The sequence below is a fragment of the Primulina huaijiensis genome, chromosome 5, assembly GCF_012295235.1.
Source record: "Primulina huaijiensis isolate GDHJ02 chromosome 5, ASM1229523v2, whole genome shotgun sequence".
Lineage (NCBI taxonomy): Eukaryota > Viridiplantae > Streptophyta > Magnoliopsida > Lamiales > Gesneriaceae > Primulina > Primulina huaijiensis.
Genome location: NC_133310.1, coordinates 16,914,960 through 16,972,128, shown reverse-complemented (window position 1 = coordinate 16,972,128; position 57,169 = coordinate 16,914,960). Strand labels below are relative to the sequence as shown.

General features: G+C 35.6%; 3 protein-coding genes and 1 pseudogene across 6 annotated transcripts; 1 reads left to right on the top strand and 3 right to left on the bottom strand.

Annotated features, from left to right (window-relative positions):
- Positions 1-2,009: 2,009 nt before the first annotated feature.
- Positions 2,010-3,775, bottom strand: LOC140977687 (uncharacterized). Its single transcript, XM_073442431.1, has 3 exons — positions 3,138-3,775; positions 2,869-2,995; positions 2,010-2,591 (listed from the first exon to the last, which is right to left on the bottom strand). Exons 1-3 carry the CDS (start codon positions 3,773-3,775, stop codon positions 2,010-2,012), a joined length of 1,347 nt encoding a protein of 448 aa, XP_073298532.1.
- Positions 3,776-22,049: 18,274 nt separating this feature from the next.
- Positions 22,050-29,224, top strand: LOC140976705 (uncharacterized). 4 transcript variants are annotated; one of them, XM_073440968.1, is made up of 15 exons: positions 22,050-22,274; positions 22,348-22,397; positions 22,472-22,565; positions 22,662-22,773; positions 22,849-22,919; positions 25,664-25,727; positions 26,089-26,151; positions 26,915-26,986; positions 27,090-27,191; positions 27,538-27,612; positions 27,883-27,999; positions 28,210-28,326; positions 28,403-28,459; positions 28,537-28,614; positions 28,897-29,224. In XM_073440968.1, the coding sequence occupies exons 1-14, from the start codon at positions 22,123-22,125 to the stop codon at positions 28,594-28,596; spliced, it is 1,206 nt and encodes a 401-aa protein (XP_073297069.1). In that variant the 5' UTR covers positions 22,050-22,122; the 3' UTR covers positions 28,597-28,614; positions 28,897-29,224. The 4 variants fall into 4 exon arrangements, with proteins under 4 accessions (XP_073297069.1, XP_073297068.1, XP_073297067.1 ...); XM_073440967.1 differs by having other exon boundaries at positions 28,841-29,224; XM_073440966.1 differs by having other exon boundaries at positions 28,766-29,224.
- Positions 29,225-29,362: 138 nt separating this feature from the next.
- On the bottom strand, positions 29,363-31,136 carry LOC140976707 (reticulon-like protein B22; annotated as a pseudogene).
- Positions 31,137-49,066: 17,930 nt separating this feature from the next.
- LOC140976704 (F-box/kelch-repeat protein At1g51550-like) lies at positions 49,067-51,548 on the bottom strand. The gene is made up of 2 exons (XM_073440964.1): positions 51,070-51,548; positions 49,067-50,556 (listed from the first exon to the last, which is right to left on the bottom strand). The coding sequence occupies exons 1-2, from the start codon at positions 51,488-51,490 to the stop codon at positions 49,601-49,603; spliced, it is 1,377 nt and encodes a 458-aa protein (XP_073297065.1). The 5' UTR covers positions 51,491-51,548; the 3' UTR covers positions 49,067-49,600.
- Between the last annotated feature and the right edge of the window lie 5,621 nt (positions 51,549-57,169).

Sequence of the window (57,169 nt, the reverse complement as noted above, 5' to 3'; positions counted from 1 at the left end):
CTTTCAATTGTGAATTTTGCTTCTTTTTTGGAGCTAAATACTAAACCAAGCTTCAACTCTTGAATTTCAAAATCTTTTTTTGGGTCAAACAACAAATAATTTTTAACTTCATCCTCATCAGAATCATGAAGACTGGTCAAACCGTCACTATCTGCACAAATATCCACTTCACTGTCATACTCATGCATTTTACAAAGGAGATTATCTGTATTTTCTCTTTCAGGAACAACACTTTTTCCTTTCACAGATTCTATATCATGGACAACAACTGCATCAACTAACTCATTATTTTCTACAAAATCATTCTCATTGTTATCAAAATTATCAACATTTTCATCTCCAACTTCGTCATGCTTACTATCTAAGTGTTCAATATATATTTCAACCTCATAATTAATTGGAATATACTTTCTAATATTCAACACATCCGAATCATTTTCCAAATATCCGCCTTCACAAATTGTAGTTCCGACTTTGTGCCAAAATCTAAAAGAATTTTTATCTTCAAATCCAAGCTCTTCCATAAATCCCCACATTTCAATCATTCCCAGCTTATCAAGATCGACGGAATCAAAATATTCAAAACTCTCACCGATGTATTCATCGTGTTTCTCAAGAGATTTGAATCTTCCATTATAATACATTTTAATTGTAAAGTGATCCGGTTCCCCAATTAATCCTAAATAACAAAAACAAAAACTACATTAAATTACCGAGAAAATTCATCAAAAAAATAAAAAGCGTGACAGTTACAAAAATAATGCATTACCATAATTTGGAGTGCTCTTTCTTGATGAATTACTCCGTCTAGCCATTAGGTATCCACTCAGTCACCTTAATCACATATGGAATAATAGTCAAGAATTTATCAATTGTAGGCAATTAAAAATTAAATGCAAACCACATTAAGAATTGTCCAGAATTCTCCTACAATTAAGAAAAAACAAATCATTGAAAAAACCGAAGGAAAGAACACAAATGCCATTGTAGGCAATTTAAAATAAAAGAACAAACCATGGCCGTGACTATATGAAACGTGCAGCGGTGCGTGGAATTGCAGTGAAATATAAATCTTGAAATATAATTGAAGCTAACATCCAGAAAGCACACAATGAAATATACTTTAAACAATTTCGCACAATGTTGTAATTCTCTTTCAGGAAGAACCTAGTTCTTGTTTTTCGCATGAATAGGCACTCCAAATACTGGAAAGTCGACCTGAAATTGAACAAGTACCGAAGAAAGAACAGATGATTACCTCGATTGTGTGTCGGTGCGAAGAGGAAGATTTGTTGCAGCAGGCAGCTATGGACTTGCTTGGAAGAGAAAGGATCGATTAGGGCTGGTGAACTGATTTGGGTTTTTTGTTCAAGGCAGAAACGTATTTCTCTTCCGTTAATTTAAACTCAAATTAACTCCAAATTGACAGAGAGACCAATGAGGTAAATTAATGGGAAGATTTGGGACTAAATTGGGTCGAAAAATTGATTTGGGATTAAACCGAGAAACACACTTAAGATTTAGGACTAAACCGCTAATTTACCCTGATTATTCCATTGCAATGCCATGTAATATAATGTAAATTACTGGACAATAGTGGTCGAAAAAAGTTTGCCACTTCTTACCCACATCTGTAAATTTATTTGCTTACAAATGATTTACAGATTATTGATAATGTTGGATCCTGCAAGATTTTTCATGAGATTCGCAGGTGAGTTTCGTAAGTTGACGCCTGACCGTAATTAGATTCGTTGGCAATCTGAACTCTTTGATATGAAGGTCAGGTTTGATTCCCATGTTGATTTTATATTCAAAAGGAAATAAAACCCATATAAATACATGCAGAAACAGAGGTGCGCCAAAGGATTCATTAATTCAAATTGTGGAAATAGGACAAAAGAACATAGTCCCATCAGAACCAAGTTCTATACTCGAACTTGCTCAATTTTCAAATGCTTTACACTGAATTATTATGAAGAGATTTTTTTTTCCTCTTGGAAATTTGGCTTTCAAGAGATCAAGTCCATGAGCTCTATATCCTCGTCGTCAAAAAAATCAACCTCCTTCTTCACTTCACTATGCAGGTCAAATGGCAACTCCACGTCAAAACACATAACATCATCAATTTCTGAGAATTGATCTCTCGGTATATCACCTATAAAGGATTCCATACCTCTGTCATCGAACAAGTCATGATCATCATCAAAACTGAACTCTGGAATCTCATCAAAGTCATATTCGGGCACCATCTGATCAACTGGGCATAACTCTGTTTCTAACTTCTGTGGTGAAGAAACATTCAGGCCTTCCTTTTGATCAGTTTGTGCAGGTGCGGCGTTTTTTGATTTGCTACTACCTTCTTTATCGAAGTTAAGGCTTTTGATATAGTTTTGGAGGAGAGAACTTGGTTTTGGCCATTTTGTCCTGCATTTTCTTCTTGAAAACTGTCTTCTTTTAGTTGCATTCCAATGATTCTTGATTGAATTCTCGGTCCTCCCCGGTAGTTTTTTGGTGATTTCTGCCCACTTATTACCTACTTCCGCATGAGCCTCGATCAAAATTCTGTCTTCCTCCTCTGTCCATAAGTCCTTCTGGGATGTAAACAATTGCAAAAATGTATTAATTATATTTAGAATAAAGCGATAACATAAATCCTTTAACATGTACACAAGTACAAAGTACAGATACATAGAGACTGCATTGCACCTTAGCCTAAAGACTAACAGTAAAATTATGAGAAGACAAGTGCGATGAGCATGTCCGTGAATTTCAATATTCAGAATGCTAGATTGTATACCATAGCCTGATCAATGTAGAAATTTTATTAAAAAAAATATATTGAAAGAATGAGAAATAATTAAATCCAACTTTAATATCAGGCCTCAAGTGGTTATGCCATCTCTCTCTGCATTGCTTCCCTATTCTCCCCTTCAGCACTTGCGCAATTTGTGACCATTTTCTCACTCCATATTTCTCCACCAATTGGATCAAAAGTCTGCACAGTCACATAGCAAAGAATTCAAACTGTAAAAAAAAAAAAACAAAATCCCAAAAAGAGTTGAAGAATATAAATATATAATTAAAAGCTATATATGTTTCTGGGATAGATTTTGCTTATTCGTTTCTTCATTTCTTACTCGTCTTCTTCAATAGTCCATTGCCCTTTGGCTGATTTGGTCTTCTTCCGGCCTTTACCTGACTTTTTAGCCGTTGCCGGTTCGCCCTCAATATTGATGTGATCACTATTCTTAGTTCTCACATTTTTGCTTCTTTTTACAGCATCTTTTTTGTCACTTACAGTTACATCACCATCAGAAACACGCGAATTCCGATCATGATCATCATGAAAAACAAAGGACAATGGCTGACGATCTTGATAGATTATGGATGTTTTGACCTCCATTGGTTTATTCAAAAAATTCAGGAATAATTCTCCATCTTTGAAATTCTGCATGCCTACTTCGTCAGTATTAACTCTAGTATTTTCTTGATCATTCTTGTATAATTCGAAATCAGAAGAAGAGTCGTGGAAAAAGGGTTCAAAACTATTGAAATCATCATCCATGCGGATTCCGATATCCGGATCAAACGGCGACGAAGCCACGGAGAAATGATCAAGATGGTTGAAATCTTGGAGGTAACTCTTTGAAGACTGTAAATTCTCCATGCAAAAATCTTGGTGTGAAATTTCGAGTTTCAAGTCAATAATGTTGTTGGACGAACAAATTGGTAGATGGGCATGATGGTCAATTCCACGCGTTGAAGTGGACTCCATTGAAGAGCATTTGAAGGGATGAAGAAGAATGTTATGCTGCAAATCTTTGTTGGAATTCCTTTGAATTTATGTATTTATTTATGAATAAAGAGACATTTAATGTTGTAATAAATTCATCTTGACCATTGATTTGTGGGTTGATCTGACGGTGGGGGTTGCATTCATGCACATGAGATTGACTTTAGTAAAAAAACTTTATTCTGAACAATGGGTATATTACCAAGTGAGAACAATTTCAAGATTAAATACGAAGAAAATTAAAAGATACTGTTGAATTTATTAATTGACCAGTAAATGTAATTATCCAAACACAAAAATTCTTATGAGACTGTTTAATAGGTCAATTTTGTGATACAAATCTAATCCTCAAATCTACTCATGAAATATTATTATTTATGTCAAAAGTATTACTTTTCATTGTATGTATGAACATAGTTGACACGTCTAACGGATAAAGATCTGTGACACCGTCTCATATAAAACTTGCCCTTATCTAAATTGCATTAAGCTCGCAACAATGCACGAGTAGAATGATCATATCCTAAAATTTTTAATCTTATATGTAATTTTTCTAATATATAGTTTTATATTCTTCTAAATTTGTGAATATAATCCTTTTAATCAAAAATAAAATGTTGTATGTGCAAGTCAATTTAGACATATGTAGTGCATTATTCATCAAGCTAATGCTCTTTTAAAAATTTTAATTTAATTTAATTAAAGGTATAAATACAAGGTCTTTCTAGTTTTTGTGTACCTAAGAACTTTTCTTATCCAACGTCTCTTGAACGAATAACTTTTTTTAATAAAAAATCTATGAAGGAATACTATCCAAATGACGTGATTACCCCCAATAACATTAATTAGAATTAAGCAAAGAAATGCTGACTAATTAAAGCTGGTAACCGTAGAAATTATCTTTTCTTACTAATGACATTAAATTCAGAATTACTTAATTGGTATTCAAAGTGAATATTAATGCCAAAATTGGTTTTAAGTGTTGTTAATTTTGTCATTTATTTTTTTAATAAAATACCATAAGTCCATACTTGTGCACAACTAATTGTCGTGGAGAAAGGCCCAAAAGTTGGAAATTCTAGTTTTTTTTTTTATAAAAAGCATATAAATCTAGGCCAGAGGACTGAAAGTTAATTTGAAAAAAAAATAAGAATAATAAAGAAAGTTATAAATAAAAAATTAAAAACATGTTAAGTATATATATATATAATGTATTACAGGACACAACAAAAAGAAGAAGATGTTGGCTTTAAGCTTTTAACAAATGAACTATATATTGCACACCAGAGCCTTGCTGAGGAAAGTTTTTATGGGATTCTTTCCGTCGATCTCCGTATGAGGGGGAGATATATCATACGACAGGGTTGAGAATCCGGTTTCATCGAAAACTTTATTAACTTGCTGGAAAACGATAGTGTTTCCTTCAGGCGTAAGGTGTAAGCCATCGCTGTAAAAAAAGAGCAGGTATTACTTCTACAATGGTTTGATCATGGTGGTTTGTATATTCATTGAATGGCCAACATGAGATCATCATTGTGAATGCACCAACCCAACACATGAGCATCTTGGTCCAAATCGAACGCAAAAAGTTAATATCAAGTGATCGTCGAGATTCTCAATGTTACATAATTACAATACATTATAAAATCTTTGATAACGTACTTGATTCAGCAATAGATTCAAGAAACATAAGTAATAGTTGAGCCAATTCAAGCTATTCAAAAAACTTCAAGCCTTCTGAGATCAATATTTTTCCTAAATATTGACATGACTGGAGTTCAAACACAACAATTGAATATTCAAGTCCTCAAGTAGTTAGATTGGTAGTCGCGCTTGAGGTCAGCACGTTAGGACTAGTTTCATGTTCACTTGTTTGATCCACCACCTCTGGTTCAGGTGTTTAAATGATGTTTCGGTTGATGTGAACTTCTTCTTCACTATCATCCTCCAAGCTAATTTATGTTAAGCGATCAGTCAGCTCAACTGGATCAGTTGACTTAGCAGTTAGAGTAGATTCATCAACTACAATCTGAATTGATTTTTCTACGTTTAAATTACGCTTATTGAAAACTCTGTAAGCCTTGCTAAATGATGAATTTCCAAGGAAAATTCCTTCATCTGATTTAGCGTCAAATGCTGTTAAATGATTTTTTCAATTGTTATGAATAAAGTATTTGCAACCAAATATTTTGAAATAAAACATCATACTTTTCTTTCCATGCAGATCTCATATAGCGTTTTCAAATGATTTTTATTAATCATTGATTTGTTTTGAGTATAATATTTAGTGTTTACTGCTTCTGCCGAAAATCTCGGAGATATACTGGAATCAGCAAGCATTGTTCTAGCCGCTTTTTAAGAGTTCGATTTCTTCTTTCAGCTACACCATTTTGCTAACGTGTTCTTGCGGCTGTGAACTCATGTTTGATTCCAGAATTTTCTAAAAATAGAGAAATATTTTGATTGACAAATTCAGTCCCTCGATCAGACCTTATTCTGTCAATTCTAACTAATTTTTCATTTAAAAGTCTTTTGAAAAATTTAATCAGTTGTACAATAGTTTGGTCTTTTGATTTGAGAAAGTAACCCAAGTAAATCTTGAAAAATTATCAAAAATCACCAGGGTGTATTTCATTCCCCCTAAACTCATGACTGGTATAGGATCAAACAGATTCATATGCAACAGTTCTAAGCATCAGGAGGAAGATCTACTCTCCTTGTTTTTAAAAGATCTTACTTATTTACCAAACTGACATGCTGAACATATTTTATCTTTGGAAAATTCAGTTTTATGCAGACCAGTTACAAGATCATAACTACTCAAATGATCGATGAATATGAAATTCAAGTGGTTCAACCTTTTATGCCATAACAAGTTTTTGGATAGATTAGAAGCGACAAGACAAACTGGTTCATTAGGTTGATCAGTACAACTGACTTTATACGTGTTACCACACCGATTTTCTATCATGATGATATTATCAGTTGAGTTCGTGACTGTGCAGGTGTGCTTGTTGAACTGAGGTGAAATTATTATCACACCAATTACTAATGCTAATTAGATTATATTTTAAATTATCAACAAGTAGAACATCATCAATAATAAATGTTATCATGGATAAGCTTACCCTTACTCATAGTACTACCTTTCGAGTCATCTCCAAAACTGATTTTTCGACGAGAATAGTTGACCAGTTGGGATAACAAATCTCCATCCCCTGTCATGTGTCTTTAGCATCCGCTGTCCAGGTACCAGATTGATTCGTTAGTTGATGTACATGTCACCTGCAGTCACACACAATGAATAATTTTGGTACCCACATCTATTTGGGTCCTAAACTGATTAGTTCTTTAGGAACCAACACTTGGAACAGTCTAACTGACTTTCCAGTTGCTGTGTTCCAGATAGTTTTTCTCGATCTGTGCGTGCTTGATGTTTTGTGTGCAGATGAAACAATATGTGTTTTAACCTTGTTCACCTGGTTGTTCATTCAATATATTTTCTGACATGCTTATGATTATAATAAGCATTCCTAGAGTTCTGATTTTCATAGCTGAATCGATTAGGTGACCAGCTTCGTGAATCATTTGAACTCGAATGACTATATCTGATTCCATACCTCTTAGCCTTGTTCTTACTGTCAATCGTTTGTTCAACTGGTTTACTTGGCTCTGATTGTTCATGTACCATAACTGATTTTACTAAGTGAATATGCTTCTCTTTGCACATGTTCAGTTCTGGCTTGGTATCATTGGTTGAAGATTCATCTTGGTTATTAAAGACTAAACCAGTTTTGCCAGTAACTGATTTTTGTAAATCTTGCATTTCAGTCAATGTGACTGATGACTTATTCCAAGCTTGAATCAAATCAGTTTGTCTTGAATTCTCAAGTTTCTGCTGTTGAATCACATATTGGTTCTCACTCATTTCAGCTTTTAGCTAAGAAATCTCTCATTTTAGACTCCACAGCTCAACTAATTCATCAGTTTAAGTTTTATTGTCTTGGGGATCAGTTTGCTTTGCTTTGGTCTTCTCAAATGAGAGAGCAAGTTTGCGATACTCATTAACCATGTCATGTAGTGTGCAAATGATTTCTTCTCGTATAAAATCAGTTGAACTGAAATCAAATACCTGCTCGCTTCTTGATTCCAGTTCTGTATCCTTAGCCATCAGGCATTTTACTTCTTCTTCATCGCTAGAGCTGCTCGAGCTTTCAGATTCTGATTCATCACTATCAGTTTCTACCCACTTAGACTTGCTTTCTTCAGCTAATAGTGAGTCATGCTTCTTTTTGAATGATCTCTAATCATCCTTAATGCTCCTCCTCTGCTCAAATGATTATTTCCTTTTTCTTCTGAACATCTAGAGCAGTTGTAACCGGTGGAGTTGATGGTTCTCCCTCTCTCGTCTATAGTTCAAATTCGTATGCCTTGAGATCTGCAAATAGATAATGTAATTCCATTTTGTTGAGATCTTTGGATTCTCTCATTGCCATTGTTTTCACATCTCATTCTTTGGAAAAACCACGAACAACCTTCAATGCAATTTCTTTATTTGAAGACACCTTCCCTAGTGCATTCAGTTAATTGATAATACTGCTAACTCGTTCGTCAAACTCATTTATTGATTCTCCAGTCTTCATCTTGATATTATCAAATTTTATATTGCGACTGAGAGTTTGTTTTCCTTCGTTGGCTCAATGCTCTCGCACAACTGAATCAGTTTTATCAAATTTCTTTGGCTGTTTCGCACATCTTGATTTTGTAGAAAGTAATTTTGTTCAATATTTTATACAGAATATCTTTTGACACATTATCCAAGTTTGCTTTCCTCTTGTCTTCAGTTGTCTATTTCTCTCGTGGTTTTTCAATGCGATAGTTGTATTAGCTTTCATGATCTTCATAGGTCCGTCAGTTATAACGTACCACATATCGTCATCTTATGCAGCTAAATGAGCCTGCATTCTGATTTTCCAGTAATCAAATTCCTCTCTTGAGAACATAGAGATTTTGTTGTATGAAGATATGGTTGGTGATCAGGTTTACAGACAGAATATATCAGAAAGTATTCAAAGACAAGATTGAAACCGCTCTGATACCATTTGTTAGGATCGATTTGATGGGTCAAAGTATTTAGAAAGGGGGTTGAATAAACACTTTAAGATTTTTGGCTCTTTTCAAAATATGAATTAGTTTAGTGATAAACTGAATTCAATAATTCTGTTGTCGATATCAATCAGTTAACTAGTTTGAAGTGTTGAAATAAACTAACTGATAGATTGAATACTCAAAGAATAAATGAATTGTTGAACACAAATATTTTTATGGATGTTCGGAAACTTCAAATGCTACTACGTCACCCTTTTTATCCAAGGATTGGTTTTGTTGGAAACTGAATTTCGGTGGTTTGACAAACTGGGCCTAATTTATTGAACAACTGATCAAGATAACTGAAAGAGACAGATCTAAAAATACGCAAACTACTAGTTGCCGAACTGGAAACAATACACAAAAAATCAACGGCAACTGAACTAAGCTAACTGAATATGTGGGCGACTGAACGATCAATTGGGAACTGATCAGTTAAGACTACAATCAGTTGAGAGCAATCAGTTTATCCAATCGGATTTGTCACAACTGATAAAGCAGCTAAACACGTCATCAGTTAAAGATGTAACTATCAACCGACATATGATACAAAAGCAAGTCTGCAACTTTTAGTGGGAACGCCGCATATGAGCAATGCAACAATGTACTATTGCCAGAAGAATCTTGACATGGCAATCAACGGATATAAAGTTTCAAATCGTATTCAATGTTACCGTTGAAAGCAAAGAATATAAATAGTCGAGGAGTTCAGCTGACTAAACAACTTACAACTTTTAAACTAAGGACTTTTGCGCATATTCATTCTAAGTCAATATTCGAATTCAAGCTTTCAAAGATCGGTTACAAAACACTCACACTTATCTGAAATATTCATAACTTTCAGGCTATCTTTCGAGCAGAAGTATTAGCACACTTATTTGTTGTATTTGATCTTGTGAGATCATTTGTGCTAAGAAAGGAATATCAGTTAGTTACTGATAAATTTGTAAAGATACAAAGAGTTTCAGTTTGGTATTGTTAAGTCCAAAACTGAAGTGGGTCTATACAACTGTTTGTATTTGATCAAAGTATTTTAGTGAATATCATATCTTTGAAATAGAAGAGATGACGTAGGAGTGATTGAAATCTCCGAACATCCATAAATCTTGTGTCTATTTATTTCAGTTATATTCTATCTGTCATTCAGTTTATTTCAGCACTTTCACCAGTTAACCGATTGACATCGACAAAACAAGATTCCCGAGATCAGTTTATCACTAAACTGACTCATCAGTCGAAAAAGGAGAAAATTTTTCTAGTTTTTATTCAACCCCCCTTTTAAATACTACTTCACCTCCCAACCGATTCTATCAAGTGATATCAGAACAGTTGAATCTGGTTCTTGAATATTCCTACACACAAACTTATTATCATGTCTTCTTTCAACAAAATCCCAATGCTTTCCAGAGAAGATTTTGATGATTAAAAAATTAGAATGCAGGCTCATCTAATTGCACAAAATGATGACATGTGGTACGTTGTCAATGAAGGACCCATGAGAATACTGAAAACAAACATTTTTGTTGCTATAACTGAGGGTGCTCCACAACGTATTGAAAAACTTAGAGATGAGTGGACAGCTGAAAGTTTGTATAACAACACGACGATATTCAAATACAAACTGAAACTGTTGCAACTGAAACTGAAGGAAATGTTCAGTTACAAACTGAGACAGTTACAGAAAATTATCCAATCAATTCCAACTACAGATGGAGTAAATCACATCCACAAGACTTGATGATAGGTAATCCATATGATCCGGTAAGAACTAGAAATCAAACGTTTAATTTATTTGTATACTCTGCATTTGTTTCTCAATTTGAACCTAAGAAAATTGATGAAACTCTAGCTGATCCAAACTGGATAAATGTTATGCAAGAGGAGCTAAATCAGTTTACCCATAACAATGTCTGGACTTTAGTTCCAAGAACACTTTCAAAGTCAATAATAGGTACAAAATGGGTATACAGAAACAAACTGAACGAAAATGGTTCAGTTGTGCGCAACAAAGCTAGAGGAAGGAATAGATTATGACGAAGCTTATGCAACATTTGCTTGACTAGAAGCAATAAGAATATCTTAGCCTATGACTCTTTCAAAAACTTCAAAGTATACCAAATGGATGTCAAAAGCGCATTTCTTATTGTTCAGTGACAAGAAGAAGTTTATGTTGAACAACCATCAGGTTTTGTAAACCATTTATTTCTTGATCATGTTTATCATCTCAACAAAGCATTATATGAAATCAAACAAGCTCCCCGAGCTCGGTATGAAACATTATCAAAATTCTTAATTGATCATGCTTTTATTGTTGGAACAGTTGATAAAACACTGTTCAAATTTACAAAGAAAGATCATACTTTACTTGTACAAATTTATGTTGATAATATTATTTTTGGGTCAACTAACCTCAAATTATGCGAGAAATTTGCTAAGTTGATGCAGGATAAATTCGAGATGAGTATGATGGGTGAACTGACATCTTTTCTTGGTCTGTAAGTGAAGCAAATGGAAACTGACACATTTATCAATCAAACTAAATATATGAAGGAACTGCTTAAGAAGTTTGGCATGGAAACATATTCAACTGCAAATATTCTCATGAGTTCATTAACTAAATTAGATAAAGATGAAGGGAGAATATCAGTTGAGATGGTACTTTACAAAGGTTTAATAGGTTCCATACTTTATATAACTGCTAGTCGTCCTGATATTGTATTTGCTGTCTGCATGTGTGCTAGATTTCAAAAAAATCCTAAACAATCGCATTTTTCAGCTGCCAAACGAATATTGAAATATCTTAAAAGCACACAAAATGTGTGCTTATGGTATGATAAAGACTCATCTTTCAATCTAGTTGGTTATTCAGATGCAGATTATGCAGGAGGTGAACTTGATCGAAAAAGTACTAGTGGATCATGTCAGTTTCTGGGAGACAAACTGATTTGTTGGTTCGGCAAGAAGCAAACATCCATTGCAACTTCCACAATTGAAGCAGAATATCTAGCTGGTGGAAGTTGTTGCGCTCAACTGTTTTGGATTCGGCAACAACTAAGAGACTATGGTGTCATCGCAGAGGATTCACAAATTTTTTGTGACAACACTAGCATAATTACAATTACATATAACTCAGTTCTTCACTCCAGGACAAAGCAATAGATGTCAGACATCACTTTATCAGAGATCATGCACTCAAGAAAGACATCAGACTGGAATACATTTCAACTGAACCACAAGCAGCGGATATCTTCACAAAGCCATTACCTGAGACTAAGTTTTCTTACTTTAGAAATATTTAGGGCTTATTGATTTATCTTAATGCTTAATTTAGGGGGAACATTGAATTTTGATTAGTTAACTATTAAGACAATTATCAGTTAGTCTTAAATTGAACTGACTCTGATTGTCGATTCAACTGATCTTATCATATATGTTAACTAATTAGCAATTCAGTTAAGATTCCATAACAATTTTTGTGACTTTTATGATTACTTCATTAATTATACCATTCAATGAATATTAATAGAAATTCGGTTACAAATAGTTCGATCGATTTACACTTTAAATTTACGTTTGAAGTAAATGCTACTTGTACTGATTAACCTTGGATTGCCACGTGCTCAAAAATATGAACAGTCACAAACATATATATTCGTGCTGCCTTTCCTCAGTTCATTTCATTCAGTTCTGAAACACTCAAAACTCAGAGCAATCTTTTTCGCAGAAAATCTAAGCAAATGGCAAGCCAAACCCCACCCTTCATTCTCAACGCTATGGCTATTGATTTTGATTCGGTTCTATCCGTCTCGACTGAACCTATTTGCAACATGTTTTTGAAACTCGAAGCTACGGGTCTGAGGAAATTCTTGGAATGGCAACCCAAGATATCTATCCGAAGGAGATTCAAGCAATCTATGATAGTAGCTTAGTTTCTGAAGATGGCAAGATTACTATAAATGTCAACAACCAAACACTGATTATATATGAGGCATTTTTCAGCAATATTTTCCAACTACCAACTGAAGGTTTGTCTCACTTCTCTGAAGTTACCAAAGCTGATATTGAAGAAATGCAGATTCTGCTATGTGCTGATGGGAAGAAGATCAAGGTCTCTGACCCAAAGAAGGAACTAAAGCCAGAGATACAGTTGCTGGCTGATATTGTTGCCAAGGACGTTCTGGCCAAGGAAATTTCCTTTACTGCTCTTAATTTGGAGAAATTTCAAGTGATGACTGCAATTATGAAGGGCACAAATTTGAACTGGTCAGCAATCATCTTCAACATTCTGAAAAATATGTTTCAATCATCAAAACAATCAAATGGATTCGCCCTGCAGCTAAGCTATTTTTTGGAGAGCTCAGGTATTCTCAGTGACTCGGCTGAGAAGATGTCCAAATTTAAGGTCTTCAACGTCAAGAATGTTCAGCCAACCAGACCTAAACTGGACATCTCACAAGTAAATTTCATGAAAATCAAGCAGGAGATTGGAATGATAGCAGCTCCAAAGTCTGTGAAGATTGCTAAAGCCAAAGTTGTGGCTCGTCAACTGACAACCAAAAGGAAACTGATTGTCCATGACAGTGATTCGGTGAAAACACCCTCTCCTAAAATGTTGAAGAAACCGAGGTCTCAGAAGACCAAATTGGTTGTCATTTCCGATGCCATTCCAGAGATCAGACAGAGGTCTACTGGAGCCGAGGCACCCATTGCTGCCGTTTCAAACAAGTTAGTTCCAGTCACGCAATCAACTGAAGAACCTCAACTGAAGAAACCAGCTGATCATCCCTCAAAGCTCATCATCAAATCTAGTGAAACCTGAAGCTTGTAGGTCTTTGTGCACCACCTACCACAGTGATCCGACCTACTGTTCTTCCAATCACACGACCTAAGGGCGTGGTGATTTGCGAGAAAGTGGATGCAACTACTTCAGGGCTATTTCTCATTCTCTAACTGATCCAAAAGGCAAGGGCAAAATAATTGAAGAATACATGTCAACCAACTCTGTTCAAACTCACATCGATCTCATCTGGAGTGACATTAATGAGTTTGCTGAATCAGAGTTAGAGGATTTTGATGAATGGGTTCAATTCAGAACAGTAGTCTTTGCGAAACGCTTGAAGAATAAGTCAGTTCTGAAGAAATATTTTGCTTCGGAGACTATGGTTCTGAAAACTGTCAAAGCAATAACAATCGCACAGGCCTTGAAAAGGAAAGTTTATTTCTTTGATCTAATGAGGATGAATAGGCTAGTTGAAGTGACTGCTGAACTGAAGTTGAACTATAACTCAACTGGACCAACTTCCTACGCCGACAGAGCAGTATTTCAACAACTGGAAATCGATCTTATCTTTTTTCAAATGAAGATAAAAACTCTAGGAGATGGATCAGCAGTTGTATATACCAGTTGACACCATTAGTCCTCAGTCAGTTGAGCAGGTTCAGCCAACAAAAGCTCAGTCTGAACCAATCAAGGAGGAAGTTGTTGAACAAGGTTCTGAGCAAATAATTGAATCTGTTCATGAGGATATTCAACCATCCACTTCTTCTGCACCTTCCAGGTCTTCACCAGCTGGACAAATTCTTTACACAGATGTTGAGTTATCACTTGCCAGCGTTGACGAAATGGCCAGATCAGTTACCACTGATATTCAGCTGAATTCCGCACTTGTCCAACTAGCTTAGCAAGATGCAAAACCAAGCTTATCAGAACAAATATCCTTGGAGGCTATGTTTAAATGCATTGAAGAAGAAGTTCAATCGGTTGTTATGACTGAACAACGATCTGAAGCAGCTCAGTTGCAACAACAAGTAGCAATCACTGAAGAAACTGCAACTGAAGCACCATCTACTTCAACTGCTCATCTGAATCATCCTTCAGTTTTTGATCAATAACAAGATGTAGTAGAAGAAGTCATTGCTGAATTGGAAAATCAAACTGAGACTGGATCCCAAGCCTTAGCAATGGTAACTTTCAGTGGGAACTGGGAAGAGCAAAGGCAAAGCACCGACTATAACTGAAACAAGCTCCCTTGAAATGCCAATTCCATCTGATATTATGATCACTACAAGAAAATATGCATTCAACAACAAATCAAAGACAACGATTTTTTTATTAAAACCGTTGTTTTTTTTTACAACGGTTTCAACAAAAACCGTTGTCATAGCCTAAAAAACCCCGCTCAAAGACAACGATTTTTAAAAAACTGTTGTCTTTGATGTGTCTACGACAACGGTTTTCTAAAAATCGTTGTTTTTTAGCATTTTTTTTCAGGTTGAAAGACAGTTATTTTATAAATCGTTGTCTATTAGCGTATTTTTTTGGACAAACAACAACGGTTATCTTAAGATGTTGCTAAATTTAGCGAGGGTTTGATTAAAAATGTCGCAAATTTTTAAAATAGCGACGGTTTTAAGAAAAATCGTCGCTAATAGCGACGGTTTTTACCAAAAATCTTCGTAAATTGTCCATAAATATCTGAACATTCGGTCCATTTTCCTCCACACCTCTACACATCTACAATAAATTTCTCTCTCTTAGACGATTTTAGTATCGATTTAAGGTAAGTTTTTTCGCTTCAATTCTTGGTAAATTTCTAAATGTTAGATAAGATCATGAACACTGTTAACTTAGTCAGATTGTAAGTTTATTTTGGTAGATTTATTAAATTATAAAAGTAATTTTTTTATTTTACTGAAAAAATTAGCGACGGATTATGTCTAAACTATTACTAAAATTAACGACGAGTGTTGATTAAACCGTCGCTAATTAGCGACGGCTTTGTCAAAAATCGTCTCTAATTATCACAAACCGTTGATAATTAGCGACGGAAACCATATCATAAACCGTCGGGAAAAATCGTTGCTAATTAGCGACGGTTTTTCATGATATCTGTTGTCATTTAATGTACTTTCAACAACACCCTCAATTACAACAGTTTTAAATGGCCTACTACAACGGATCCGCAGTCCAATTTTCACAATTTGATGTCTACAATCTCGGAAATCAAATCAACGCAACTGATGTATACTCTAAGATTTGATTCCCTCAAAGATCATGCAATGAAGGATCTCAAGCAGTTCACAAAAGACATCACTGCCTTGTTCCTTTCCGTTGACCAACTAAAGAAGGATAGAGTCACAATTCCAGCTTTGTTCCAAACTCAAGATATGCTCATCAACAGAATTGACTTCGTGCATACAAGTTTGTCCAAGAGAAAGGACTTAATGCAAGAAAAAAATGCTTCAAGCAGTATCTCAAGTTAGTTCAGAACTCCGCCTTCTTTCTTACATGTCAGGTGTTGACAAAAAAGGGGAAGAGGAACAACAACTTAGTCAAGGTCAAGGTGGTACTTTAAAAAAAAGAATTGGACATCCAATTGATCAAGGACTAGCGGATAAGAAAGCTAAGAAATTATGTACAGTCCAATCAGCCGATAGTTCAGCAGTTCATTCGATCTTTATTCTTATTTTGTACAAATATGTACATATATATTGAAGATTATTTTATCTGCTATCAGTTATACTTGAATCGAACTCTATTTTTTTTATATACTAATCATAAATCATAACTCGAAAATACTATCTAAATAAAATAACTTAACATAATCAACAATCATAATAATTTAACATATGAAATCTCAAGTGCATAAAATAAAATCATAAATCATCGACTAAACAAAATTCCTAAATCGACCTTTAAAAAGATCAACTAACAATAAAACAAAGCATAAAAAATATCTCTAATAAAAATCCATAACACAAATCTTTAAATCATTTTATCTAACAAGCTAATGCGGAAACATAAAAGCACTCGGGTGTGTACTGCTGTACTCGATCCACTCAATCGTCACTGCCTCCACTAAATCATCAAATCCTGCATCACACAAACCTAGTGAGTCTAAAGACTCAGCACGTTCTAAACATGGATAGCAAATAATACCTATACAATCACATACATTAAAAATCACACTTTTATTTAAAATAGCTTTTGGACATAATTAAACCATTTAAAAATCATTTAAGCATAATTAAATCATAAATAGTAAAATCATTTTAAAATAACTTTAAGCATAAATAAACCCTTTAAAAATCATTTAAAATAAGCTTTAAGCATAAATAAATCATTTTAAAAATAGATTTAATCATAATCATGAATCGTATATCATAAAAATCATTTTAATCATAAGCTTTCAATCATATATCATTTTGGGTGAAGTTTGATCCTTGAAAGTGACTAGCTTTTATCCTTTGGTCGACTGCAGTCTTAGCTCCACATGGTCCATGGGGGTGTGCACTAGGCTCCACCGTGGAAACATGATCGCCGGGGCTCCTTCTCTCATAGACAGACTCCTTCTGGGGCCTTTTCCCATAAATGGGTTCCCTCTAGGGCCTTCTCCCGTAGATGTGCTCCCTTTGAGGCCTCTTCCCCTCACGACATCCCCACAAAATCATATATCATATATTTTGTCACAGTCAATTCACATCCTTCAAAATATTTTTCCTTTTATTTTAAAACCATAACATATCAAAACTTTTTCAAAAATAGCATTTTACATAGTATAACTTGCACAGCTTTACCATAAATCATAAAAATACATATTATCATCCCAATCATAATTTTAAATCATATAATATCATTTTACAAGTGTTATGATCCTTTGGAACGCTGCCAAGCGTTGTCGTATTTTCCTAAGTGTAAAATTACCGTTTTGCCCTAGGACGTAAAAATTCTCGAATTTATCTTTTTCTCACATTTAATGACATGAGAATATTCTAAATAATTATTTAAGCTTAAATATAATTTTTCATAATTTTATAAAGCTTAAAACTAGGCTTTTCAATTAATTCTTTAATTATCGTTTCGTGCGGCGATTAAATCTCGGGTAAATCCAAAACTCTATATTTTGATCCCAAATTTTAAACATAATATTTTTATTATTTATTCTACCCTTGTGAGCCATGAACCACACCCCTGGACCCATAGTTCCAATTTTACTCCTTAAATTTTCGAAATTGACACATATATGAACCCACCGAGCCATATCCCAATTTACTCGAGCCACGCCTAAGCCACCTTGAGCCAACCCACCTAGGCACCCCCTGACCAAGCTCAGCCCAAAGAACCTAGCCCTAGCTCATGTTAAAGCCCCCTGCACCCTGGACCCAAGTGCATGCGTGTGTGCGTGTGAGGTGTTTGTGTTCTATAGGACTCCTAGCCCAACTAGGACACTTCTAGCTAGTTAACCATCGAGCCCACACGATCCTAACCATCCTTGGACCACGCCCAGACCCTACCCAGACCAGCCCAAGCCCTGGAACCCCAAGCACGAAGTTCTGAACCAAGCACAACCACCCGCGCGTGCTAATGCTCTCTCACAGTTTCCATCTTCTCTCGAGCCAGCAGCCAACCAAGCCGCACCAGCCCCTGGCCTGACCCCTGCCCATGACCCTAGGACCCTGATGAATCTACCCTGAGCCACCTAGCCACAACAGCATGCCCCCTTGGCTGCTGTCACCTTCTACAAATCGCGCGAAGAGTCCAATCCCCATGGGACTCCTCCAAGGCTGCGCACGAGGAGTCCTAGCATGCCTGATCCTGACCCACGTCCATCACGAGCCCTCCTCGAGACCTGGTCGAACCCCTAAGCCTCATGCATAGTAATTGAGTCACTTGAATAGCACCAAACCACACAAACTCACGGCCCTTTTTGTGATTCTTAGCCCACGTTTCCAGCTTGTTATTTCCTATTAATTCATCATGTTCTGACTATATTTCAATCATAATTTAACATGTTTTGGCAGCGTACTCATTGGATTCAAAACATTTTTCAAAACAAGCATAAAATCATCGAAATTTTGAAAATAAACGTTCTACCGTAAAAGTGATCAAAGACCTATATTTTTCACGCATCAACGATTAAATCATGCATAATATGATTTGTATGATGTTAAAAGAGTTTAGAAACGTGCCTTTGCGTTTATAACGCTCGAATTTTCAATCGTCGGCGAGGAAGGACGAACGGGCGACGAAGAACACGAGCTTTCCTTCTCCTTATTTTTTTTGAAAATATGGTGGTGTGTGTGAGGTGTGCACGGCTGATGGGTGAAGGAATAATGGTGAAAGAAAACTCTAAAACACTATTTATGTTAGGGTGTCAATTCGGATGGGTCGGGTGGGTTAGGTCGGGTTGAGCAATAATACTATTCAAAAATTGCCCAACCCGAACCCGAAAACTCTCAACCCGAACCAGAACCCGAACCAATCCGATCAACCCGTATAACCCGATTTTGAATTTTTTATAAATTTTTTAAAGAAAATTAAATACAATTCAAAAATAATAATAATAATATTTTAATTTAAACACATAATAACAAATCTCTCTCATATATAATTTAAATTTGAAAGTCTAATCGTAGAAAAATAAAGTATATTTACTAAATCAAATAAATAATTGTCTAAAAAATAAAAAAATTTCAAAATATACATTAAATTATGAAAATTTATGATATAAATATACATTAAATATTTTTTCAAACATACAATATATAAAAATGTAGGCCATATTTATTAATTATAGTTTTTAAAGAAAATTAAAATTTTCGGGTTAACCCAACCCAACCCGATATTTTTTTTTCGGGTCAGCTATCGGGTCCAACCCGATCTGACCCGAACACGAAAATCTCAAACCCAAACCTGATTTTTTTTGGATTGAACCGTGTCGTGTTAATGGGTCGGTCGTGTCTCATTTTGACACCCATAATTTATGTATTTTAATTAACATGTAATTAGGCATAGGTTTGAGATTATAAACTTAAGGTAATTGGGCCTTCTTTAAATCATTAAATTGAGCCCAATAACACTTAATTAATTAAAACATAAAATTTTATAAAATTAATTTCCATAAAATAATATTTTTTATCTTTTAAAACTCCTTGTTTGCTCAAAACCGGCTTCCCGGGAAAAATCGAGCTCGACTCGTAAAATAATTCGAACTCTAACATTTTTAGAAAATTAAATCATTTTTGATCATATTAGGAAGCCTTGCCATTATTTAAAGAAAAATACATATTCTTGTCTTGTTCGTCTTGGGTCTCCTTTTCCCTACTTATTATCGAATATTCGGGTAAAATCCTTAATTTCATGTAATCATGTCATATAATCATTTAATCATGCAATCATACATTTAATCATATAATAAATATCATGCTAGCATTTAAAATCAATTAAATAAAATAATTAAACAATTAAAATAATTTTGCATGCATGCGGTTTACATGGACTGATTTTTCGGACGTTACAATACCAGTTCTCAAAATCTAAGTTTTGTCAACCACCTAAAAGGAGGAAATTGTTAGAATTAAAGGTTTTAGAGTTTGGCAAATAAAGTATCTTAGTTTGCAGAACTGATCAGCTAAACTGAAACCATACAACTGAAGTAATTCGAACTGAAGCTATCTAAACTGAAGATTAATGAGTTAAATGATCGGGTGCAATCAAATTGAACAAAGCTAATTGAATATGATAAGACAACTAAACTATCAGTTGGAACTGAACTGGAAGCCTTAAGTCAGTTCAACTGATCAGTCGAATAGTCAGTTTGACACGTCATCAGTTAAACCAGCTTTAAACCGACAAATCTTACTAAGCAGACTGCAACTAACAGAAGGAGCGTTGCACATCAGACTGCAACATCGTACTATTGTCAGAAGAATGTTGACACACTCAGAAAGGACGAATCAACAGATGTATTAATTAATGCATTAAATGTTACCGTTGGAAGCAAAGCCTATAAATTGTTTAAAAGTTCAGTGGCAAGCTGATTTGATTTTTTGAATTGGGAATTCTTGAAACAGAGAACACGTGAAAGATCAGTTATGCAAGATCAGTTACGATATTTACAAAAAGCTCACACTTCATAGATATATTCATAGCATTCAGGCTATCATTTGAACAAAATCACTAGCACTTTACATTGAAATATTCGATCTTTTGAGATCAATTGTGCTACGAAAGAAAATCATTTTGTGTATCGATAAGTTGTAAGAAACTAAGAGTTTCAGTTTGGCAGTGTTTAAGTCTAAACTGAAGTGGGTTATTACAGTTTCTGTAATCAATCAAAGTCTTTTAGTGAAAACCTATCATTGTGATAGAAGTGGTGATGTATGAGCGTTTGAAGTCTCTGAACATTCATAAAAATCTTTGTGTTCAGCAGTTCATTTATTCTTTGAGTATTCAATCTATCAGTTAGTTTATTTCCGCATTTCAAACTAGTTAACTGACTGATATCGACAACAAGATTATTGAATTCAGTTTATCACCAAACTGATTCATATTTTTAAAAGAGCCAAAAAATCTTAAAGTGTTTATTCAACCTCCCTCCTTCTAAACATTTTGACCCATCAAACCGATCCTAACAAGATTCTTCGACAAAAATACAAGAAGAAGGTGATGTGTGAATCACCACCACAAAAAAACAGGTCCACTAATTAATGAAATAGTAGACCATCAACTAGTTGAAGATTGGACCACCAAACCACCTATACGAGACAATGCACCAACTAGCAAGCATTAATTCAAAAATTATCTACAAATCTGAAGTCCAATTTGAAATCCGAGTAGGGCTTCAAGGAAGTTGGGGGCATCGGCAATCCTCTCAATTTTTCTTTCAAATAAATCATTGTAATATTTTCATTTTATCTGTATTGTATTTCTAACTACCATAAATAGCTAACCAGTTATCTCTTACTACAGGAAATGACTATTGTAGTCATATTTAGTATATCTAAATAAAAAATTTATAAGCTTTTATCCCTCTCATTTGTTATTTTCGAAATAAATCCATTACTATACACCTTGATAGAAACAAAATAAGATTGTGTTAGGTTTTGCTGAAGTCAATAACCATAAGTTGCGACTATGTGGTTAGGCTGTAAAGAGCAATCTGTAAAATACGGTGGACACGATCCAAATACATTTTGGTTGAAAAAGTATTAGATTCTTTTGTTTTATGGAAGCATGATGTGCTGTTAAAATAAATCTATAGTAATTGAGTCAAAATAGAAAATATGAAGAATATAATTGGTACACTAAAAATTTTAAGACGAAAATAGAATTATCCCAAAGATAAACTTAAGATTAGTCCCCACTCGAAGCGTGGCTGAGGAAACCGAAAAGAATAGCAATGGCGACTCCCCTTCCCCTCCCCCTTCCCTATCTCTACCGTACCAAAGCAACTCAACCCACCCATCCCCGGTGGCGGCTCTGTATCAAATGCGCCGACTCCTCCACCCCAAATCGCGGCTTTGGGTCCAACTCCAGAAAGACCGACAAAAAGTTCAGCACCAATTGTCATGTCTTTTGTCTTTTCATTTAACATATTTATTATGCTAATGTTTTTGTTTTGCAGGGAAAGGAAATCATCTTCATCTCAGCAATCTTCCACCGCATCACCTTACCGTAAGTTCGCAGTAACGTTGTTCCTGCTTTCTATACTGTTTAAAGAAATTAGCTTTTTATGATATTTTTTGCAGAAGCTCCGGGTTTAAATTCTTCAGCTGGTGGCAAAATTAAGTACACTTCTCCCGAGGATCTGGAGTTCCAACAACGCCTAGAACAAGTTAGAAAGTAATTTTTCGTTCTAGCTTTACAGACACTTGAAAAGATGCAACTTGGATTTGGTTATGTTATTACGATGACTATAAACTCCTGTCGCCTGGTAAGGTCGGCACTTGCGCAGAAAAAGGCAGAGGAGGAGAAGCAATATGGGGCAATTGATTATGATGCTCCCACTCAGACTACTAGTAGCACAGACTCGGTGGGACTGGGAACTAAGGTAATATCATGATTAGCAGTACTTGCTTATGCTTCCGGGTTGATGAGTGATTGCAGATTCAATGCTTTATGGTAGATTGGCGTTGGAGTTGCTGTCCTTGTGTTTGGGTTGGTATTTGCACTTGGAGACTTTCTTCCTTCTGGAAGGTATGTATTTCATAGGCTAATGTCGTTGGCACGTGCAGGAGGGATAAACTCCTGAAATTTTGTTGTCTCAGAATTTTCAAGAATATTTGAAATCATGCTTTGGACCGGGTGTTGCAATCAGAGGAATGATTGCCTGTTCTATACAAATGCCTAACAAGACGGGGATTTTGAGGGCTTTTGAACCAATTGCCCTTACTTCCGGCTGTATTCTTAGAGATGTAAACGAACCAAACCGCTCACGAACTATTTGGAGTGCTCGGTGAAAAGCTCGTTCAAGATCGTTAATTGATCTATCGAGCCGAGCTCGAGCATAAGGATATTCAGCTCACGAGCCTGTTCGCGAGACGAGCTCGAGCATAAGGATATTCGGCTCACGAGCTTGTCGGCTCGTTTATGGGGCTCGCGAGCTTGGCTCGTTTACTGTTCGCGAATCTCGCCCGTCCCCTAGGCGTGGTCAAGGCCCTCCATGGATAAATCAGAGGTTCGGGGAGCAGAGAGGGGAAGGTCGAGGTCAAGATGTTCCTCAGGAGCCCGTCGAACCGAGGAGGAGAATGGATGAGGATAACCACCCTACGAAAAGAATGATTCATATGATCTCGGGGGGTGCTACTGATGGTGACTATGGGTGAGCTTGGAAGGCACATGGGAAATGGTCGGAGAACTTTGAGATATCTAAGGGTTCAGACTTACCACAAGACCCCGTCATCAGCTTTGGGCCGGAAGACCTCCGATGCGTTGTGACTCCACATAACGATGCCTTGGTGGTGACGACCACCATTGTCAATTATGATGTGACGAGGATATTTATTGATAATGGAAGCTCCGTGAACGTCTTGTTCAAGAGCACGTTGGATCAAATGAAGATGGAAGGATTTGAGTTTGAGCCGGTATCCACCCCGCTGTATGGGTTTGAAGGACACGCCATCCCGCCTTTGGGTCAAATTGTTCTTCGCTTATCCTTGGGGACTGATCCTCGGCGGATAACAAAAATGATAGCATTCACCGTGGTGGATAACTCGTCAACGTATAATGGAATTCTAGGACGGCCAGCCCTGAAGGATTTTAGAGCTCAAGCTCGAGTTCAGCTCGTTTATCTGGTTTGAGCTTGGATCGTCTACATATTCATGAATATGCTCACGAGCTCGAGTTTCAATCATTTGTTGAGTTGATAAATAAAAATATTAGAAGTAATGCATTTGGAAGAATTTGAATATTTGAACACAAGACCTTGTTCAAAGAAAGATGAATTTACATCATTTAGCCACAATTGCATTCTTGAATTTAATTTGCTGATCATCATACTAAATACTCTTGAAAACACAATAAATAAGATACATAACATAAATAAATCAACTTATTCTTTTTTCTCCCAAAAAATTTACATTACTACGCAATATGCACATTGAGTAAATTTACAAATTATTGTACTAAAATATTATTTAAAAAACTAGGATAATCAATAAATAAAACTAAACAAAATATACATACTAATTCATTTATAAAATAATATGAACTTGCAAGACTAAGACGATTGCAAATTTGAATAAAATTGTATATACCATACCGAAACATTCTTTCAAAAACTAGCATAATAAATAAATAAAGTATGGTCCAAATCTTAAAATGGTATTGCCATTGGCGTATCTAGAAAATTTAATTAAAGAATTATATATAATCAGTAGAATTCATAGAATAATAATACGACTTTATAAGTTTAAAGCAATAAAATTAGGCTTATCATTAATCAAATATGAAATAAATTTTAAAACCAAATTTTAGTACGATTTGTGAACCATTTACAGTAAATTAATTGAAATTGATAAATTTGCTTCAACTAAGATATTTTAGAATATAATATTTTAAATAGAGTATCATGAATTTATATTGATAATAAAAAACTAAAATCTAAATTCTAGGATCGTACTTATAATATGACTATATATGATGAATGATATTTTAGACTTTTAGTTAAATGACATTATCTAAATGAAACTTGTTAATGTATTAAAACTTAACTACTAGGATCGTACTTATATTTTTATTTATGATGAAATGGCAATTCAATTTAAATTTAAAATATACAAAAAAAATTAGAATCATATACGATGAATGGTTATTTTGGTAATTAACATTAAAATTATCCAATAAAAATAGTTAAAAGTGCTAAAAACAAATTGAAACAATTTATTCATTATTTTTAAAATTTTCTTGAAGAAAAATACGGAAATAAAAATTAGATATGGAATGTTCATTATTTAGATATAACCTCAAAAACCAAACTAAATAAAAAAATTTATATTTTGGCATTGATTTCTCGGTTCGGTTTTAGTACTTAAAAAAACTTTATTTAGGTTTTTCGTTTTGCTTATTTATGAATGAATTTAAATTTTTTTGTCTTAGTTAGTTTATAGATATACATTCTATTATTGTATACTCGAATTAAGCTCGATTCTATCTTTAACAAGCTCGTTTAACGAGTCGAGCTCGAGCATATATATATCTTAAATGAGCCAAGCTCGAGCTCCAGCCTAAAACTATTTGGTCTGGCTTGGTTCGTTTACATCTCTATGTATTCCCATAATCTACACTAGATCAAAAGCTTCGAATCGAACTAATAATTGAAAATCTATATCCATACATTTGGCAAAGCTTGAACTCTTTTAATTGTCAGCATATTTAGACTTTTAATGTGAAAGTTCTACTGTCTGCAACTTTCTGATGTACAAATTGAAATTGCATTGCAGCATTACAAAGGAGGCTGACATAGCTGATGAAGAAATTTCGAAAGAAGAGAGAGCAAATTTGGAGGTTAGCATGAAATTCTTGTATTTATTAGCAATGTTCTAAGATTATAATTTTAATGTTTCATTTATATGTACGGCTTCCTTTGTAATTGCTAACTCATGTAAAATCCTAATAGCTCTTAAAGCACACACTGTTTAAATTTTTCTTGTGCATGCTGTATTCAGTCAAGTCAAATCTATGCAACGTTTCTTGGTGTATCTATATCTTTTCCAGGCCTGTATAGTTTTCACTTTATTTAATTATTCTGTTTCTTGCTTTATCTGTGTCAATTTTACTGTTTAGAAGACCCTTCAACTATTTTTTCCCCTTTCCGTCTCTGTCAGTCCTAGAGTTTTTAACGATAAGGTATTCTGATGTTGTGCAGGAGAGGCTGAAGAAATTTGAACAGGCACTTGCTGTATCCCCTGAGGATTCAACGGCGCTTGAAGTGAGTAGTAATGTCATGTGAGATTATATTTTATATATTGATATTATGCTGTAACAGCTTTGATTGTCATTGACGAAAATTGAAATCAGTTATTACATAATTAGTAAACTGTTTTGTTCAAGGAAAAAAATGTGGAAATGTGCAGGTCATATTCTTGTTTCTTCCGATATAATTCTTTGTTACCCGTGCATTACTGAGATTGTCTAAGCGCTGATTCTGGTGAAGTCATCCCTGTACTGGTTCACATTTGATGGTTCCTTGGTGATCAAGTGTGCAGTTTAGACACTTACTTTCTCTAGTGTAATTGAATTGCCAATGGGATATGCATGTAGATTTCCCATAGCTTGGTCCTATACGATATTTAGGTGTTAGCTATTTGAAAACTCCGGGGAAGCATTTGTGCTGCTCGACTCTATAATAAGATTGTTTTGGACAAAGTGTAGAAGTGGTCATAACTATGGTATGTTGAGAGTCTTACCGATCGATGCCTGCCTGGTTTTTTGCAAGCCTTTTATGCTCATAAATTCTGCACCTGGGCCACGATTCCAGTCTCTTTTGATGGTCATGTTACGACGCACTACTTGAGTGGTGCGGTGAACCAACTCAGACAATTCTTATGGTAGCTTTTTAAACATATTAGTTTAAATAAATGAAGAAAGAGATGTCAAGACCTAAACTGCACCAGGAAAAAGCTCTAATTTATGGTTTAAGCTTGATGTTGACCATGTTAAACCCTTTCAAATTGATTCAAGCATACATACAGGGAGCTGCAGTGACCTTGGCGGAAATGAGAGACTATAAAAGAGCTGCAACATTGCTTGAAAAATTGAGTGAGGTTTGCTATACATTGCTATTAATTTTGATACCATTACAAACATCTGCAGATTATAAATATCTGATGCTGGGCCTTCTGTTAATTGACCTACTTCGATATGCAGAAAAAAAAAAATGATCCTGATGTTTTCCGTTTGCTTGGTGAAGTCAAATATGCGATCCAAGACTATGAAGGAAGCGCTAAAGCATACAGAAGTGCCTACATGGTTAGATATATCAGACTTGTGGGCATACGATATGTGAAAACACTGTCCCTGATGTAACTTGGACTCGTAGTTCAATATATATTAAAAAGGGGCACTAGTGTTTCCCATACTTGATTTGCCTCGCAACTTAAAATCAGCCTAATAAAATAGACAATTGTTTTCCAACTTCTAAGCAATTACTGCATGAGGTTGACCTTCATGTATCTATATCCTTGTCACCACTTGTCTCATGCACAAACAAGCAAAAAAAAATAGTCCTTCACATGTTTTCCTGAGGGTTCAGGAGAACTGGTAGTTACGGTGATATGACTCCATTGCTGAATACCTGTCCTTTACTTTCCTGCAGACATCAAAGAGTTCTGATTTTGAAGTCCTTCGCGGTCTTACAAATGCATTGCTTGCTGCCAAGAAACCTGATCAGGTTGTTAAAAAATACCATGCTTTATCTCTCAATGGAGGGTGGTTCATCAGCATGAGTGCTGAAATTTAATCTTAGATATTTCAAATTTCATAGATTGGAGGGTGGTTCATTAGCATGAGTGCTGAAATTTAATCTTAGATATTTCAAATTTCATAGATACAACTCAAGCAAAAAGTTATGTATAGCCCGGTTTTGATATTGAATCTTTTGGGTTAGTATAGCAATGCGATTGCTTATCATTTATCGCCAGTGTATGTGGTTCATTTGTAGGCTGTTCAAGTCCTCCTGGCAACTCATGGACAGCTTGATAAAGAAAAGTCCAGTGATAATAATGATATGACTGTCCGCAGCACAACTGGGACAAGTTCTGGTGTGGATCCCATTCAAGTGAGTTGTCCAGCTTTTAAATATTCAATTTTTGGCATATACAGCTGGTACAGTTCATAAAAAATGTCGCAATGCATACTTTATTCCTTTGAGGTGGCAACTTACCAATTTGGAAAAAGATGTTGATGCGATTTATGTTCAGATAAAGCATTAGATTTAGCATATAGGTGTGGTGAATTAAGTCAAGTGTTCTGTATTTCTAATTCTCAGGTGGACTTGCTTCTCGGGAAAGCCTACGCAGATTGGGGTCACATCAGTGATGCGGTGTCTGTTTATGATCAGCTCATTACTAACCACCCTGATGATTTCAGGGGTTACTTAGCCAAGGTTGATTTGAGCAACAAAATAAAGTTATTTTTAAAGTAACAGGCTTTGCATGACTTTTGAATCTTGATTTCTGTAGGGCATAGTGTTAAAACAGAATGGGAGCACAGGTGATGCAGAAAGGATGTTCATACAGGTGACCACAAAAAATGTCCCATTTTACAACCTAATTCTTCAATCGACTCTTTAATTATAAATCAAATGTATGTACAGGCACGATTCTTCGCGCCTGCTGAAGCAAAAGTGCTGGTAGACAAATATGCACGACGATGACCAGCCATTTGCTATGAGGTATGAAATATAAAAATAACTTCGAATAGAAAATTAACAATCAGTGGCAGCAATCGATACAGTCGACAAGTTATACTTGTTTGGCTACCAAATGTATTAACAAATTGATGGGTTTGGATCAATCTGGTTCTGGTTTTGTCATGAATTCAAGGATAATAAAGAACTTGGTGTGCCATCTGATTGAAAATGGGCCAAGCGCAACAAAACCATAACTTCTTTGATGCAGTACCAGGAGAAGCACTTTTTAATTGGTGATCATCAACTACTCTCGAACAATGGCAGAGGTGGAAAGCACAAAAATAAGATTCCTAAAGGATTGGTGTCGGTATACGTCGGTTCGGAGCAACGCAGATTCCTTGTCCCGATGAGATTCCTGTCTGTGTCCAATTTCAGGATGTTGACGGAAATGTCAGCAGAAGAATTTGGATACGAGCAGGAAGGGGGATTAAGGATTCCTTGTGATGAACACGATTTTGAGCAATTACTAGAGAAGTGTCATGTAGCCTGTAAAATCAACTCCAAATCTAGCTAATTAGCCTGGTATACGTACTTGTATATGTGTATACTAGCATCTTTATGCACGCGTTGCATGTTTTCACAGTTTTTTGTTTATGCATGTGTTGTGTGCATGTACACTTCTTTTTCTTTCATGAAGAGTAAAATGATAAATATCTATCATGTGGAGGAGGGATTTTACGTCGTGATGGGTTGAATCGTAAATTTTGCATTGCTCAGGAGTAAAATAGTCGTTTGACACGTTGGGACACAATTGAAATTGATTTTCACGCATTTCCATAAGGCGCTGGCTTAATATAATAGATAGATGTAGGTTTTCTCGTGCAGTCGTTCACATATTCATTAGATAAAATTGGTTGTGTTTTGGAACAAGATATTAAAAGCAATACATGAACATAAACACCATTATAGAAATGCAATCCTAAATTAGGTTGTGAGAGCATGAGCAATGAAAGTTCAATTTGTCGATGGGCGGAGCATCATCTGTACATTTATTTGGAACACTACATATGTGGACACTGGACAGTGTTTCAGGTAATAATGGAAAATGCGGGTTTTGCCCTACAATCTGTCCAGGAAACTAAAAAGAAGAATATACCAGTTTTACAGAACTGGCGGTCTGTAGATCATTAGTTGTTATCCTGCAAAGAATTTCTGTCATCTCTCCTCCCAGAAAATATCGGCTGACCTATGTTGCTGGTTTGTGAATTCTCAACCTTGTACAGACAAAATAAGCACAATCCTGCACGACAGAGAATTTTAAAGTATACCAGGGAATATAGCTGATTTGCGGGCGTGCGCAAAAATGCACCGATTTGTGTAAAAATAATGAAAATCTAACTTTTAAGAATCACGACGATTATGGACAATAAATTTAACCGTTCGTTATAGTCTCTTAAACAAATACACCGTCAAAACGAAAGAAAAGAAAATAGAACTTGATGAAATAATCTCTTAACATGATTGTATATTAACAAATCAGTAGAAAATTACAAAAAAAATGAAAAATATAACAAAATAGTGTTAGAACATGTATGTGGATGTTAAAATATGACTGAAAAAACATGAAAAAGCTTGACTAAATCTATGAGAATTTTGTAGAGAATTGCCTGGAGTTTTTGCGATGTCTGTTCTATTTCCTTCTCTGTAGCCGATGCCTTTTTTCTTCCTAGCAACCGTGCGTTTTTTCTCCACTTCCCCATGATCCATGTTCTTCCGCTTTTCATTCCACGAACTATCTTTCCTCTCACGATTCTTTTTCAGCGCTTTGTGATCATTTTGAATCGATAGAAATTGATCTGCTACTTGTGATGAGCTTATATAATTTAATTGGACTTGTAATTAAATTGGGTTTCGATGATTAACTATTTTGGCCCAAACAACCGCTAAAATCTTCATACTCCAAAAAGTTACACTGAGTAGGCAAAAGAAACAAGAGGCGTCGAGAATTTTGCATGAAGCAAGAAGATGTAACAAGATGATTACCTATATATGCAAACGTGACACCTGAGACAGCTCGACCGATCACTGATAGCACATACAGACAGCATACCACCTGTGGCCAAAATAAATGTCAGATTCTCCAAACCACCACTCAATTATATAATAATCGATACCTCATTCATAGGCACTCGGAAAACAAGTAGCTTCTAAGTTTCAAGCAGGTTGAAGTGAAAATGAAACTGCAACGCCAAAAATAGGGGACACCTTGAAAAAGAGGCGCTTGTCGTGGCCGGTGGCGGCGACACGGAGTACGGCGACGTTCATATGGCGAAAGAGGATGGCCAGCGAACAGAGGAGTACGATGAAGACATCTGCAAATAGGGGGAGACGATGCTGGAATTCCGGTAAGCGCAGTGGTAGTAGACCAGCGTCCCACTCAGCACCACCCCAACTTCCACCATCGTCACATTCTGGATTTGATCGGATTTACGGGATATGACACAACTTGTTACATAAGTTGTTCGGAGAAAAAATAATTTTTTGAGTTCAACGGTGGTTTTAAATCTTTTGATTCATTAATTATTTTTTAAAAAACATAATCAATAATTTTTTATTTTTATTGTTCATTTACATTTCGTCAAAATATTGATGAGATATAATAAATTACAGAAGAAATATAAAAAACATTAATGTGGTATTAAAAATTGTTTAATTATTTGTGCAAAATTTGATAATTTGGTTTTATTGAAAATTCAGTTAAACAAAATCAACTTATTTATCATAAATCTTGGAGTATGTCTCTTGTGAGACGGTCTCACGAATCTTTATCTGTTAGACGGGTCAATCCTACCGATATTCATAATAAAAAGTAATACTCTTAGCAGAAAAAATAATATTTTTTCATGGATGACCTAAATAAGAGATTTGTCTCACAAAATACGACATGTGAGACCGTCTTGCATAAGTTTTTGCCTAAACTCTTTAATTTAAATTAGTATGGCCATAATAATTAAAATAAGATGCAAGCTCATTTTCATATTTCAAACCAATGTATCATATGTAAGCCACTGTGATCTAAAATCAAGATTTTTTAAATGTCAAAATCCTTAATTTTTAAGGTATAATTACATATATCTTCCCTTATATATTTTTTTAAAAAAAATCAAATATAATTAATGTTAAATTTGTGAAAAGCAACAAATAAATCCATGAATTTCTAAAATTACAAATACCCCAAAAATTTATATTTATCTTATATTTTACACCTTTAGGCATGTACTTATCTTACATTTTCAGGGGGTTAAATATAAGAAAAATACAAACATGAAAGTTATCATATTTATTTGTTATTTTTGGGAGATATATTTAATATTTATATAGTTGAGTTTTTTTTTTTTTTTTGTTATTATGACAAACTTCAAGGGAACTAGATATAATTAACCAATTTTTTAATTACAATTTTGGTGATTTTGATTACTGATAAAACTGATTCTAAAATCGGTTCGATATATTTGGTTTCTGTGGATAATTAAGTAGGTTTGGTTTTTCAAAAATAAAATCGATTAAATAAGTTTGATGTAATTTGGCTCAGTCGGTAACCAAATAGACCAATTGCACACCCCTAGAAATTGGATCAACATAATCAAAAATTATGAGCTAGAGTATCGAAACCAAAATGTAAAAATGTAGTGGACCAAAACAAAATTGGACAAGCTAGTTGAACAAAAAAATTATGTTACTTTTTGGTTCTTGTATTATGACATAATATTATAATTTAAAGAATTTTTATTCATATACTTTGTTAGAATTAAAGATTTCGGAGTCTGACAAATTTGAAGAACTGATTAGCTGAACTGAAGCCAACTGAATTAAGATTATATAACTGAACCTACTCGAACTGAAATAATTCAAACTGAAGTCATCCGAACTGAAGATTAATAAATAAAATCGGATGAAATCGAACTGAATAAAGATAACTGAACAGTAAAGTCAACTGATCTATCAGTTGGAAATGAACAGGACGCATTAAGACAGATCAACGGATAAGTCATAAATCGAACAACTGATATCAGTTTGACACGTCATCAGCTAGCTCAGCCAATAACCGAAAAATCGTACACAACAGACTGTAACTAACAGTAGAAGCGCCGCATATCAGACTACAACATCGTACTATTGTTAGAATAACGTTGACACATTCAGATAGAACAGTTCAAACAGATATGAATCATTTAATGCATTCATTGTTACCGTTGAGATGGAAGCCTATAATTAGCCAAAGAATTCAGTATGAAGAAGATTGATTTTCGACGTTAACATAGATTTTGAGAACACTTGATAAATTCAGTTATACATGATCAGTTGCGATGTTTATACACTGAAGCTCATACTTCAAAGATATATTCATAGCTTTCAGGCTATCATTTGAGCTAAGATTACTAGCACATTATGTTGGAAACTAAATTTCGGTTGTTTGAAAAACTAAATGATTAATGTTCATAACTGATTCGAGAGTAACTTAACATATACTCTAACTGATAGTTTCCTGTAACTGAAGAATAACGCGCAGATTTTCTAAGGCAACTAAAACAAGCTGAACTGAACTTTCGAAGACAACTGACTGATCAGTTGGAAACTGATCAGTTGCTACAAACAATTGTAAACTTATCGACTATTGCCTATCAGCTGATCCTTCAGCTGTACACATCAAGAAAAAGACGATCAACCGAAAATAGTAAAAAAGCAGACTGCAACAGATAGTGGGAACGCCGCAATTCAGCTGCAGTGTACGAATGTCAGAAGAATGTTGACATGGCAAACCAACGGATACAAAGATTCAAATTCTATTAAATGTTACCGTTGAAGAGAAGCCTATAAATAGCAGAGAAGAGTAGCTGAGAGAAAGCAACACATCAAAGTTCTGAACATCTAAACTCGTCTATTCTCTGAAAAATACGCTGTTACTCTGCTGAAATAAAAGCTCACGCTTATCGCATATATTCGTAGCAATAATGCTACACTTTCGAGCTTTCTAGCACATTATTATCATTGTAAAACTCGATCTTGTAAGAGATCAGTTGTGCTAAATTCAGTTGTATATTGTGAAGCATTTTGTAAACTAAGAGTTTCAGTTTTGGCAGTGTTAAGTCCAAACTGAAGTGAGTCTGTACAAAATTTTGTATCGATTAAAGTCTTTTAGTGAATATCATATCCTTGTGATAAAAGGGGTGATGTAGGAGTATTTGAAATCTCCAAACATCCGTAAAATTTTGTGTTCTTATTTTAGTTTTTATTCTATCTATCAGTCAGTTTTATTCCGCACTTTATTGTTTACTGATTGATATTGACTGACAAGATTCCGAGTATCAGTTTATCACTAAATTGAACTCAACTTTCGAAAAGTTTAGAAAAGTTGTGAGTGTTTATTCAACCTCCCTTCTAAACACTCTTTTAACCAAGTATTCGATCCTATCACATTACATAAAAAAATATTTGATCTTCTTAATATCAGTTGTGCTACGAAAACTAAATCAGCTGTATACTGATAATTTGTAAGAAACTAAAAGTTTCAGTTTGACAGTATTTAAATCCAAACTGAAATGGTTATTACAGCTTCTGTGTTTAATCAAAGTCTTTTAGTGAAAATGTAAGGTCCAGGAAATTAAATTTACGTAACCTGAATGCATGCAATCTAGGGTTTTAATTAAATGGTGTGTTTATTTATTTTTGTGCATTTAATGCATAATTGTTGCATGATAGGGATTTATTTCATGATATTTTAAAAGTTCATGCATTAGGGTTTTTAGATGCATTTCGCGCTCGATCGAGGAACGGAGACCGGAGAATTATCAGAAAAATTATTTTAAGTATATGTTTAATTTTTATTAATCTATATGGAGTGTTTTAAGTGTATTTTTTTCAAAAATAGGCTTTATTGGGTATTTTTACCCGCATGATTTTATTTTTATCCGATACGTAAATTTTATCGAATCGGGGGACTTTTTGAGGTCTCGGACAATAATTTCAAAAATTTACCTAAACGAAATATTTTTTGGGAGTGTGTTTGGGATTGATGAGCCTATTTTTAAGCTCTCAAGACTCATTTTAAACTTTTTAAAATTAATTAAGGGCCCATTTGTGTAGTGTTTTCTATTTAAACATGTCTTAAGCCTACCCTAAGCCTAAACCTAAAGCTATCAGCCGACACCCCTCTCCTTCAGCAGCCACACGTGAGAATTCAGCAGCTCCATTGCTGCAACTCATCGGCCAAGCTTGTTATTTCAAGAAAATTTCCTCTAGTGCCTTCCCTTCGCGCGGTTCTCCTAGTGTTCGAGCATCATATCTTCAAGGCATGAATGTTCTTCCTTTGTGCATCATTCACGCTAAAATTATGCGTAAAGTTTGTGTTAAAGCATGTAAAACTTTCGATCCATGCATGTGTGTTCCTCGGTGAAGGTTTAATTGTGAATTATTGCATTGTTGTTGTTTGCTCACGTTTTTTTTTGTATTGTTGTGCAAGGGGCTACAGTGTTAGGTTGTTAAGGGACTGAGCACGGTGACAAGATGTTGTTTTGGGGTTAGAATCGGCTGTTGATTGTTGTAGGTCGAAGGCCGAGAGGTGTGTGTCTCTAGGTGGCTTGTTTTGATAGGGTTTGGGAGAGAGACCGATTCGGTTGTGTAAGACCCATCCCTAGCCATAAACAAGACCCTGGTGGGTCGAAGTTATGGTCCTATATGGCTGGACAAGGCTGGAGCTGGTCTTGAAGCCAATCGATCGAGGAGTAGGCTCGGCCGCAGCTAAGTGTGTTGGGTGTTCTTCGGGTGTTCGGGTGTTTGGGCCTGTGTGGGGCTGCAAGTCTCATTTATTTGGGACCAATAGGGTCTGTCCTTAGTCCTGGGTGGCTTGGTTTGGGGCTGGTTCGATCCGGTAAGCCTAGGGTTGGTAGCTAGCGTGATCAGTGAACTAGGGTTTTCGGGTTAACACACACTGGGAATTTCAGTAGCTTTCTGGCCTATTGTTCGATTGTCTAAGGGTCGGGTTTTGAGGTTTTTAGGACCTTTTAGATGTTTATAAGGTGTGGTAAAAAGTTGGGAGAAATTGTGTTAAGTACCGGTTCGTTTCGGGTTAAAACCGGGACTCCGGTCCAAGTTTTAAAATGATTCGATTAAGTATTGAAACGGACTCGAGTTTACGTCTAAAAAATAATTTTAAAAATGTTTTGGGATGATTTAAGGAGTTCGGTAAGCTTCGGGTCGAAATTTAGAGGTCCAAGGGTAAAATGGTCATTTTGGGTTTCTAGGGGCAAAATGACCGGTGAGATTTTAGTCCTGACAGCTCCCTGAGCAAATTTTATCATGTTTTAAAGGTTTATGCATCATGATCACGATTTTTATGAATTTATGAAATATACGATGCATGCTTGATTTTAAGAAAATTTACGCATGTGCATAATTTTGATAAGTGATGAAAATGATGATGATTTGAAGGATGTAAATTAGTTGTGGCTGTTGAAGTATATGTAAATGCTTAAGACGTATATGTAAATGATGATGATGAGGCCTAGGCACAGTGGATAGGTAGCACTGTCACTGATGTCCGACACCCGCTGGGTACCGCGGTTCTATGTATGATGGATCAATCATAAATGATGAATGATGTACGATAATCACCACTAATTAACTGAATTCACCAAAGGAAATGATGTTGATGATGACCGATGATTGATGATAATGATGAGCTGTTTTGACATGTAATGATTTCATATGACACGCCTGCATTTACGCTTTTTAAGTGCATGAAAGGTATGTTGATTACAATATATTTTCACTTATGTATGCTATGTATATGTACTTGATATTTATGGTACATGTGTGTTGAGTCTTTAGACTCACTAGGTGTGTGTGATCCAGGTGAGCATGTTTATGAGGGGACTGGAGATGCAGAACTCTGAGACGGAAGACTAGATGTACGTGCACGACCCGAGGACCACATTTCTTCCGCACATGATGTTTTTATGGATTTTGAAAGAGCATGAGCGTTTTTATACCTGATTTTTATACGCTGTTGATGGTTAGGTTTTTTACTCGTTTATGTTTACGCATATTACGTGGGATGAACTTGGCAATTTTAAACTGCTCTATTTTTACTGTCAAATATTTACGATTATTTTTAATTGTTATATTTTCAGTAGAGTTTCATGCATTCAAAATATTTAAATGAGATTTTCGAAGTATGAGATAAAAAAATAATATTTTCGCATTTTAAATAAGTAGATGTTTCAAAAAACCTATTCTTGTGATAGAAAGGGTGACGTAGGAGAATTTGAAGTCTCCGAACATCCATAAATCTTTGTGTTCATTATTTCAGTTATTCTTTGAGTATTCAATCTATCGGTTAGTTTATCTACGCACTTAAGCTAGTTAACTGACTGATATCAACAACAAGATTTCTGATATCAGTTTATCACTAAACTGATTCATTATTTCGAAAAAGAGCCATGCCTAATGAACGCAAAGGCACGTCTTAATCTTCCTTCAATCATCTTTCACACCATATTATGTGTATTTAATTATCCTTGCATGAAAAAGATGATGCACTTCTTGTATTTTCGTTTTTTATGGCTATACATGCATAAAACTAATGTTTTCATCTAGTAAAACTCTTGCTCATGATGCATAAAGGGGATGCCATCATAGGGCAATGGGAAGGAATGAATTTCAGAGGGTTTAGGATCCATATAGGAGGTTGCATAAGGGATGGACAAAGAGGCAACAAAGCTGAACGAAAATTAAGAGTTGCATGGGCTAGGGTTGCAGTTTTGCTTCCTAGATGCAGGCGGCTGCTAGCTACTATTATGGTACGTCCAAGGGTATTAAGAGGGTTGAGCCATGGTCCTAGGTAGGCTGAACGAGGGCTAGTTCGAAGGCAAAAGGGCTGGGAGGTGAGGCATTGTCGCGTATGACTTGTGGGTTGAGTGGCTGCGACTTCTAGGCTGGTTAGGTTTTGTCCAATAGGGTCCCTAGGGGTCTTAAGGGGGTTGGTTAGGGTCTGGACGGGTTGGCTAAGGGCTAGGGTCGAGGGTTGCTTGGGGTGAGTAAGCTAGGGCTCGAATAAGATAGGGAAGAATTTCAGCGGCTGTTCTTTGCTTGTTCAAGGGTTGTAATTGGCTTGATTTGAGTTGTATATGGTATGGTTAGGTGTTAATAAGCTATGGTTCAAGTTTGATAATGTTTGTTCAAGTTTTGAGTCAATTCGAGTTAAAACTGAGGCATAGGTTTAATTTTTAAAACGAATTGGAAAATTAGTCGAGGAACTTAAGTTTACATCTAAGAAATATTTATGGGTGTATTTTAAAGTGTCATGTTAAGTGTAAGGTCCAAAATTAAGACGACGTAATCCAACTGCATGCAAATCTAGGGAATATGAAAAATGATTAATTAATCGATTTTAATTGCTAAATTGAGTATGTGATATGTTTATAAGATTTTTTTAGCAGTTTTCTATGCATTTAAAATATATTTTTAAGGGTTATTCGAGTTGTGATCGAGGAACGGAGACCGAGGGCTGAAAAATGAAGAATGCTTTTATTAAATAATTGTTTATAATTATTTAAAATATGATTGATGCTTTTTCTTATTTTTGAAAATAAGGGGTTTTGAGGTGATTTTATACGTCGGGACGTAAATTTTATCGGTGTTGGATTTTCAACAAAAATACGAACGTTTTGGCAACCCGGCTAATAAATTCACAAACTTTATCAAGCAAAATATTTTAATTAAGCACTAATGGGCCTAACTAACTTTGTTAATGGGCCAAGGCTTTGATTAGTATTTTAATTAATTATATAATATACAAAACCTACCCATACCCCATACCATTCACACGCCCACTTCCCCAACACAATACAAACTTTTATTTTTTCTCCAAAATCACACGCACACACAAGAAGCAATCTAGGGAAAAGTTTCGAAAATAGCAAGGATTTCAAGCCAAGGTCGTTCGTCATCGTTTTTCGATTCGTCAACGTTTAATCGTGCATTTAAAACGCAAAAGCACGTCATATTCTTCCCTTTACTCATCATCACACCATAATATGCATATAAATATGATTTGCATGAAAAAAAAACATGTTCCCTTTTTATTTATTTTTGTTTTTGTGCAAAACATGGATTTTAAAGCATGTTATTTGATTCAAAACTTGATGATTTCATACATGAAGGGGATGTCATGTTCTAGAATAAAAAGGGCAACGTTTTTACATGTATTAAGGGTCCTAAGTCGCACGATATAGTCTGCACACAAGAATTGCACAAGCTGGAAACCGAAAATTTGATTGGGTGTGTCAAGGGCTCGGGTTCAAGGTTCATGGTGCATGTCTCAGCTTCAGTTGCGACCAGGGATGGGCTAGGGTCGTGCTAGGGTCAGGGAAGGAGTCCTAGCCATGCTAGGACTCGAGTCAAGGGGCTGGGGAGGAGTCATAGCAAGCTAGGACTCCACCCGAGAAGCTGTTGGAAACTAAATTTCGATAGTTTGAAAAACTGGGCATTTAATAGATTGAATTAACTGATCAAGACTGATCTAAAGTATGTAAACTATCAGTTGCCTATAACTGAAGATTAATGCGAAGATAATCAAAGGCAACTGAACCAGCTGACTGGACTACACAGACAACTGAATGATCAGTTGGAAACTGATCAGTTGCTACAAACAGGTGTAAGTTTATCAAGTTATAGTCTATCAGCTGATCTTTCAGCTGAACGTCATCAGTTAAGGAAAAGGACATTCAACCGACAGATAGTACTAAAGCAAGACTGCAACTAGTAGTGGGATCGCCGCATTTCAGAAAAGCTGCAGTGTACTACTGTCAGAACAATGTTGATGTGGCAAACAACGGATAGAAAGGTTCAAATTGCATTCATTATTACCGTTGGAAGCAAAGCCTATAAATAGCAGAGGAAGAGCAGCTGAGAGATCTCTCCAACAACTTCGAACTTAACTACTCTCAACTTGACTCTTGAAAAACTCTTAACTGAGTTGTTACTCTGCTGGAATATTTAAAAGCTCACGCTTATTGTATTCATTCATAGCACTTAAGGCCATACTTCGAGCTTGCAAGCACAAACTGATATTATTGTAATCATTCATGCTAAGTTATTTCAAAACCAGTCGAGCACTGTAAGTTGTTTGGTTACTAAGAGTTTCAGTTTGGCATTGTTAAGTCCAAGACTGAAGTGGGTCTGTACAACTGTTTGTATCGATCAAAGTCTTTTAGTGAATATCCTATCTTAGTGATAGAAGGGGTGACGTAGCAGTGTTTCAAATCTTCGAACATCCATAAAATCTTGTGTGTTTTTATTTCAGTTTTTATTCTATCTATCAGTCAGTTTATTTTCGCACTATTATTGTTAACTGATTGATATCGACTGAGAAGATTATCGAGTTTCAGTTTATCACTAAACCGACTCAATATTCGGAAAGATTGTGAAAATTGTTAGTGTTTATTCAACCCCTTTCTAAACACTCTTTCACCCTCTAACCGATCCTATCAGAAGCATAGGAGTGCAGGCGCTGGTTGTTCAGCTTGCGCTGGGTTAAGGGGCTCGGACAGGGGGTTAAGGCTGGGCTAGTCTAGGTCCTTAGGGTCCTAAGAGGGTGCACAAGGGTCCGAGCTATGGGTTGGCTCGTTGGTGAAGTTGCTAGCTTGGTTCGAAGAGTCCTAGCACATGTAGGAGTTCTCGGCCGCAGCTGCTGCTGGTGTAGGGGCTTCGGTTGGGGCTTGGGTTCGAGTCCTAGTGGTTCTAAGGGTCAAGGAGGGTTCCTAGAGGGGCTGTCCAGGGGTCGGCTTAGGGTGGTTTAGGTGTGGCTCGGTGAAAAATAAAGATGGCTCGAGGTAGCTTGGTTCGAAGGGTTAGGTTTTTTCTTTTTCGAAATAAATTCGAAACATGGCTCATGGGGGTCGAGTCATGGTTCACGAGGCTAAAATAATATAAAAAGTCTAAGTATTAAATTTAGGAATTTTATATTAAAGTTGAAATTAAATCGGTATTAAAACGCATTAAAAATTATTAATTAAAAGAATAATTAAAAATCTAGGATTTAAGCTAAATAAAATTATGAGAAGTGTAATTTAAACTTAAATAATTATTTGGGACACGTTAGAGTCAATGGAATTAAGAAAAAGTCAAATTCAAGGATATTTACGTCTAGGGGTAAAACGATAATTTTACACCCGAAAATTAGTAAATGTCATGGTAGTGTCCTGAATGCTGTTTTATATGTTAAAATATTGTTTTAAATGTTTATGGATTTTAATATGTTAAAATGTTTATTTTAAATATTTATGGAATTTTATAATGAAACGATAAAGTTAAAAGACATGTTGCATGCTTGGTTTAAAAGAAAAACGTTATATGCATGTTTAGTTTTTATAAAGTGATGAGAATACGAAACGTTGAAGGAAGTGAAGTAATTGTGACTAATACGATGATATGTTGGAGGTATCTTGAGGGAGAAGGTCTCAGTGGGAGCCCGACGATCATATTTTCATTGATACGAATACGATGATATGTTAATACGTAAGGCCAAAGCTCAGTTGACGGGTGAGAGTGTCGCTGATGTCTCCGCCGCCCAGTACTATGGTTACATGTAGATGGATCCATCGCCCAATACCTAGACGAATACGAAAGTTACAATTAACGATCTGAATTCAACAAAAAGAAAAAGGAATACGTATATGTTGATGATAATATGTATATGAATATGTTGATGATAATATGAGTATGGAAACGTTGATGATGATATGAAAATGTTTATGTTAAAGTTTATGCATCTTCCTGAAATGTTATTTTAAGTACATGTATTTTTCACTGTTGTATGTGATCTGTATATGTATTATGTTGTTATCAAGATTATGGTGTGTCTAGTCTTTAGACTCACTAGGTGTGATTGATGCAGGTGAGTTGGATAATAATGATGTCGGAGGTCTTGGTGGTTGAATTTGTTGGACTGACGGTGCACATAACCCGAGGACCAACGCTTCTATTTTTTCGCATTTATGATTTTAAGTTTACGTTAAAGATTTTACGACTATTTAGTTATGCTTTGAGAGGTTTTTGAGAGGTTGATAGTATGGACTACACTTTTCAAATTATTGCTTTTTAGGTTTGGTAAAATGTTGGATGGTTTTATGTTTTGACTATTTCCTTTGATTTTCAAATATTAGTTGGTAGTTTTATTTTAAAAATGGTGCAAAAATATTTTATACTTATATGTATGGTTCGGCCGATGCTAGGGAGTTTTTTTAAAAAAAATTTCTAGTACTTTTTAAGAAAACGAGTAGTGGATGTTTCATTAAGTTTGGATGGATTTGGGTCAATGGTTTAAGGTATAAGGATAAATTGAGAAAGTTAGGGTTTCGGGGGCAAAATGTTCATTTTATACATGAAAAATGTTAGACGTCCTGGCAGTGCCCTGATTGCTGTAATGAATGTTAAAATGTTTATTTCAAATGGTTATGGAATTTTATGAGAAAACATTAATGCTAAAAGACATGTTGTATGTTTGGTTTAACAGAAAAATGATTTATATATGCATGAATTTTTATAAGTGATGGAATTATGAAAGGTTAAAGGAGGTGAATTGATTGTGACTAATACGATGCTACGATGATATGAAGATACGATGATATATAAGGCCAAGGCTCAGTTAACGGGTGAGAGTGTAGCTGATGTCCCCATCGTCCAGTATCGTGTTTATACGTAGATGGATCCATCGACCTAAAGCTAATACGATAAGTCACAATTGAGGATATGAATTCAATAAAAAGAGAAACATATATGTATATGATGAAAGGAAAAAGTATATGATGAAAAGAAAATGTTTAAAGTTTACGTTCATGAAAAGCTGTTTTATTAAAATATCTTTCACTGTTACTTGTGAATATATATGTATTACTTTTTATCATGGTTAAGGTTTACCGAGTCAATAGACTCACTAGGTGTGATCGATGCAGGTGAACATGATTTTGATGGATGACTTGATGGTTGAACTAGCTGGGCTGATGGTGCACATAACCCGATGACCTTTGCTAGTTTTCCGCAATTATGTTTACGATTTAAGTTTACTTTAAAGATTTTATGACTTATGATGCTTTTGAGAGATTTTGAGAGAATATGATATTTATGCTTTATTTTAAAAAATGCTAAGTTTAGGTTTGGTTGACGTTTACGATTTCATGTTTCGAATTGTGTTTTTGGATTTTTAAATAATTAGTCGATGCGTTTATCTTAATGACAAATTATTTATATATATATGTATGTGTTCTTTTCGGCCGAGAACAAGTATTTAAAAAAAATTTCTAGTACATTTTAAAGAAAAACGAGTAGTGGACGTTTCAACTTTAGTGTTCTGTATTACAGTAGAAAACAAACTACTAGAATGCTTTCTTTGCACCATCGTGGTGAAAAGGATGATTCCGCAGCTTAGCCCTAATAGAATGAACAATCTAAATTTATTCATTAAATCGGGCTTTTACACTATTTATTTTCCTATCTACAGCTGCCCTCCAAACAGCCATCCAGGTGCCCATTCCGCCTGTACAGGACCTTAGAAAGTCATCTGACAAGGCAATTCTTCTCAAGACCTTCTGCTCTTTGTAGAGCATTAGAATATATACACCTTCACCCCTGAAGATGTCTGCAGCTCGATAGACGCCGTCGGTATTTCTTCTCATGTGCCACCAGTTTCCTTGTGGCAATAGGTCCTCTACAAGGGAGACATATCCCCCTCTAAAACTGCAGATCCTGGAGCTTGGACCAGGTTGACAGGGTCTCCTCCAAAACACTGTCTTCATACCTTTTCTTGCAATTAGCCACTATGGATCTCTGAACTCTTCTGCAAGATCCGGCACCGAATAACTGCTAAGCTTGTATATCTGTTGTTTTGCTTTAATTTTATTCGTCTCTGAAAAGCTTTAAGTGATTTCATCTCTAACTTGTTTTCTTCCATTTGTAGACTCACTTTAGACCATTTGAAAGGTCGTAATCATTATGGTGACTGTTAGATTGACAAGAGAATACGAAGAGACCTCTGCCACCTACCGACTAGTCATTATTCAAGGCTAAGTTCATTTAACTTTATAGTATGTATGTATTTAGGGGTAAATATTGGTTAAGTCAAAAATTTAATGCGTCGGAAAGAACACGTTTCTAACCGTTGCGGTTGGAAAATGGACTATCTATATTTATCACATGATTTCAACTGCATACTCTCTAATAACAATAAAGTTCCAACGGTTCATTTTTCATCTTGTGCTTTGGGCACGTTACTCAAATTAATTGTTTTTTTAAAAAAAAAATCAACTTATTGTCTGCTCTTATATGACGTGACGGTTATCTTTTTAAAATTTAAAATTACTCATTATACTGCCATCGGTGACTTTTCAAATTTTAAAACCCATCCAGTGACAGTCTGCCACGTGGACTGATCTGTCTTTTCCCGAACCGTATATACTCATATCAACTTTACATTATCATTTTCCATTGGAAGCATTCAGAATTCTCGTACTCTATTATCTTGCGATTCTTTCTTTTCAAGGTTGTTTTGCAGAATCTATTGGTAAACCACTTTTCATTCACCTAATCAATGGCTTCTTCTATTTCTCACAACACTATTGCGGTTCTATTGCTCACAACACTATTGCGGTCAACTTTGCTTATGTGCTTGCTATGACTGATAAACCTATGCGAGCCATATTCCAATTGCTCGCAACTTCTGGCCTTAGATCATTTTTGGGATACAGCGAGCACTACTCCGAAACTATCTTGAAGGACTTCTTTGACTTTGCCTATATGGAAAATGGTGAAATCTTCTGCGCTGTTCAGGGAAAGAAAATTCGGATTATCCAGAAGCTGTTTGCTGATTTGTTTCAGTTGCCAATCACTGGAGTCACAAACGTTGCCACTCTTCCGACTGGCAATGCTGAGCTTTGGAGGACCAACTTCTCTCTTTCTGACTCTCCTATTTCTTCTCCAACCTGCCAGAAAAGGGATCTAAAGTTCGAATTTCGATTGATGGCTGATATAGTGGCAAAAGGGATTCTCGCTAAGGCTGGTGCATTTGATAAAATTACAACGGGAAATTTTCTTATCATGGCTACGATCGCTTCAAATCTTGATATCAACTAGTCGGATGTCCTGTTCAAAACACTGGGTTATATGGTGAAGAAAGAGAACTAGTCTCATGGTTTTGCGGTTCCAATTTGTTATCTATTGATACATGGAAGAGCCCAAATGGTGGACATGATTGAGGTTGGAAAAACGAAGTTGTTCAACTGGATAACGGTTGAAAATTTTAAAAAGAAAAATCTTCCAACCGATGAGGAGATTGTCTGTGTCAAAACAGAGACTGGTATCGAATATCTTAAGCAGAAGAAGAAATTTGTATCAGAATCAGTGCGTCCCAAGGTAACCAAGAGAAAGCTGGCTCTGAAATCCAGCTCTGATGAAGATTCTCGGGATGATGTGCCGGTCTCTCAAGTTTTTAAGAAGAAACGGTTAGAACAACCCAAGGCTGCGAAAATCAAGTTGATCAAGCATATTTTTACACCGTTGATCCCTCATCCAATTCCGACAGTCAAATTGAGCAGTCTCAAGGGAATTCAAATAGCCGAACTAGAAATCACAACTTCTTTCTCAAGTGTTCCTCTTCTTCATCTTATAGATAAGGGGAAGAAAGTTTTGATTGAAGACACACCCAAACAAAACAATGTGGACACTGCCATCGTGCTCACAGTCGAACGTGTCAATGAGATTGTTAAGAAGAAAATGGAGCTGTTTGATAAATTGGTTGAATTCTGAACGATCACAACATTTAAATCCCTTATTCAAACTGGCGAATTCAAAGCAGCTGCCAAACTCGAGCTTTCAATGATGGAGTGGACAGAAACCTCTGACATTCCAACCGCTCTGTTCCAATGAAACTTCCTTGAATTATAGCTAAAGGAAAGTGTTCTCCGAGCATTAATCCAACTCAATAGAACAATTTTGTTCACACCTGTCCAACAGCAAGGGATGATTCGTCTGTCATCCCTCAACTTGAACAAGATGCTCTATCACTCTCGGGGATTATCATTCTTAAGCGGCATGAACTTCAACTGCCTGTGGTTGGCGATAAGGCCAAATTCGAGCCTAAATTGAATCTGGATGAAGTGTTGGCTCCTGAGAAAATTGCAGATCTCTCTGCCACTCAGCCAGATATTCATGTGGAAAGTACACTAATTCAAGAGCCTGAATCATCTTTGCCTTCTCTCTTGGTACATATCGATCTATCTGAAGTACATCTGATTTCTGCTGAAGAAGTTGTACAATCTCTTTCTGTCTTTGATCAGGGAACAACCCACATGGAGATCTCTTCTCCTCCCAAGTTTGACTCCGAAGCTGATTCAGCTCAGGGTATTCCACAAGAAGCGTCAGTATCTTTGCCTAGTGTACATCAAGTTGACATTGAAATTGGTATTTCCTTGCCCATAGTTTCCTTTATTCCTGAGGGTCCATCAACTGATCTTGTAGCATGAGAACTCCCCAGCAATGTAATTCCTGTTTCTTCTGTAGCATTTGACAAGGCGGTTGATATCTTAGCTTCCGATATTTATAAACAACAGCCTTTCATATCAACTGGGAAAGTGTCATCTTCCCGCCTGGTTTCCATCAAGACTAGAATGCTTTCTTCATCGGACCTCTTCGAACCCAAGGAAGAATTTGTTGAGGAAAACATCCAGAAGTTGATTTTGGACCGCCTGGATCTTATGGACAAATATATTTTTGCTATCAACCGGAAGCAGTTTGATCTTAAAGAGGCTTTTCAGTCTATGAGATTTGATTTCTCCAAGGAATTTCTAGCCATGAATATCAGTCTTTCCCTCCAACAAGAACAACACAATTCCGCGCATATTCACATGTGCACTGAGCTTTCAGGCCATATATCTAGATTACAAGCACACGTTGATCAGCGCATGGATGCCCAAGGAACTCAACTTACTGAAATCATGCAAATTCTTCTACGTGTTGATGTCATAAAAAGGGAAATAAAGAGGCAGAAAGAAGTACAGAAAGCTGAAGAGGCTGTCAGGAAAAGAGTTGCAGATCGTGCCAAAGCTGATGAAGCTTTGGTACAGAAACAGTTTGAAGAAGAGAAGAAAAGACGAGCAGAGAAGAAGGGTTAATGTATTTGTTTGTACCTCCTGTAGCTCATAATTTCATTCACTCAATGAAATACAATATTTCTCTTATTATGTTGTTATGATTTTCTGTAAATTGTTGTATAGTCAGCAACTGGGTTTTGTCATCACCAAAAAAGGATAAATTGTTAAGATATTGTTATTACCCTTAAGTTTTGGTGATCGACAAAATCATAACAGCATCTAACTGTTTCAGGAAACAGCCGCAATCTCTTTTGTACAACAGGAACGTTTCAACCGCTTGCAGTATCTCAGCAGCTTGAAGAGTTTCAACCGTTAGATGTTCTCCAACCGGCTGTTAAAAACTTCAACCGCTTCATTTAAGGAGCTATTTATTGAACACTTAGTAAAGAACATGCTCTGACCGGATCAGGACATTCAATGGGTTGCACCGGTACAATCCCGATAAAGATTTTTATCATCCAGATACTTCTATCATTATCCCAAAAATGGAAAGATTATTCAAATATCCTATCAGTTCTAATGGAGCTAACGATTACCATAAACAGAACATCTAGCAGCAACCTTTCAGAAGAACGGGACTCAAAGTTGCACAAGCAAAGAAAACATTAAATGTTTGCGCAGCAGCTGATAGTGACATATCATATTAACATTACAAGTTTACGTTACATGACTGTTAGTTTGTTAGCCTTTATAAATGAAGAGTTGAAGAATTCAAGAGCAGAGCTCGTTGACTTCTGCATTCTCCGCTATACAAGCTTTTAATCGCTATATTGCTACATCACTAAGCTTGCATATCTGAAGATCTTGAGCGCACTTAAAGTTTCATCTTTCATCGCTCATTCAAGCACGTACTCATCAGAAATTTATCTGATCATTCAAGGATCAACCTCGTAATAATCAAGCCTATTGTTTCTTTATATCAATGACATTTGGGTTGTTTGATTTACTGAGTGGTCTGGTGAACCTAGGGTTCCTAAATGTCTAGAAGTGTAAAGTGATCGCTAAGAGTTCCAACACAAGTAATGTGATAAGTCCTGGTTGGAATGGGCTGTTGCAAAAGTTTGTAAAGCCAAAGTCTTTCAATGGAATCTTTCCTGAAAAAGGAAGAAGGGGTGACGTAGGAGTTTTATCTCCGAACATCCATAAAACCTTGTGTTTTTACCTTCTGCAAATTCTTACATTTTGAATTGTTTCTTGTTAACCAGCTAGCCAACCGGTTGTAGCTATCATTATAAATTATGAACCGTCTTCCGCACTTTTTAAGTGGTTTACATTTCTAAGCTGATATATCTTGAATTGTTCCCTCGCAACTGGGCGTAATGCTTCTTGAAAGCTGATGAATAATAAGTGTGTCCTTGTTTTTCCACACTCTCTGTGTTGTTTTTGCTGATGACCTTGGCCTGTATTTATAGCAGCAAGATGACTGTATGTCAAGACTCAGCGCATGTGACCGTTGCAGCTTGAATGCGTTCCTTGGAGTTTGTGTCTCGTCTTTTTCCGCATCTCTTCTGGAACAATTTGTCTTTAAGCTTTACTGCTCGGTCCATTATTGTCCTTTGACTGGACAAAAGCTTATGTACCTTTGCGCACAACTGGATTTCAATAATGTTGACTGTCATGTTCCGCAACTTGATTGCTCCTAACTGAATTTCTGAACTGCTTAGATGAACTGGTCTGCAGTTGAAGAGGTGAGATCGGTTGACTCGTCAGCTGAGCTGATTTCAATTGTTCAGTTGAACTGATCAGCTGGGACCTTCATCAGTTGAACACTTCATCAGCTGGCCGGACTTCTGAAGGTTTCCTGCTGAACTACCTTTCAGCTGGTTAGTCAATTGAACTGATTTAATATACATCAGTTAGATTTTGTTCAGTTCATAAGATCAGTTGGTGTGTTCAGTTGACATACCCGATAGTCTTCAGTTTTGGCTGTCAACTGATTATTTCAATTCCAGTTTTCTGAGCACTTAAGGTAGATTATTAGAAACACAATAACAAGTTTTGTTAACATTAAAATCAAGTAAAGATTGCAAACATAAAATGTTCCAACAGAAAGAGTTTCTATTGGATAGAAAAAGTGGGATGATAGAACTCAAAGAGACTCAGGAACCACCCACTTCTAAATAGTAGAACCTACACCCTTCAGCATATTGAAGACACACAAGCAACTAGGGGATCCGAAAAGGTCTCAAGGCCGTATAAGAGGATAAGTCTGCTTTTTGAAGAAGACCAAACTGATCCATTCCTGGATGTGATCCAAAAAACTTCAAAAAAACATTGTTTGTGGAGAACGAAGCTGAAATTGTGAGAATTATTTTTGTGGTTGCAATGGGTGCCACAATATCATTAGTTGTACAAGTAGTGGTAGGTACACTTGTTTTTATTTTATTTATTGTTTTAGAAGTCCTATGTAATGGAAAGACAAGTCCACACCCTGTCGAATAACGACTTGAGGCAAGAGTACCCATGCTTGCTATGTCATATACAATTCTTACATCTTGCTCGTACCATATACCATCCGGGTCTCTAAAAGCATTCTAAAAAGGGTAAAAGAAGACCGACAACTAAATTCGGCATATGAATGCATCTCCATATGATCACAAACCAGTTTAAAAGGCGTACCATATTACTCCTATTTGTAATTCCAAGGGAGATTGGAAGCCCAACAAGTACACACTGGCATATGCATGCACCTCAATATTTACATAACATTTCCCATTTATTAGTTTTCTTCTGAGTAGTTTTGCGTTTTAAACAGCAGATTCCTTACATGGAAAGCAATACCGTGACCTCACCAGCCTATTTCTTCTATACACGCGAAATCACGGAGACTAGTGCAGTATAAGCTCCACCAAGAAAAATTCTCCATCGAACCTTAAGCCTGATGAACCAGCAGGCTCAACTGACCCATCAACCATTCCACCATGCACAAACAAATAACACCCTGAATTATCAACACAAGCACCATGAAATGACCTACACTTGGGTTTGTGCCCCCCCTTGAATTCAAGCCTTCTCCATGTTTTTCTATGCTGCTGCTGCTGCTTCGTTGTCATCGACTCGATGTCTAAAACCCAAAAGTCATCTTTCCTATGCCTATTTGAATCTTCACCTCCGTAAATAAGAAGTCTATGTCCTATTATAAGGTTGGCAGAGTGGCCCACTCGGGGCATTGGCATAGGCACGCTGTTACATAAATCAAATACTAACTGTATCCATCTACCGCCTGAAGAATCAAAGAGCCATACATCATTAAGCACTTCATAACCCGATCCCCTACCTCCAAATAATATATTCTTTGCTTCATCAACATGAGTTAATGTGTGTCCCGACCGAGATGGAGGACATGGTTGAGACAAAATTTCTCTCCACGTCCCAAAACAGACATCTTCTGTGAGATCCAGAACCCATGTGTCACATAATCTCACACCGGATGGCCCGATGCCTCCATGGATAAGCATTCTTTTATTATCAATACAGCAACCAGCATGAGCACCCCTCGGTGATGGTGGCGGTGTACTCAAACTACTCACATCAAGAAGCCGCCAAGATAATTTAACATTACCAAGTTTTTCTTCAACTGTGACCTGGCCAACCCATGTGTCATTTTGGCGGACACCATGTTGATTGATCCCTCCAAACAAGACAAGATAATTGCCAACTACAACACACGAGTGCCCGAACCTCCCCTCAGGAATGCCCGAACTGGTCTTTTGCCATTTTATTCTTCTCCTCTTCAACTCATCAACTCCTGCATAAGCCGTCCATGTGTCTTCGAGGTGCCTTCCTGAAACCATCAAAACAGAGAGCAGCAATGACAAACAAGAAATGACAGAAATTCAGTAATCAAATTGATTGAAATAACAAGTATTTGGTCAGTTTCCCAGCATCTGCAACAATAATACTTAATAGAATGGAAATTATCCAATGGACTCGATCTTTATCTTTATTTCATAAAGATAAAGGCCCTGAGAAACGAAAATACTGCTAGTATAGAGTACGATGATGTTTTTCTACCACTATGGGAGATGGTTCTTTGGTCAAATGTTGAATGATAGCTCAATAATACATTTCAAAACTAGAAGCTCCTCTTGTTATGTCAACTGAGTAACAAATTCAAGTTATCAAGATGAATGAAATTGTTACTTTTTTCCTGCTGACCATGATATACAAGTATTAGGGGTGGGGAATATCAATTCCATCTGCAATACATATGCACACAACGTTATTAGGATGAATTAATTGAACAAGAACCCTCGTGGGAAAAAGCAAGTAGAAAGAGTGATTGGGTAAGGTTAACCTCCCTCACATCCCCCACCGAACAGAACCAAGCATCCGGACACCAAATTCAGAGAATGGGAAGCTCTGGGTCTTGGGCACGGCCACTCATCATCGTTGCCCAACAAGAGACTGTGGCAATTCACAGTGTCCAACTGGTAAACCTGCCGGTACATATTCTTCCATGGAAGCTTGGCCGCGTCCGCTGGTGGATGTCCCCAGTCCCTCCTATATACAGACTCCCACAGAGCATCTGAGTATGCCAAAAGATTCAACCTTTTGCATGTGGTGGCGAAGCAGAGAATTGATTGTATGGGTAAGAGGAGCAAGATCGAAAACAGTTGGTCTAGGGATAATCTTGCTATTGGAGATGAAGATACCGATGCATCAGCCATCTGTTGATGAAGATTGAATAATACTTCCTCCTTTCGCTTCTTTTTCATTCTTCTGTCTGTCCGAGAAAACTGAAAAGGATGTGAAATTTCTTGCTCCTATCTTCATTTATTCACTCTTTCCTTGTGCTAATTTACTAATATGCCATGGAATGTATATGCTAGGCTTATCTATACTTTTTATACTATATTATATTATTAAATTTGAGATAATTAAAATAATTAATTTTGGATATCATTATATGTTTTTAATAATTATATATATTAATAAAATGTTAATACTAAATCAGATATAGTTCAACAGATAGAATCTTTGTATTCTAAGTATTAATAAGCTGTAGCTTTAATTCCTATCTGGATCTTTTCTTTTCTTTTCCTTTTTTCATATTTATTTTTTAAATTCTTATATCAAAATTACAATGTACTATTTTTTAAATTTTGATCCTCATCAAATAAATTATAAAAATTATTGTACAAGCACGCAACGCATGCATCGATATGCTAACGATAATAATGAATAACCATTAATTATCAATATTCAAAATTTTATTTTTATATCATTTTTTATGATATAACTTCAATAGAAAAAAAATCCTTTCCAACTTCATTTTGTAAGAGTTTGATGTATTTAGGAAAAAAAATAGACATAATTTATCTAGGAAAATAACAAAATATAATGTTAGAAAAACATATTAGGCCAACCAGATTCAATGACCGGAATAGCTTTTTAAAACCAATCATACTAAATCAATAATAATAGATATTAATAAGAATAAAAATTAACAACAACGTTAATAAATGAGAAGTGTAATTAATTCGTATTTGCTTTCAAGCGATGTGGGAGCTAATAGAAGAACTAACATAGTTGAGAATTTTTATAAACATAGAAAAGAAAGATTATTGTTGTTTTTTTAAGATTAAACACAATGTGTTAGATCAGTTTAAACATCAAATATCTTTTAAGAGGTGACGGATCATATTTACAAGTAACAAGTAATACATTTAACGTAAAAAATAATGAATAACGTAAATAAAAAATATGTCTCACAAAAAATTTTGTGAAGACTTACACGTGAACCTCTCTCCAAACAGAATCGATTGATGTTTCCCAAAAATTTCCACCACATGAATTGATTTTAATAAAAACAATTCTATATTCACGAGGAGATGGTTGATCCTCTTATCTTAAACTTAAAGAATTGTGTAAAAAAGAATTGAAGTATCTGTTGTGAAAAAGTAAAAATTTACGGTAAAAAGTAAAAATCTCAAACTCTCAAAATTATCATACTACACACTTTATAATATTTTTCTCTCAACTCAATTGTGATTTTCTTCACAAATGAGAGATCTATTTATAGAAAATTTTTACAAATAATCCAAAAATAAAATACATCATTACCTACATCATCACACACTAATTTTCAATATTCAACACCTAATTTTAAACATTCAACATTCACATTTTCAACACAAATATTTTTCACATTTTTAAATAATTTTTCAACACTCCCCCTTGTGATGATGATCATAATGATTGTCTTCATTACGTGTTTTTATACTGTCTCGTTAAAAACCTTACTAGGAAAAACCCATTGGGATAAAAACCATAGTAAGGGAAAAAGAGTGCAGTCACGTAAACTCCCCCTCATGTTGACACGAACAATTCTTCACAAATTTCGTAGATTGCGCATCCCAATATTATATATGTGCTTTCTGAATATTGTCGTAGGAAGTGCCTTTGTGAAGAGATCTGATGAGTTTTCACTTGATTGAATGTGACGAACATCAATACATTTATTCTTCTCAAGCTCCTTGGTGAATGCGAAGAACTTAGGAGGAATATGTTTAGTTCTGTCGCTTTTTATGTATCCTTCTTTCATTTGAGCAACACATGCAGCATTATCTTCATATAGTATCACAGGCTTCTCGTCGAATGATAATCCGCATGAGATTTGGATATGTTGAGTCATTGATTTTAACCACACACATTCACGGCTTGCTTCATGTAGTGCAATAATCTCGGCATGATTTGATGAAGTTGTTACAAGTGTTTGTTTCTGTGAACGCCAAGAAATTGCAGTGCCTCCACGAGTAAATACATATCCAGTTTGAGAACGTGCTTTGTGTGGATCAGATAAGTATCCAGCATCGGCATAACCAATTATACTTGGATTAGCATCTTTTGAATACAAAAGTCCCAAGTCTGTCGTTCCTCGTAGATAACGGAATATATGTTTAATTCCGTTCCAATGTCTCTTTGTTGGATATGTGCTAAATCTTGCCAATAAATTTACGGCAAAAGATATATCAGGCCTTGTACAATTTGTAAGATACATAAGGGCACCGATAGCACTTAGATATGGTACTTCTGGACCAAGAATATCTTCATCATCTTCACATGGACGGAATGGATCCTTTTCTATGTTTAATGATCTAACAACCATTGGAGTACTTAAAGGATTTGATTTGTCCATATTAAAACGTTTAAGGATCTTTTCTGTATAATTTGTCTGGTGAACAAATATTCCACATTCTTTTTGTTCAATTTGTAAACCCAGACAATACTTGGTTTTTCCAAGATCCTTCATTTCAAATTCTTCTTTCAAGTATGACACAACTTCTTGAATTTCCTTATTTGTTCCAATGATGTTTAAATCATCAACATATACAGCAATAATTACGCATCCGGATGTTGTTTTCTTAATGAAAACACAAGGGCATATTGAATTATTTACATATCCCTTTTTCATCAAGTGATCACTTAGCCTATTATACCACATTCTGCCGGATTGCTTCAACCCATATAATGATCTTAGTAATTTCACAGAATAACATTCTCTGGGTTTTGAACTTTGTGCTTCAGGCATCTTAAATCCTTCAGGGATTTTCATATATATATTACTATCAAGTGATCCATATAAGTAGGCTGTAACAACATCCATAAGACGCATTTCTAAATTTTCAGATACTGCCAAGCTAATCAAATACCGAAACGTAATTGCATCCATCACAGGAGAATACGTTTCTTCATAATCAATTCCAGGCCTTTGAGAAAAACCTTGTGCAACAAGTCGAGCTTTATATCTTACTATTTCATTTTTCTCATTTCGCTTTCGAATAAAAACCCATTTGTATCCAACAGGTTTTACACCTTCAGGTGTAAGGACTATAGGTCCAAAAACATTACGTTTATTTAGCGAATCCAATTCAACCTGGATGGCATCTTTCCATTTTATCCAATCCTGCCGATTTTTACATTCACCAAAAGATTTTGGTTCATGATCTTCATTATCATTTATGATGTCGATTGCCACATTATAAGAAAATATATCATCAATTTCTTCTATATCTTTTCGGTTCCATATTTTTCCAGTATTAATATAATTGATAGAGATTTCATGATTCTCGTCAGTTTGTGGTTCTGACAAAACATTTTCATCATCATGTGTTTCTTCAGGAACATCATTCTCTATTTTGTGATCATTATGTGTTTCTTCAGGAACATCATTCTCTATTTTGTGATCATTGTGTTTCTCTATGAATTTTCTTTTTCGAGGATTTTTATCCTTGGAACCAACTGGCCTTCCACGCTTCAGGCGTTTAATGACATCATGACTATCTTCAATTTGTTTCTTCGGAATTTCAATTCGAGCAGGGGCATTTGCAGCATGTATATATGATTTAGTTACCCCTTTTGTGTCTGCAAATGCATCTGGTATTTGATTTGCTATTCTTTGCAAGTGCACAATTTGCTGTACATCTTTTTCACATTGTTTTGTTCTTGGATCCAGATGTAACAATGATGATACATACCATGTAATTTCTTTTTCGGTATGTTTCTGTTCTCCCCCTAACATTGGGAAGATTTCCTCATTAAAATGACAATCAGCAAAACGTGCTGTGAACACGTCGCCTGTCTGTGGTTCAAGATATCGAATGATCGATGGACTATCATAACCAATATAAATTCCAATCTTTCTTTGAGGTCCCATTTTCTTTCGTTGAGGTGGTGCAATAGGCACATACACCATACATCCAAAAATTCTCAGATGAGAAATGTCTGGTTCTTTACCAAATGCAAGCTGCAATGGGGAGTATTTATGATATGCACTTGGTCTGATGCGAATTAATGAAGCAGCATGTAAAATTGCATGTCCCCATATAGAAATAGGGAGCTTTGTTTTCATAATCATTGGTCTAGCAATCATTTGCAGACGTTTAATCAATGATTCAGCCAATCCATTTTGAGTATGTACATGAGCAACAGGATGCTCAACAATGATTCCCATAGACATACAATAATCATTGAAAGTCTGGGAAGTAAATTCACCAGCATTATCAAGTCTAATTTTCTTGATTGTATAATCGGGAAATTGATTCCTCAATTTTATTATTTGAGCAAGTAATCTTGCAAATGCAACATTTCGAGTTGACAATAAACATACATGTGACCATCTGCTGGAGGCATCAATCAATACCATAAAGTATCTGAATGGTCCACATGGTGGATGGATTGGTCCACAAATATCACCCTGAATACGTTCAAGAAACATTGGTGATTCAGTTTGGATTTTGGCTGGTGATGGTCTTATAATAAGTTTTCCAAGAGAACATGCTTTACATTGAAACTTATTATTCTGAAAGATCTTCTGGTCTTTCAATGGATGACCATGTGTATTTTCTATAATTCTTCGCATCATTGTTGAACCAGGATGTCCTAATCGATCATGCCAATTGGTTAATATTGAAGAATTATCAATTACCATGTTTGATTCAATGGGACGTATATGTGTATAATGCAATCCAGTAGGGAGCATTGGTAGTTTTTCAATCACATATTTCTTTCCTGATTTATATGTGGTAAGACACATATATTTCTCATTCCCTTCATTCATTGTTTGAGTATCATACCCATGGGAATATATATCATTAAAACTCAACAAATTTCTTTTCGATTGTGGTGAATATAAAGCATCATTGATCAAAAATTTTGTACCATTAGGTAACAAAAATTGTGCTTTACCACATCCTTTAATCAAGTCTACAGGACCTGATATTGTATTCACCGTTGTTTTTGTTGGTTTTAGTTCCAAGAAATATCTTTTATCTCGGAGGATAGTGTGCGTTGTACCACTATCGGGTATGCAAACTTCAGCTTTGCTCATAGCATTTTCCATATTTGAACTTCAAAAAATATGCAATGAAAAAAAATTAATGACAATACATATTTAAATATAACACATATCATAATTGTACAATAAAACATTATCATATAAATACATGAAAAATAAATTATTGTACATTTATATTCTACCACTATATTGTTCATTTTCAGAGAAATCATTGAGAAAATCTGCAGCATCAATATTGTTCATTTCTATCCCACCAACATATTGATCATTTCCAGAGAAATCATTCATAAAATCAGCAGCATCAAAATGAGTTGAATCACTCAAACGGTCACTTCGCTCAGTGAAGTTGGTCTCCTTTTCTTTCCCCTTTATCGATTCTTTATAAAGTTTGCAAAGATGCTCAGGGGCTCGACAAATACGAGACCAATGTCCTGGAGTACCGCATCTGAAACAAGAACTTTCAAATCTTTTCGAGTGATTTTCATTAACACTCATGTTTTCTTGATGCCTTTTCTGTGGATGGTTTGGGACGTTATTTTGAGATGAGTTATAGAAATAACTATCTCGATTATTTTCAAAACCACGGCCGCGTCCACGA

Excerpts from the sequence above, each read along its gene's own strand:
- LOC140977687 (XM_073442431.1), bottom strand. The coding sequence starts at position 3,775 with ATGGAGTCCACTTCAACGCGTGGAATTGACCATCATGCCCATCTACCA. Across the intron at positions 2,996-3,137 it reads TGGACTATTGAAGAAGACGA|ACTTTTGATCCAATTGGTGG; the intron begins GTAAGAAATGAA and ends GTGACTGTGCAG. Across the intron at positions 2,592-2,868 it reads ACTTGAGGCCTGATATTAAA|AAGGACTTATGGACAGAGGA; the intron begins GTTGGATTTAAT and ends TTTACATCCCAG.
- LOC140976705 (XM_073440968.1), top strand. The coding sequence starts at position 22,123 with ATGGCGACTCCCCTTCCCCTCCCCCTTCCCTATCTCTACCGTACCAAA. Across the intron at positions 22,398-22,471 it reads TTCCACCGCATCACCTTACC|AAGCTCCGGGTTTAAATTCT; the intron begins GTAAGTTCGCAG and ends TATTTTTTGCAG. Across the intron at positions 25,728-26,088 it reads AAGAGAGAGCAAATTTGGAG|GAGAGGCTGAAGAAATTTGA; the intron begins GTTAGCATGAAA and ends GATGTTGTGCAG.
- LOC140976704 (XM_073440964.1), bottom strand. The coding sequence starts at position 51,490 with ATGAAAAAGAAGCGAAAGGAGGAAGTATTATTCAATCTTCATCAACAG. Across the intron at positions 50,557-51,069 it reads CGGTGGGGGATGTGAGGGAG|GAAGGCACCTCGAAGACACA; the intron begins GTTAACCTTACC and ends TGATGGTTTCAG.